The sequence below is a fragment of the Pseudophryne corroboree genome, chromosome 9 (genome assembly GCF_028390025.1).
Source record: "Pseudophryne corroboree isolate aPseCor3 chromosome 9, aPseCor3.hap2, whole genome shotgun sequence".
Lineage (NCBI taxonomy): Eukaryota > Metazoa > Chordata > Amphibia > Anura > Myobatrachidae > Pseudophryne > Pseudophryne corroboree.
This window is the reverse complement of record NC_086452.1, coordinates 463,413,127-463,485,215: the sequence shown is the minus strand read 5'-3', so window position 1 is coordinate 463,485,215 and position 72,089 is coordinate 463,413,127. Positions and strand designations below refer to the sequence as shown.

Sequence of the window (72,089 nt, the reverse complement as noted above, 5' to 3'; positions counted from 1 at the left end):
CAACACAGAAGTTAGAGGGTGCACTATGATAGATTGGAATATAAAATTCAGCAATTTATCAATGCCATTAGGGATGTGTTAGAAATACCTATACAAATAAAGGAAAATTCTTGTATGCTGACTGCAAAATCATTAGTGACATTCCCGGTTTCGGAAGAGTTGAATACCCTGAAGAGGTTTTTCACATCCCCAATAAAGTACTTAAGACATATCCCTTTCCTGAGGTGGATAGAAGGAGATGGGAGATTCCTCCCATAATGGACATTTCGGTGTCCAGGCCATCAGGGGTAATTACATTACCTGTACCAGGCTCGGCCTTGTTAACGGAGCCGATTGACCGCAAGATAGAGACAACTCTAAAATCCATTTACACGGCTACTGGAGCCGCCCTTAGGTCCACTATTGCATGCACTTGGGTAGCTAGGGCTATGTTAAAATGGTCAGACAATCGAATAGAAGACCTTGATACAATCCATAGGGATGATGTTGTCTTGATTCTAGGTCACATAAAGGATTCGGCTAAATTCATGGTAAAAGCCATGAGGGACATTGGGCTGATGAATTCTAGAGCATCCTCCATGGCAGAAGCGGCTCGCAGAGGTCTCTGGATCCGCCAATGGAACGCAGACCCCGAATCCAAGAGGTACCTCCCCTTCGCAGGTGAGACACCGCTTGGGGACACTCTGAATACAAATCCTTCTGCAGCACCACCTGTGAGAAGACGTAACTCTGCTTCTCTGATGCAGTCCACTTGGGCTGCCAGATCGAGAAAAATCGGGAGGGCCTACTTCTGCACGAGGCTAGGCCATAGAAAGAGCAGAAAGTCTGCACCCTGTACAGGTGCACGGGTTCAGAGGTTGAATTCTACTCCCTGAGCGTCCTCAGCATGACGCGGAAGGACTCCCATGTGGGGGTCCACTGAGGGGGGGGGGGGGATCTCATCTACATCACTACAGGGGAGCCTTAGTGATTTAATCAGCCCTGCCAATTGTTAGGACAGTGGGTTTGTCCCTGTCATATAAAAAAAAAAAGTTTTTAAAAGTGCCATCCTATCAGACATTGCAGTGCCACTCCTAGATGGGCCAATTGTTTGTGCCGCCCTATTGGGTCGCTTAGCTTAGCCATCCAGCGACCTTGGTGCACCTCTTTTTTTTCTTTGCATCATGTGCTGTTTGGGGACTATTTTTTGAAGTGCCATCCTGCCTGACACTGCAGTGCCACTCCTAGATGGGCCAGGTGTTTGTGCCGCACACTTGTGTCGCTTAGCTTAGTCATAGAGCTACCTCATTGCCCTCTTACTTCTTGGTACATATGGGACAGCTACTTCTTGGCATGATGTGCTGTTTGGGGACTATTTTTTTAAAAGTGCCATCCTGTCTGACACATTTCCGTATATGTCCAGTGGTACTGCCATTTGATATAATTCCCGTGATACTGGCTTGTAATTCTAGTGATTTTGTCATTTTCTTCCAGTGATTTGGTCCAATAAATAATACCATTGATGAGAACGAATAATTCCTGTGATATTGAGGTGTTTGTGTCGCTGAGCTTAGCCATCCAGCGACCGCCATCCAGCGACCTTGGTGCACCTCTTTTTTTCTTTGCATCATGTGCTGTTTGGGGACTATTTTTTTAAGTGCCATCCTGTCTGACACTGCAGTGCCACTCCTAGATGGGCCAGGTGTTTGTGTCGGCCACTTGTGTCGCTTAGCTTAGTCACACAGCTACCTCATTGCACCTCTTTTTTTCTTTGCATCATGTGCTGTTTGGGGACTATTTTTTAAATCTGCCATCCTGTCTGACACTGCAGTGCCACTCCTAGATGGGCCAGGTGTTTGTGTCGGCCACTTGGGTCGCTTAGCTTAGTCATCTAGCGACCTCGGTGCAAATATTAGGACTAAAAATAATATTGTGAGGTGTGAGGTGTTCAGAGTAGACTGGAAATGAGTGGAAATTATGGTTATTGAGCTTAATAATACTATCGGATCAAAATTACCCCCAAATTATATGATTTTAGCTGTTTTTGAGGGTTTTTAAAAAAAATCACCCGAATCCAAAACACATCCGAATTCCAAACCCGAAAGGGTGGTTTTGCCAAAATGCGCCTGAATCCAAAACACAACCGCGGACCCAAATCCAAAACCAAAACACGAAAAATGTCCGCTGCACATCTCTATTAATAAACATTGCATTTGTATTAGTAAATGTATTCTTACCAGTGAGATAATGATTGCATGGCTATTATAATTGCAGGTGACATTCCAAAGGGTGTATGAGGTGACATCTCGAGACAGGGCCATATTATTATCTACAGGAGTTTTTAAAAAATAAAGTCTGACAGCCTGGAAGACGTTTCCTCATCCCCTCTCCGATGCGATTTCAGCAGCACTATAGGTGTTACTGTCTTCTCCTTTAAGAGTTAGCTATGTCTCACTGTGAAACATTGGAAGAAGACAGCCCTGAGTGATAACATTTGGCTGTCAGACTGTATTGTTGCGGTGAATCAGAGCGGAGGGCGACAGGGTGTGATGTCCTCAGTAGTTCCCTACAAAAGTTCTCTTAAACTAATGAAGGTCGCTGGAAAACGTGACTTTCTCTGTATCAGAATTCTGCTCACAGATTGCCCACCTGTGTGTAATATACTACCTACCTGTGTGTAATATACAACCTACCTGTATAATATACTGCCCCCTGTGTGTAATATACTACCTACCTGTGTGTAATATACTACCTACCTGTATAATATACTGCCCCCTGTGTAATATACTACCTACCTGTATAATATACTGCCCCCTGTGTGTAATATTCTACCTACCTGTGTGTAATATACTACCTACCTGTATAATATACTGCCCCGTGTGTAATATTCTACCTACCTGTGTGTAATATACTACCTACCTGTATAATATACTGCCCCCTGTGTGTAATATTCTACTTACCTGTGTGTAATATACTACCTACCTGTATAATATACTGCCCCCTGTGTGTAATATACTACCTACCTGTATAATATACTGCCCCCTGTGTGTAATATACTACCTACCTGTGTGTAATATACTACCTACCTGTATAATATACTGCCCCCTGTGTGTAATATTCTACCTACCTGTGTGTGTAATATACTACCTACCTGTGTGTAATATACTGCCGCCTGTGTGTAATATACTACCTACCTGTGTGTAATATACTACCTACCTGTGTAATATACTGCCCCCTGTGTGTAATATACTACCTACCTGTGTGTGTGTAATATACTACCTACCTGTGTGTAATATACTGCCACCTGTGTGTAATATACTACCTACCTGTGTAATATACTACCTACCTGTGTGTAATATACTGTCACCTGTGTGTAATATACTACTTACCTGTGTGTAAAATACTACTTACCTGTGTGTAATATACTGCCACCTGTGTGTAATATACTACCTACCTGTGTGTAATATACTGCCACCTGTGTGTAATGTACTACCTACCTGTGTGTAATATACTGCCCACCTGTGTGGAATATACTACCTACCTGTGTGTAATATACTTTCTACCTGTGTGTAATATACTGCCCCCTGTGTGTAATATACTGCCCCCTGTTTGTAATATACTGCCCCCTGTGTGTAACATACTACCTACCTGTGTGTAATATACTACCTACCTGTGTGTAATATACTGCCACCTGTGTGTAATATACTACCTACCTGTGTGTAATATACTGCCACCTGTGTGTAATATACTACCTACCTGTATGTAATACACTGCCACCTGTGTGTAATATACTACCTACCTGTGTTTAATATACTGCCACCTGTGTGTTATATACTACCTACCCGTGTGTCATATACTGCCACCTGTGTGTAATACACTGCCACCTGTGTGTAATATACTACCTACCTGTGTGTAATATACTGCCAGCTGTGTGTAATATACTGCCCACCTGTGTGTAATATACTGCCACCTGTGTGTAATATACTACCTACCTGTATGTAATACACTGCCACCTGTGTGTAATATACTACCTACCTGTGTTTAATATACTGCCACCTGTGTGTTATATACTACCTACCTGTGTATAATATACTACCTACCTGTGTGTCATATACTGCCACCTCTGTGTAATACACTGCCACCTGTGTGTAATATACTACCTACCTGTGTGTAATATACTACCTACCTGTGTGTAATATACTGCCCACCTGTGTGTAATTTACTGCCACCTGTATATAATATACTACCTACCTGTGTGTAATATACTGCCCCCTGTGTGTAATACACTGCCACCTGTGTGTAATATACTACCTACCTGTGTTTAATATACTGCCACCTGTGTGTTATATACTACCTACCTGTGCATAATATACTACCTACCCGTGTGTCATATACTGCCACCTGTGTGTAATACACTGCCACCTGTGTGTAATATACTACCTACCTATGTGTAATATACTGCCAGCTGTGTGTAATATACTGCCCACCTGTGTGTAATATACTGCCACCTGTGTGTTATATACTACCTACCTGTGTATAATATACTACCTACCTGTGTGTCATACACTGCCACCTCTGTGTAATACACTGCCACCTGTGTGTAATATACTACCTACCTGTGTGTAATATACTACCTACCTGTGTGTAATATACTACCTACCTGTGTGTAATATACTGCCCACCTGTGTGTAATTTACTGCCACCTGTATATAATATAGTACCTACCTGTGTGTAATATATTGCCACCTGTGTATAATATACTACCTACCTGTGTGTAATATACTGCCACCTGTGTGTGTAATATACTACCTACCTGTGTGTAATATACTACCTACCTGTGTGTAATACACTGCCACCTGTGTGTAATATACTACCTACATGTGTGTAATATACTACCTACCTGTATATAATATACTGCCACCTGTGTGTGTAATATACTACCTACCAGTGTGTAATATACTGCCACCTGTGTGTAATATACTACCTACCTGTATGTAATATACTACCTACCTGTGTGTAATATACTGCCACCTGTGTGTAATACACTGCCTACATGTGTGTAATATACTACCTACCTGTGTATAATATACTGCCACCTGTGTGTAATATACTACCTACCTGTGTGTAATATACTACCTACCTGTGTGTAATATACTGCCCACCTGTGTGTAATTTACTGCCACCTGTATATAATATACTACCTACCTGTGTGTAATATACTGCCCACCTGTGTGTAATATATTGCCACCTGTGTATAATATACTACCTACATGTGTGTAATATACTACCTACCTGTGTATAATATACTGCCACCTGTGTGTAATATACTACCTACCTGTGTGTAATATACTGCCACCTGTGTATAAAATACTGCCACCTGTGTATAATATACTGCCTGTGTGTAATTTACTGCCACCTGTATATAATATACTACCTACATGTGTGTAATATACTGCCTACCTGTGTGTAATATACTGCCACCTGTGTGTAATATACTACCTACATGTGTGTAATATACTACCTACCTGTGTATAATATACTGCCACCTGTCTGGTTAGAGATTAGGGTGTAGTGAAAATTTACGATTTTAGAAATTGAAAATGCTCAGGTATATAAAATGTTCTACCCCATGGTAGTAATATATTGCTGAAGGTTCATCGTCCTAGGTCAATATCTTCAGCTCCCATAATTGCCTCAATGTTTTGAAATTTGGTGCTCCGCAATACATGTACTGCCACGTTCAAAACTTTGAAGCAATTATGGGAGCTGAAGATACTGACCTAGGACAACACACCTTTGGCAATGAAGTACTACCATGGGGTAGACACTTTATATAGCCAAGCATTATTGATTTCTGAAATCTGACATTTTCACTACACCCTATTAGAGGGGATCCGGTCTGAAGATCCACAGTGTCTAGGTCGACAATGTTTAGGTCGACCACTATAGGTCGACAGTCACTAGGTCGACATGGATGGAAGGTCAACAGGGTTTCTAGGTCGACAGGTCTAAAGGTCGACATGAGTTTTTCAAAAAAAAAAATTTTCATACTTAACGATCCACGTGGACTACGATTGGAACGGTAAAGTGTGCCGAGCGAAGCGGCAGCGGAGCGAAGGCACCATGCCCGAAGCATGGCGAGCGAAGCGAGCCATGCGAGGGGACGCGGTGCACTTATTTGGGATCCCGGTCACTCTACGAAGAAAACGACAAAAAAAAAAAAATATTCCTCATGTCGACCTTTAGACCTGTCGACCTAGCATATGTCGACCTAGAAACCCTGTCGACCTTCCATCCATGTCGACCTAGTGACTGTCGACCTATAGTGGTCGACCTAAACATTGTCGACCTAGAAACTGTCGATAAAACGAACCACACCCCTATTAGAGATAGGCTGCGGGACAAGAAGATTTGTGTCACAGAGCTTGGGTTTTGGGAATCCGGGGTTGCGGCTTGAGACTCGGTGTCAGGATAAGCCAGGCAGGCTGAGTAAAGGTCTTTTTCTTAGGTCTCCTGCCGAAGCTGTAACTGGGTATTCCGTTGAAGCGAGTGGTTCGGCAGAGCCTGACTGCCTGAGTGCGAACGTCTGACAGGACCCCGAAGGTGGGTCGGCTGATGACCGGGATGAGCTAAGGTTCGCAGGGAGCGCAGGTAACCAGAGGATCAGCTAGTGTGCCGAAGAGACCAGGAAATCCAGAGAATCGGAACAATTTCTGGAACAGGATGCTACAGAAGCAAGGCTGTGGAGCTCAGATTAACTAGCACACACAAGGCTGTGTGAGAGACGTTGCACTGGCGATTTCTTGCCCAGAAAGCATCAGGTTATACCTGCAGGCTGTTTCTCATTGGTTCTGCAAGTCTTGATGGTTACTGGACGATTTGAGTCAGGTGACCCTTCCAAGATGGCGGCACCCATACCGCAACTCTGTAGCTGGAAGCTGCACTTACACGTGCTGCTGCTTCTGCGTCCCAGACCTCCCTTCAAGCTGCGACCACCGCCAGTAGCCTGCAACCTTTCCGGAGGGACCGCGCCAGAACGTCCGGACCGGTAAGTACCGGGACTCCTGGAACCCGATCTGCCGGACCGTGACAATTAGGTTAAAAGAGGGGAGGGTTTGGCTACAGGTGGGGAGAATTAGGGTTAGGATGCAGGAATAGAGTAGTAGGGTTAGCATTAGGGGTTAGCGTTACTCACCACCAAAACCAGATGACACAGCTCTGGAAGTTACTATCACCTGACCGCCGGATCCAGAAGACACCACCGGCCCTGCCGGAGCTCCTCTGCCAGGTAAGTGACTTCTGCACCAGGACACACTGTTATGTCAACATTTTAATCATGTTGACATTTCATCAGTGTCGAAATGCTGAATGTCATTATGGTTAATGTCGACGTTCTAAGCATGCCGGCATGGTGCCTGACGACATTACAACCATGTCAACATGCTCACGTCGACATTATGAATATTGCCCTCCTGGTATATAGGAAGACACCCAACTTGTAATCCAATCCAACTTCCAAGAAGCTAGTAGAAAATGAACATCCTCAACAGTCCTCGGTAATGGGGTGATGGTGACCTGTCAATTCGCTGCCTTGAGATGTAAAGGGACTCAGGGGCCAGGAAAACAGAGGAGAGAGCCCGTGTGTAGCTCCACAGGGGCCCCGTCGTCTCTGGGTTTCTTTAAAATCAATAAAAATTGAAAGAATCAGCTAAAATCATGTAACTTGGACCTGTTTTTGTTCCTATGGTATTATTATTAACATCCATAACATTAATTTCCAGTCAATGTTGGCCACCTCACTAAACCCGCTCCGGAGTGCAACGGCACCTGAAATCACTAGAAGGGACTTGCATGCCAACCAAAACCCAAGATTCGGTTTTTAAATCCGAGTTCCAAACTCGAGGGAAGACCCAACTTGAGACTCGGTCCACTCGGACCCAAGGTTTGGGTGTGTTCGGTTTCAACAAAACGGTACCATTCATCTCTAGCAGAAAGACAGACATCCCCCTTAAAATGTTTTGTCAGCGGTGGGGTTACCGCCAGCCCCCGTTGTGCACACTGCATTTCTGGGCCTCAACATCATGGAGCTCAGTGACGGAACGCACGGCCAGGAGCTTGTAGCAAAAAGCCAAGTCTCAGGTTATTTACAGAGAGCCTTCCCCGGTGTTGTTCTGTGTTGTGTTGACCCATTGGGGATTAAAATATGGGGGTGGCTGAGCCAGGTGGCGCCTTGCTCCCGGCAAGTGCCATCCTGGATGGGAGCCGTTCAAATTTGCTGGCTGCTGGCATTCAGGATACCGACGCCAGAATCCCACCAGCCGACAATGCCCCCAGCCGGAATCCTGGCAAAACAGGACTATTCACACTCTGTGGGTCCACAACACCCACAGAGTGGGGATAGATCCCGTGGTGAGCGCAGCAAGCCACCAAGCCTGCAGCGTGGTGATCGCAGCGAGCCCGCAAGAGGACTCCTTATGCTCACCCCGCTGCCGGCATTCTGGCGAGCGGGATGGCGCTGTTGGGATCTAGACAGCCAGCATCTTATCCGCCGGGAAATGGTATGTATTCCCAGGTCTGCCGTCAGAAATTATGGGGCCTGGGACTGGAAAAATAGACAGGGCCACTCCCAAAAACCCCCCAAAAGATTCTGCCGCACTGCTCCACCCCTATGTGATGTCATACATTCTGATGTTACATATAGGTGGAGTGTTGCGGACCTACAAGAACTATTCACAGAGAGCTGATGTGCAGAAAAGGCTTGTTTTAAAAAGTTCTCCCTGCTCATAAGATTGCTGTTGATTCATAGACTTGTGCAGCTCTACAGGAGCCAGGTGTGGGCCCCCCTCTCTGTAAGGGCCCGGGACACCAGTCCCCACAGTCCCCCCCTAGTGGCTGCCCTGTGTATTCCTCCTGGCCAATCAGTAGTTACATTTTATCGCTGTATATACTTTGTTACTGCCAGTTTGTTAATCCGGTAATTCATTTCTTATGTCTGCAAATAACAGCGATAATAGATGATCTTTAACGGCCGACGCGATGCATAATAGGTCACAATCTGCATTAGAGGGGAGACCCCCACTTAGGAGGAGGACAGGTCACGCTCTCCCCTCCTGCATGATCAGGCAGAATAGATCTGACAGTGTTTGGATAAACAGGGAATGAGAGATTTATTCCCTGGCGGGGAATTGAAGTCACAAGCCATTAAGTTCCCTGATACAAGTTATTCCTTCATTGCATAACAGCCCAGGTAAGTGCTTTCTGCTGGGACTTAACCCCCACCGCGCCGGCACTGCTCCGGCCTGTCACAGAGAATCTGCCACAGAGAAAATGTCATTTTATTTGTCCCATCATGAAAGATAATTCTCTCTCCACAGGACGCTGATCATGAGATTTGGTAACGTAAGATCAATTGCAGAGTTTGAGTAGAATTGACAAATGCTGTGGCTCAAAAATTCAATGGGTAGAAAAAAATTAGACATACTGTATATTATACTTATATACTGTATATATCCAATGAATATCTGCTGCGAATCACCTTCTAATACAGCGCTCACGGAGACAGCGCAATGGGTGTGACTGAATCTGAAGGGTGCAAATGAAAAATATATATTTTGTTTCTTAATGGGATTAAAAAATAAATAAATCATTGTAATTGGAAATATGATTGAATAGATATTTTCTTTTTCAGTATTATGTTCAATTTCAATGCTAGTTTCATTTCTGTATATATGCTGCAGTAATCGGCTGAGCAACAAGATCACTGTTCGCCTGTGCACGGGATTAGCCAAAGTTAGCGATATTCAGGTGCTCAGCATTCGTGTCCAGGGACCAGATCACTAGTGGTGCACAGAGGAACATGTAAGTGTAGTGACGGCCTCCGTGGGCTGTCATTTCCAGGCACCACTGTATAACGTAGCAGCGTGCATGTGCACTAATGGCTGGCCCCCCAAGTGTTGTACAGAACAAGCCCTGGGAGCAGGAGGATTGGTACAGGACCAGTTCTAAGGACACAAAGATGAAAACAAGTGCCACCAGGCAGCAATCATGCCGCCGTTCCGGCTTTCACACTAGGGGGGTAATTCCAAGTTGATCGCAGCAGGATTTTTGATAGCAATTGGGCAAAACCATGTGCACTGCAGGGGGGGCAGATATAACATTTGCAGAGAGAGTTAGATTTGGGTGGGTTATTTTGTTTCTGTGCAGGGTAAATACTGGCTGCTTTATTTTTACACTGCAAATTAGATTGCAGATTGAACACACCACACCCAAATCTAACTCTCTCTGCACATGTTATATCTGCCTCCCCTGCAGTGCACATGGTTTTGCCCAATTGCTAACAAAAATCCTGCTGCGATCACCTTGGAATTACCCCCTAGGCACAGGACGCACACCCCTCCTTACTGCCCTGACCAGAAGTCACCTGGCCATAGGGCACAAACAGCTGTATCTTCTAACCTATAACCTTCCTGGTTGCTGGGCATTATAATTTTTGGAAGCTGGTATCACTGGCAGCTGGTCATTGCTATCACTGGTAGCTGGTCATTACTATCACTGGCAGCTGGTCATTGCTATAACTGATAGCTGGTCATTACTATCACTGGCAGCTGGTAGCTGGTCATTGCTATCACTGGCAGCTGGTCATTACTATCACTGGCAGCTGGTAGCTGGTCATTGCTATCACTGGCAGCTGGTAGCTGGTCATTGCTATCACTGGCAGCTGGTAGCTGGTCATTGCTATCACTGGCAGCTGGTCATTACTATCACTGGCAGCCGGTAGCTGGTCATTGCTATCACTGGCAGCTGGTAGCTGGTCATTGCTATCACTGGCAGCTGGTCATTACTATCACTGGCAGCCGGTAGCTGGTCATTGCTATCACTGGCAGCTGGTAGCTGGTCATTGCTATCACTGGCAGCTGGTAGCTGGTCATTGCTATTACTGGCAGCTGGTAGCTGGTCATTGCTATTACTGGCAGCTGGTAGCTGGTCATTGCTATTACTGGCAGCTGGTCATTGCTATCACTGGCAGCCGGTAGCTGGTCATTGCTATCACTGGCAGCTGGTCATCGCTATGACTGGCAGCCGGTAGCTGGTCATTGCTATCACTGGCAGCCGGTAGCTGGTCATTGCTATCACTGGCAGCTGGTAGCTGGTCATTGCTATCACTGGCAGCTGGTCATCGCTATGACTGGCAGCCGGTAGCTGGTCATTGCTATCACTGGCAGCCGGTAGCTGGTCATTGCTATCACTGGCAGCTGGTCATCGCTATGACTGGCAGCCGGTAGCTGGTCATTGCTATCACTGGCAGCCGGTAGCTGGTCATTGCTATTACTGGCAGCTGGTCATTGCTATCACTGGCAGCCGGTTACTGGTCATTGCTATTACTGGCAGCTGATCATTGCTATCACTGGCAGCCGGTAGCTGGTCATTGCTATCACTGGCAGCTGGTCATTGCTATCACTGGCAGCTGGTAGCTGGTCATTGCTATCACTGGCAGCTGGTCATTGCTATCACTGGCAGCCGGTAGCTGGTCATTGCTATCACTGGCAGCTGGTCATTGCTATCACTGGCAGTTGGTCATTGCTATCACTGGCAGCTGGTAGCTGGTCATTGCTATCACTGGCAGCCGGTAGCTGGTCATTGCTATCACTGGCAGCTGGTAGCTGGTCATTGCTATCACTGGCAGCCGGTAACTGGTCATTGCTTTCACTGGCAGCCGGTAGCTGGTCATTGCTATCACTGGCAGCTGGTCATTGCTATCACTGGCAGCTGGATTCTGGTTATTAACAAGATTTGCGTCTGGTTGCTGGTCATTACAATGACTGGCAGATGCTTTCTTGTTATTACTATGACTGGTGACCGGTTTCTGGTCACTACTAAGACTGGTTGCTGGTAATTACTATTGGTGGCTGGTTGCTGGTTTTTATTATGACTGGTTGCTGGTCATAACTATTGGCGCCTGGTTTCTTGTTACTACTATGACTGAAGGACAATTGCTGGCTATTACTATTAATGGCAGTTAGTTATTACTAGCAGCTGGTTGCTGATCATTACTCTTACTAGTGGCTGGTTGCTGGTCGTTACTATGACTAGTGACTGGTTGCTGGTCGTTACTATGACTATTGGCTGGTTGCTGGTTGTTACTATGACTAGTGGCTGGTTGCTGGCTGTTACTATTACTGGTGGCTGGTTACTAGTCATTACTATGACTATTGGCTGGTTGCTGGTCGTTACTATTACTGGTGGCTGGTTGCTGGTCATTACTATGACTAGTGGCTGGTTGCTGGTCGTTAATATGACAAGTGGCTGGTTGCTGGTCATTACTATAACTAGTGGCTGGTTGCTGGTCGTTACTATGACAAATGGCTGGTTGCTGGTCATTACTATAACTAGTGGCTGGTTGCTGGTCGTTACTATGACAAGTGGCTGGTTGCTGGTCATTACTATAACTAGTGGCTGGTTGCTGGTCGTTACTATTACTGGTGGCTGGTTGCTGGTCATTACTATGACTAGTAGCTGGTTGCTGGCTGTTGCTATTATTGGTGACTGGTTGTTGGTCATTATTTTCTATTGGTATCTCTTAGTGTAATAAGTAATTATGGAGTTCATATTACAATGAAGTTTGCTGATTGGCATAGTTGGGATTATCCTCGGTAATGAGGATCTGTAGATCTTGGGACCGTTCCAGTCGTGGATGCCATAAACATGCCATAGCCAGAGCACAGAAGAGTTCCTTAGAGGGATTGTGCCAAAATACATCAGGGTACCCAAGTAATTGTTTGGCAACACCAAAGGTTTTACATGGGTGCACAGACATTGACGCATGCACAGCTGGCCGAAATAGAGAGTAAAGTGATGGCGAATGCGATCACTGTTCGTAAACTGATCGTCGGGATGGGTGATTAAGGATTCTTTCTCGAACGTCCTAGTGGATGCTGGGGACTCCGTAAGGACCATGGGGAATAGACGGGCTCCGCAGGAGACATGGGCACTTTAAGAAAGAATTTAGATTCTGGTGTGCTCTGGCTCCTCCCTCTATGTCCCTCCTCCAGACCTCAGTTTGAATCTGTGCCCGGACGAGCTGGGTGCTGTTCAGTGAGCTCTCCTGAGCTTGCTGTAAGAAAGTATTTTGTTAGGTTTTTTATTTTCAGGGAGCTCTGCTGACAACAGACTCCCTGCATCGTGGGACTGAGGGGAGAGAAGCAGCCCTACTCTCTGAAGCTAGGTCCTGCTTCTTAGGCTACTGGACACCATTAGCTCCAGAGGGATCGTACACAGGATCTCACCCTCGTCATCCGATCCCAGAGCCGCGCCGCCGTCCCCCTCGCAGAGCCGGAAGACAGAAGCCGGGTGAGCATAAGAAGCAAGAAGACTTCGAAATCGGCGGCAGAAGACTCCGGTCTTCACTGCAGCTGTGCGCCATTGCTCCCACACACACCTCACATACTCCGGTCACTGTAAGGGTGCAGGGTGCAGGGCGCAGGGGGGGGGGGGGGGCGCCCTGGGCAGCAATTGGTACCTCTTTGGCAAAAGTTTAGCATATACAGTTGGGCACTGTATATATGCATGAGCCCCCGCCAAGTAAATGTATAATTAAGCGGGACAGAAGCCCGCCGTCGAGGGGGCGGGTCTTCTTCCTCAGCACTCACCAGCGCCATGTTTTTTCTCCACAGCACCGCTGAGAGGAAGCTCCCCAGCCTCTCCCCTGCAGTTACACGGTAGAAGAGGGTAAAAAGAGAGGGGGGGCACATAATTAGGCGCAAAAAAAAAATCAATATAAACAGCAGCTACTGGGTTAACATTAAGTTACTGTGTTATTCCTGGGTTAATAGCGCTGGGGTGTGTGCTGGCATACTCTCTCTCTGTCTCTCCAAAGGGCCTTATGGGGGAATTGTCTTCAGATGAGCATTCCCTGAGTGTGTGGTGTGTCGGTACGTGTGTGTCGACATGTCTGAGGTAAAAGGCTCCCCTAAGGAGGAGATGGAGCAAATGTGTGTGTGAGTGGTGTCTCCGTTGACAACGCCGACACCTGTTTGGATATGTGTAATTAAGTGCTAAGCTGAATTTATTGCACAAAAGATTAGAGAACAGACAGGGAATCTACCCATGTCTGTCCCTATGTCGCAGAGACCTTCAGAGTCTCTCAATGCTCACTATTCAAAATAATAGACACTGATATCGACACAGGGTCTGACTCCAGTGTCGACTACGATAATGCAAAGTTATAGCCAAAATGGCAGGAAAGTATTCAATATATGATTATTGTAATAAAAGATGATTTGCATATCACTGATGACTCATCTGTCCCTGACACAAGGGTACACATGTTTAAGGGGAAGAAAGCTGAGGTAAATTTCCCTCCTCTCATGATGAAAAAGAGCGGGAATCTCCAGACAAGAGACTGCAGTTTCCCACAAAGAATTCTCAGGAAGTATCCTTTCCCTACTAGGGCCAGGATATGATGGGAATCTTCCCCTAGGGTGTCATGTTTACCCAAAAGGTAGCCCTGACTTAACAGCTATCCTCAGGGATCCTGCAGATAGCGTGCACATTCTGGTACACTACTCAGACCGGCGATTGTGTCGGCATGGGTTTATAGCGCTGTAGCAGCGTGGACAGGTACCTTATCAGCAGAGATTGAGACCCTAGTATGTATATGTATATAGAGATATATATATATTAAAGATGCTTTTTTTAAGATATATATATATATATAAAACATGCCCAAAGAGACCTTAGTCTACTGGGTTCTAGAGTCAACGCTATGTCGATTTCTGCTTGACGTGTCCTGTAGAATATGCAATGGACAGGTGATGCCGACTTAAGAGGCATATGGAAGGGTGAGGATTGTGTGGAGAAGGGATCTCGGACCTGGTCTCCACAGCTATAGCTGGTAATTCTGATCTTTTGCCTTATATTCCTGCACAGCCTAGGAAAGCACGACATTATCAAATGCAGCCTTTCGAACACAAAGAATCAAGAAAGTCTGAGGTGCGTACTTTCTTGCCAGAGGCAGGGGCAGAGGAAAGAAGCTGCACAACACAGCTAGTTCCCAGGAACAGAAGTCCTCCCTGGCCTCTACAAAATCCACCGCATGTCGCTGGCGCTCCACAGGCGGAGCTAGGCCCGGTGGGGGCACGTTTTCGTAATTTCAGCCACAAGTGGATTCACTCCCTGTTGGATCCCTGGGCAATAGATATTGTGTCTCAGGGATACAAGCTGGACTTTGAGGAAATGCCCCCTCACCGACGGCCCTGCCGGCTTCCCCCCACGAGAGGGAAATAGTGTTAACTGCAATTCACAAATTGTATCTTCAACAGGTGGTGGTCAAGGTTCCCCTCCTTCAACAAGGAGGGGGTTATTATTCGACCATGTGGTAGTCCCGAAACCGGACGGTTCGGTCAGACCCATATTGAATTTAAAATCCCTGAACATATACCGGAAAAGGTTCAAGTTCAAGATGGAATCGCTAAGAGCGGTCATCGCAAACCTGAAAGGGGGAGATTTTATGGTGTCTCTGGACATAAAGGATGCATACCTTCATGTCCCCATTTATCCACCTCATCAGGCGTACCTCAGATTTGCCGTACAGGATTGTCATTACCAATTTCAGACGTTGCCGTTTGGTCTCTCCACGGCCCCGAGAATCTTCACCAATGTAATGGCGGAAATGATGGTGCTCCTGCGGAAGCAAGGTGTCACAATTATCCCGTACTTGGACGATCTCCTCATAAAAGCGAGATCAAGAGAGCAGTTGCTGAACAGCGTATCACTTTCTCTGGAAGTGTAACAGCAACACGGCTGGATTCTATATATTCCAAGTCGCCGTTGGTTCCTACGGCTCATCTGCCTTTCCTAGGCATGATTCTAGACACAGACCAGAAAAGGGTTTATCTCCCGATAGAGGGAGCTCAGGAGTTCATGACACTGGTCAGGAATCTATTAAAACCAAAACAGGTGTCAGTGCATCACTGCACTCGAGTCCTGGAAAGGATGGTGGCATCATACGAGGCCATTCCCTTCGGCAGGTTCCATGCGAGGACCTTCCAATGGGACTTACTGGACAAGTGGTCCGGATCACATCTTCAGATGCATCGGTTAATCACCCTGTCCCCCAGGGCCAGGGTGTCACTCCTGTGGTGGCTGCAGAGTTCTCACCTTCTAGAGGGACGCAGATTCGGAATTCAGGACTGGGTCCTGGTGACCACGGACGCTAGCCTCCAAGGGTGGGAAGCAGTCACACAGGGAAGAAATTTCCAAGGTCTGTGGTCAAGTCTAGAGACTTGCCTTCACATCAACATCCTGGAACTAAGGGCCATATACATCGTCCTACGTCAAGCGGAGCACTTGCTTCGCGACCAACTGGTTCTGATTCAGTCAGACAACATCACCGCAGTGGCTCAGATGAACCGCCAAGGCGGCACAAGGAGCAGAGTGGCGATGGCAGAAGCCACCAGAATTCTTCGCTGGGCGGAGAATCACGTAAGCGCTCTGTCAGCAGTGTTCATCCCGGGAGTGGACAACTGGGAAGCAGACTTCCTCGGCAGACACGACCTCCACCCGGGAGAGTAGGGACTTCATCAGGAAGTCTTCACACAGATCACATATCGGTGGGAACTGCCACAGGTGGACATGATGGCATCCCGCCTCAACAAAAAACTACAGAGGTATTGCGCCAGGTCAAGGGACCCTCAAGCAATAGCGGTAGACGCCCTGGTGACACCGTGGGTGTTCCAGTCGGTCTATGTATTTCCTCCTCTTCCTCTCATTCCCAAGGTGCTGAGGATAATAAGAAAAGGAGGAGTGAGAACAATCCTCATTGTTCCAGATTGGCCACGAAGGACCTGGTATCCAGATCTGCAAGAAATGCTCACAGATGACCCGTGGCCTCTTCCTCTAAGACAGGACCTGTTGCAACAGGGGCCCTGTCTGTTCCAAGTCTTACCGCGGCTGCGTTTGATGGCATGGCGGTTGAACGCCGGATCCTAGCAGAAAAGGGCATTCCGGACGAAGTAATTCCTACGCTGATAAAGGCTAGGAAGGTCGTGACAGCTAAACATTATCACCGTATATGGCGAAAATATGTTTCTTGGTGTGAGGCCAGGAATGCTCCTACAGAGGAATTCCAGCTGGGCCGTTTCCTTCACTTCCTACAGTCAGGAGTGAATTTGGGCCTAAAATTGGGCTCCATTAAGGTCCAGATTTCGGCCCTATCCATTTTCTTTCAAAAAGAGTTGGCTTCTCTACCAGAAGTTCAGACGTTTGTAAAGGGAGTGCTGCATATTCAGCCTCCTTTTGTGCCTCCAGTGGCACCTTGGGATCTTAACGTGGTGTTAAGTTTACTGAAATCACACTGGTTTGAACCACTTAAAACGGTGGAGTTAACATATCTCACGTGGTAGGTGGTCATGCTATTAGCCTTGGCTTCGGCTAGGCGTGTGTCAGATTTAGCGGCTTTGTCACATAAAAGCCCCTATCTGGTTTTCCATATGGATAGAGCAGAATTGCGGACCCGTCCACAATTTCTGCCAAAAGTGGTGTCATCTTTTCATATGAACCAACCTATTGTGGTGCCTGTGGCTACTCGTGACTTGGAGGATTCCGAGTTACTGGATGTGGTCAGGGCTTTGAAGGTTTATGTAGCCAGAACGGCTAGAGTCAGGAAAACGGAGTCACTGTTTATCCTGTATGCATCCAACAAGCTGGGTGCTCCTGCTTCAAAGCAAACTATTGCTCGCTGGATCTGTAACACGATTCAGCAGGCTCATTCTGCGGCTGGATTGCCGCTGCCAAAATCAGTTAAAGCCCATTCCACTAGGAAGGTAGGCTCTTCTTGGGTGGCTGCTCGAGGGGTCTCGGCATTACTACTATGCCGAGCTGCTACTTGGTCAGGTTCAAACACTTTTGCGAAGTTCTACAGTTTGATACCCTGGCTGATGAGGACCTCTTGTTTGCTCAATCGGTGCTGCAGAGTCATCCGCACTCTCCCGCCCGTTTGGGAGCTTTGGTATAATCCCCATGGTCCTTACGGAGTCCCCAGCATCCACTAGGACGTTAGAGAAAATAAGATTTTACTTACCGGTAAATCTATTTCTCGTAGTCCGTAGTGGATGCTGGGCGCCCGTCCCATGTGCGGACTTCTTCTGCAATACTTGTATATAGTTATTGCTGCAATAAGGGCTATGTTATTGTTGCATCAGGGTTGAACTGATGCTCTGTTGTTGTTCATACTGTTAACTGGGTAAGTTTATCACAAGCTATACGGTGTGATTGGTGTGGCTGGTATGAGTCTTACCCGGGATTTCCAAAATCCTTTCCTTCTACTGTCAGCTCTTCCGGGCACAGTTTCTCTAACTGTGGTCTGGAGGAGGGACATAGAGGGAGGAGCCAGTGCACACCAGAATCTAAATTCTTTCTTAAAGTGCCCATGTCTCCTGCGGAGCCCGTCTATTCCCCTGTGGTCCTTACGGAGTCCCCAGCATCCACTACAGACTACGAGAAATAGATTTACCGGTGAGTAAAATCTTATTTTTATTGCCGCAAATTATTGCTAATTCATAAATATGCCCCCATACTGCACCACATTGAATTACTAATCTCAGCAAACATGCAAGGTGCCTCCTGCTACATTAGCGTATTTTTGCACAGCAGATGCTTTGTATGATCTGCATCCATTTCTGAATGCTCAGCAATGAATGCAAATCTCTGGCAATATGCACAATATCAATGCGAATAGTACAGGTCACAGGACACAGGTCACATGACTTTGCATACAAATCTCAGACTAAACCATATCTTCATGCTTTAATGTGGGACTTATTGGAGTGATACAACTATGAGCAAAGTTTTCATTGTCATGCAAACATTTTACTGGTGCGTATCTGGTGCTGTCCAGTTCCAAACCCGCCAGATATAAATGCAGAATTTGCCTGTTGCTGCTATCACCTCTGAAAGTTGTGAAAAGTTTTCATAGTGATTGATATTAATTTGGAAAAGTCACAAAATAGTGCCTAATTCAGACCTGATCGCTCCTCTGTGAATTTGCAGAGTTCTGCGATCGGATAGTCGCCGCCCAGACAGAGTGAAAAATGACCCAGTGCAATTCTGCATATGCCGTGCAAAAAGCTTTGCAAACGCCGGTTAGCTGCAAATCCGTTCTCAGCTCACTCACCATGGAATGATTTTTCCTGTCTGTGGAGTGTGTGCGTAGCCCAGGACTTACTCCTACACAGAGGCAAACGCAGGATTTAGTCAGGCGGGTTTCCGTGGGGGTCTACTACGGCATACTGGCACTCGGGTTCCCGGCGCCCGGCATACCGGGATCCTAACCTCCGGTATGCCGGCAGTGGAGCGAGCGCAAAAGAGCCACGCTGTGGGCACGGTGGTGTGCTAAGCGCGCCATGCTATTTATTATCCCTCCAGGGGTGTCGTGGACACCCCAAGAGGGAAAATTTTTGTCGGTATGTCGGGTGTCGGGATTCCGGCACCGGTATGCTAAGCGCTGGGATCCCGATAGCCGGCATATCAAGTGCCACCCATTTCCGTGTGTGGATATATGTATACTGTGTATATATATGTATATATATATATATATATCAGAAATGGTGGATAAGATACTTTAGAGCGACCAATGGTGTCAATTAATATTAAAATAGGAGGTTATAATGAAATTTTTTTTAATCACAATAAAATTTGCACCAATAAAAGATATAACACAAAACCACAGAAAAAAATATTAAAAAATTCTACGATCAGAGATAAAAAAGTCAATACAAAAATATCACCAACATGTATATATAGATATATAGATAATTATATACACATATATATTACATATACACATATATATAGCACACAAATTCATACATATAAACATACATACACAAACATGCAGACATACACAAGCAAACACACACTTACATAAATACATACCTACAAATACATACAAACGCACAAACTTCATATACAGTATACATACTGTATGTGTTATACATACCAGGCACCAGGGTTTGGGAAGTTGGAGCACACTAGCGGCAGTCACTGTGAGGACGGAGGGAGCTGCTATAGCTGAGCATGTGCAGCCAGCAGCTCCCCCCGGACATTCTCTATGCAGAGAGCTACTGTACGTAGCTCTCTGCTGCAGGAGCAGTTCCGTGGTCGCGATTGCGTCTTTTACTGAGGCGGAGACACTGCTGTCTCCGTCTCAAAAATAAAAAGTTTGGCTCATCAGGGGGGGGGGGGGGGGGTTTCCAGATACTCTGAAACCCTCCTGCGTGCACCACTGCTACAGTATGATAGAAACAGGCTGATCGGATCCGGAACTGACGTCGCACATCCTCCCTGAAAATGCTTGGGAACACCTGCATTTTTCCTGACACTCCCAGAAATGTGCAATGTGTATAACGGACTACCTGGTGCAATGTGTATAACGGGCTACCTGGTGCAATGTGTATAACGGGCTACCTGGTGCAATGTGTGTAAGGAGCTATGTGGCACAATATGTATAAGGGGCTACCTGGTGCAATGTGTATAACGGGCTACCTGGTGCAATGTGTGTAAGGAGCTATGTGGCACAATATGTATAAGGGGCTACCTGGTGCAATGTGTATAACGGGCTACCTGGTGCAATGTGTGTAAGGGGCTATGTGGCACAATATGCATAAGGGGCTACCTGGTGCAATGTGTATAACGGGCTACCTGGTGCAATGTGTGTAAGGGGCTACGTGGCACAATATGTATAAGGGGCTACCTGGTGCAATGTGTATAAGGGGCTCTACCTGGTGCAGTGTGTATAAGGGGCTACCTGACGCAATGTGTTTAAAGGGCTAAACCTGGCACAATGGGGGTCATTCCGAGTTGTTCGCTCGGTAAAAATCTTCGCATCGCAGCGATTTTCCGCTTAATGCGCATGCGCAATGTCCGCACTGCGACTGCGCCAAGTAAATTTGCTATGCAGTTAGGATTTTTACTCACGGCTTTTTCATCGTTCTGGCGATCGTAATGTGATTGACAGGAAATGGGTGTTACTGGGCGGAAACAGGCCGTTTTATGGGCGTGTGGGAAAAAACGCTACCGTTTCCGGAAAAAACGCAGGAGTGGCCGGAGAAACGGGGGAGTGTCTGGGCGAACGCTGGGTGTGTTTGTGACGTCAAACCAGTAACGACAAGCACTGAAATGATCGCAGATGCCGAGTAAGTCTGGAGCTACTCAGAAACTGCTACGAGGTGTGTAATCGCAATATTGCGAATACATCGTTCGCAATTTTAAGATGCTAAGATTCACTCCCAGTAGGCGGCGGCTTAGCATGAGCAAATCTGCTAAAATCCGCTTGCGAGCGTACAACTCGGAATGACCCCCAATGTGTAAAGTGCATCCAGAAAGTATTCACAGAGCTTCACTTTTTCCACATTTAGTTATGTAACAGCCTTATTCCAAACTGGAATAAATAATTTTTTTCCCTCAAAATTCTACACACAATACCCCATAATATCAATGTGAATAAAGTTTTTTTGAGATTATTGCAAATTTATTACAAATAAAAAACTAAGAAATCACATGTACATAAGTTTTCACAGCCTGTGCTTAATACTTTGTTGATGCACCTTTGGCAGCAATTACAGCATCAAGTCTTTTTGAATATGATGCCACAAGCTTGGCACACCTATCTTTGGCAAGTTTCGCCCATTCCTAACTTTGCAGCTCCTCTCGGTGCACAGCCATTTTCAGATTTCTCCAGAGATGTTCAATCGGATTCAAGTCTGGGCTCTGACTGGGCCACTCAAGGACATTAACAGAGTTGTCCTGAAGCCATTCCTTTGATATCTTAGCTATGTGCTTAGGGTCTTTGTCCTGTTGAAATATGAACCATTGCCCCAGTCTGAGGTCAAGAGCGCTCTGGAGCAGATTTTCATCCGGGATGTCTCTGTACATTGCTGTATTCATCTTTCCCTTTATCCTGACTAGTCTCCCAGTTCCTGCCACTGAAAAACATCCCACAGCATGATGCTGCCACCACCATGCTTCACTGTAGGGATGGTACTGGCCTGGTGATGCGAGGTGCCTGGTTTCCTCCAAACATGACGCCTGGCGTTCACGTCAAAGAGTTCAATCTTTGTCTCATCAGACCAGAGAATTGTGATTCTCATGGTCTGAGACTCCTTCAGGTGCAGTTCGGCAAACTCCAGGTGGGCTGCCATGTGCTTTTTACAAAGGAGTGGCTTCTGTCTGGCCACTCTACCATACAGGCCTGATTGGTGGATTGCTGCAGAGATGGTTGTCCTTCTGGAAGGTTCTCCTCTCTCCACAGAGGAATGCTGTAGCTCTGACAGAGTGACCATCGGTTCTTGGTCACCTCCCTGACTAGGGCCCTTCTCCCCTGATCGCTCAGTTTAGACGCTGGCCAGCTCTAGGAAGAGTTCTTGTGGTTCCGAACTTCTTCCATTTACGGATGATGGAGGCCACTGTGCTTATTGGGACCTTCAAAGCAGCAGATATTTTTCTGTACCCTTCCCCAGATTTGTGCCTCCAGACAATCCTGTCTCGGAGGTCTACAGACAATTCCTTTGACTTCATGCTTGGTTTGTGTTCAGATATGCACTGTCAAATGTGGGACCTTATATAGACAGGTGGGTGCCTTTCCAAATCATGTCCAATCAACTGAATTTGCCACAGATGGACTCCAATTAAGCTGTAGGAACATCTCAAGGATGATCAGTGGAAACAGGATGCACCTGAGCTCAATTTTGAGCTTCATGGGAAAGGCTGTGAATACTTTTGTACATGTGATTTCTTAGTTTTTTATTTTTAATAATTTAGCAAAAATCACATTGTCATTATGGAGTATTGTGTGTAGAATTTTGAGGGGAAATTTTTTTTTATTCCATTTTGGAATAAGGCTGTGACATAAAAAATGTGGAAAAAGTGAAGTGCTGTGAATACTTTCTGGATGCACTGTGTAAGGGGCTACCTGGTACAGTGTGTATAAGGGGCTACTTGCATGTGTATAAGCTGCTACCTTGTGCAATGTGTATAAGGGGCTCTACCTGCTGCAATGTGTATGAGGGGCTCTACCTGGCACAATGTGTATAAGGGGCTCTTCCTGGCCTAACGTGTATAAGGGGCTCTACCTTGTGCAATGTGTATAAGGGGCTCTACCTGGCGTAACATGTATAAAAGGGGCTCTACCTGGCGTAACGTGTATAAAAAGGGCTCTACCTGGTGTAACGTGTATAAAAAGGGCTCTACCTGGTGTAACGTGTATAAAAGAGGCTCTACCTGGAGTAATGTGTATAAGGAGCTCTACCTGGTGTGTATAAAGGGTATTACTGTGTGGTGTAAGGTGACTGATGGACACTACTGTGCGGTGTAATGTGAATTGGTACTATTCACATTCTATATTTATTGCGCGCACTGTCCCTGTTTTGAATTGAGGGGAGGGCGCTAAAGGAAACGTTTGCCCTGGGCGCCACAAAGTATAGAACCAGCCCTGACGCTAATCACAACTTTGCTTTTCCATATCTTATCCACACGTTCAGATTTACAGTGAGTGCCCTTCTTGCAGCTTATACCTAGTCCTGCTTGTTGCATTACATCCAATGTCTCTCATGCACTCATAGCTCCTTGCTGCTCACTGCAGGTTGTTGAGCTGCTGGATTTACCAGTATTACATACCTCCCAACACCAGCCGAAACAGTACTTTGGGACAGACTGCGTGGCTTCACTCCACGCTGTAGCTCCGTTCTCTCTTACAGATCCCTCATAGCTCCGCAGCTTTTCCCAACTGCTCCCCTTCACTTCCGATGTCATCTGCTCCTTCTGTGCCAGTAATGGGCAACAGGTGCCCCTCCCCCCCCCCGCCTTCACGTACAGCCCCTAGCTCCTTCCTGCTTTGTGTCATATTTGTTTGTTAGATTTTTTAAAGGTTGTTTAAAATACCTGCTGATATGTTATTACAGATAAGGATCTCTTTCATGGATTAAAAGTATCAAGAGAGACGCACCGAGGAACTGACGTCTGCCCCTGTCAATGGGATTTATTCAGAGGTGGCCGCAAAGTCAATATTTACGCAGCTGCCCGGTGTTTATGCTACTGGGTATGTGCCACAATAGTCATGCAATGGTGCTCGTAGTGTGGATTAGTATGCAGAGTGACTGACAGATATTATAATTATTATTCCATTTTATTTATAAGGCGCCACAAGTGTTTCGCAGCGTCGTACACAGGACAGTACAGGGAGACAAAACTTAGCATTACAGTAAATAAATAACAGAAATAGAGTACAGGTAACAGAGCACCACAATTCTCATACATAATACAGCTTAGATGTAAGTAGCGAGGGAGTAATCATTGTACTACTTGGGGCTGGCGGCCATAGATAGAGAGGAGCCTTTACCAGTAGGAGAAAAAGCGGTAAAGATGGTCGCTGAGTAGGAGAGAGCTGCGAGTGAAATGTGAGGAGAAGAGGGCTTAGATAACAAGAGGAAAGAGGGCCCTGCTCTGAAGAGCTAACAATCTAGTGGGAAGGGGTGACACACAGATGCCATGATGTGCAACAAGCGGGAGGTAGCCTGATGGCAGTATGTAAGCAAAGCAGAGATGTTCAAGGCATGAGGCAGGGGGATGGAGGAGCAGCCTCAAGACTAGTTTATGCATCGGAGGGGTACGCTTTGATGAATAGGTGGGTTTTTAGTGCCTGTTTGAAGCTTTGCAAGGTCGGGGAGAGTCTAATGGAGCGGGGTAGTGCGTTCCACTGTAGGTGTGCAGCACGGGCAAAATCTTGAACTCGAGCATGGGAACCAGTGACCAGGGTAGAGGAGAGGCGATAGTCATTGGCGACTCAATCGCAGGCATGCACACTACAGTTTTGGGGGCATGTCACACCCACCAACTGCATTTTTTTATGCAGCACGTAGTTCCTGCCCGGCATCTTACTTGCAATGGACATTCTGAGCAACCATGGAGGGGGGGGGGGGGGGGGGAGGGTGTAACTGATTCTCCTCCAAGGTGCATCTTTGTACACAGGTGGTGGATCTGAGAAGCCCTCGGTGGGCAATTAGCGACCACTTCTGAATCGGGCCCAATGTGATCAAGGAGATGTGGGGGTGCTCCCGTGTCTTCTGGAAGAATGGTGCTCTGTATGTCCTAGGGGACACGAACGATTTTTGCGCATAGTGCTACGACTAGTTCAACTTTCTTACCCACAATATCAACCAATCGCCTTTTACTGCTGGGTCTCATTTTATGAAACCCAAACTGGCTGAGGCACACTACAAAATTATCTATGGTGCCCAGTGCTCCTCAGTTTCTGCAAGTGTGCATAGATTTTGGAGGAACATTTACACTTTGCACAGTAAACCATCTTTCCAAAACTTACTTGAACTCCCCAAAAACACCCACTCTTGAGAAAAGCTCTGCCCATTTACTGTAAACTCTGTAACTTTAGAGGTCTGATGTTCAGGACTGATACTGACAGATTTCGGAATAATTTCAATACCAGTAGGGCTGGCCATTGAAGAATTGACCATCAAGGATCTCCTTCGATGTTGCCATCAGAACTTAACATTGATGGCATGAACCCTTGGATGGAAAACCTTCCATGGTTGGCACCATCAATGGATTCCCCTGCTGGGGGACTTGGTGGACAGCAGGCCAATGAGGCAGGGAGCTAAACAGAATGCCAATCAGGAGCTTAGCGTTGTGTCTCCTGCGTTGGAGAAAAGAACCCATTGCTGATTCTCTGTCATTGATGGCAAATCCATTGACAGTCGGTGGAAAACCATTGAAGGCTATGAACCATCGATGGTTGATAACCATCCCTGATACCAAGGCATTCTGTGCCGGCCATGGAATGTGCCTTTTAAATGATTTATACTGACTGTTTAAGGTTTTGGGCTACGGCTCTTTATTTTCTAACAAGCTACATTGGGAAGTCAGTACAGACAGTGAATAATGCATCTTACCGTCATGTTTCATAGATGAAAATGTAAATGTTTATCCAGGATTCTCCAGTCTTGTGCAGCTCGGGCAGCTCCACAGCATACTCTGCATAACCCCAATACCATCTATAAGATGTTTGTGCTCACAACATATTTATTATTATTATCATTGTATATATAAATTCGGTATCTTTAGAAGCAGGAAGAGTCCCCGGGGAGGATCTCTACTCTTCTCGCAGAGTCTTCCAAACTGTCACCGTGTATTTCTATAAATTATTCAGCACAGCCAGGGATGCTGCACCGCTGCTGCTTTCCCGCTAATGACAAGTAACGGTGGCAAATAAAATATGCTTTTTCCTCGTTTGTAGGGAATCATCCTTCGGAGGTTTATGCTTCGCTATAAAACCATGAGGAGAGGAATTAGTCCATAAACATGATTGCTGTTACTGGCTGGCAGAAAATGTCTCCAAATGGTTTTCTACCCCTGCCGGAGTCCGTGGGGGAAGATTTCATATCCTGCGTAGATTCTGCAGCATTTATCTGGATAATGTAGGGGTACTGGGGGAAGGTGGAGGGCAAAGGTTACTCAGAAAACAGGATAATGCCAACATGAGTCGTATTATTCATCTAAGATTACAGAGCCCATCAGATCCATGCCCTCAAAGGAGGGCTGTGACTCATGAGGAGAGAGATAAAGTACCAGCCAATCAGCTCCTAACTGCCATGTCACAGGTTGGGTTGGAAAAAATGACAGAAACTGATTGGCTGGTATTTTATTTCCGTCCACTTTATCTCTGTCCAAGGTTTAGTAAATAGACCCCACAATCTATATAGGGGTTCTTATATCAGACATCTGCACAAGCCGGCAGCAGACCACCCAGTTTGAAAAGGAAAACAATCCTGATGAGCAATCTCTGTATGGCGACCTGATTGGATCCACAAAGTGCTACATGTGCTGTTTGCAACTCTATTCTATCTGCTTAATTGCTGTAGCAGCACACCTGTTGGGAGATGCCTTGTTACCTTACTCCAACATGTGGTTTCTTGTTAAAGTCAGGAGCCTGGTGGATGTGCAGCAGCACAGTTGCACTGAGTTATTAATTAAAGTTGTGCTTGTCTATACTGAACCTCGTCATTGGTTAGTACTCCCTTTATATTCCCAGTCTGCCCATTACTCCCTGCTGGTCATAGATCCTGTTTGCTGCGGAAGCCTTTGGCTCTCTGTTTGATATTCTTGTCCTATGAGATCCTGTGCTAAATTTTCCTTGCCAGAGCCAGTCTTTTCTGGTTTCTGTCTGTCTTAGCTTTAGCTGCAGTGGGGATTTCTTCACACTATACTTGTTCTTTCTCTTGTCTGTATCTTGGTTTTTCTTTTGTTATCCGGTATCATTTCATTTGCATACCGCTGCTTTACTCATACCACCACCACCTGTGTCTCTATTACCACAGTCCCATTCCACTACAGTCTCTCCCTGTCCTGTTTATCTGTGTACATTGTCACAGTCCTATTAGTCTGTTCTCTGAACAATTCCTTGTCTCAGTCTTCTCTGCTCCTCTGTGCTGGTACTGCGGTTGCCAGGAGTAACATCCACTGGCCTGGAGCATTCTGTGTTGTTTATATGTCTGTTCTGCTTTTCCTGTCTGTATTCTATTGTCATGCATTTCTGTTGTTACCAGTAGCAACCACTGTGAGTTCAGAGCATTCCCTGCTATTTATGTATCATTTGATGTTTATTTCTTGCCTGTCTCTTTAACTAGATCACCCAGCCTGTTAGTCTGTTACTGCCTTCTCTCCTGATTACTTCCCCATTGCTATTACCATTAGGGCATCACTCCTTCTGTGTCTCTCTATACCCAGATGTCTCATTAGTACCTTATTACCATACCTAGTTATTCATTATTCTCTTGTCTTGTTCTTGTCTTTTGGTATTCTTGGTCTTGACCTTGTCTAGTGTGTGCCAGTCTGTCCACCCTTAACCCACTCCGTGTCAGGTTTAAACACCCTTTACTCCAGTATATTTCTTGCACTTGCCCAGCCTCCAATAGTTTCCTAGTCCACATTCAGGGTCGTCTTAACAGCAATTTGTCCCCTGGGCACAGCAATGCACTGGGCCTCCTACCCATCCTCCAGCGGTAGGGGCGGGGGTTGCTATCAGTGACAGCTTTGATGTCCCGCGTGTGGTAGCGGGTGTTCTATCTTCCGCTCAGCATGTAGGACCTGGAGCAGTAATTTCTGCTAATTACTCCTTTACTGGCCAGATGGGGCTAAATTGTAGAAGGGGACATTGTGCTGAATGAAGAAGCCCTAGTACATGACTTCCAGGGTGGTAGGGAGTGTATAATACGTAGGGGAGGGGTGGATAGCAGAGTGGGCTTAATATTTATCATTTTCCGGTGGGAGGGCAGCGTGCTTGACTGCAGATATCTCCAGTTCCTAAAAATATATTTCTTAGCATTCAAAGGGATAAAAATGTAGAGAGTGTCACCTTTCAGTGGGCGCTGGGCACTTGGGGATGAGAGTTCAGGAGCCAGAACAATTCACTGATGAAAATATAAAACTGCATACCAGGCGTGTGGAGCAAGAGCAGGGACCAGCTGCTGGAAGGCTGATATCTCTGGTTCTGGGCATAGTAGAGGCAAGCTGCCAGTGTCCACTGAAAGGGGAGAGTCCCAGCTTTTGAAATATATCCTCAGAAAAACTTTATGTCAGACAGAACTCAAGATAACTGGCTAGAAGCAGCAATTACCAGGCTTGGGTGGGGACCACTGCTTCTAAGTCGGATATCTCCAGTTCCCCAGGGCCGATTTTAAAAAATCTGGTACCCCTGGAAGGAGGGGACCCTCAGCTATCAGCCTAGGGCCCTTATACTCCTGGGTCTCTTGGGCAAGAGCCCATACGAAAAGGCGGCCCTGTCCACATTAAGACCTGGGGGCATCTGAGTACTGGGAGGACTTAATCCACCTGGGAAAGGCGCCTGCTAAAGGTGAGGCTTTAGTATACAAGAGAATTGAGGATTGCTGGGCTTGTGTAACACTCTATCCAGATACATTCCCCGGATCACTTCTATCAACACTCCATCCAGATATATCCCCAGATCGTAACAGAGAGCCGTGAGATAACAGCACCCCTCAGGCGGAAGTGAGTGAGCATTTGCCTGATAAATGTACACAGTGGTGCCGAGAGAGGGGTGGAGAGGATACAAATTACCTGGGCCCAGGTCTGATGGAGGGGCCCAGTGAGGGCCCCAAGCCCCCTCCCCCTTACCTGGCAGCAACTGCAGCTTTTCCCCTCAGCCCTGCAGAAGCTGCTGTGTGCTGTGCTGCAGTGTGGCCATGGAGGCGCTTAAAAATAAAAAAAATTCAGTAATTCTTTTTAAGGGTGTATGACCACGCCTCCTGTGTTCAGGCCACACCCCCTAAAAGTACTTAGGCCCAGCCAGGCCTTCTACTGCCCTGACTGAACAAGCTGATATTTTAAGTCCTGGCCAGGACGGAGGACTGCTGTAAAATTGTGGCGCCTAATAATGCACCGTATACCACGGGCAATAGAAGAGTTTACAACACTCCAGGTTGTCTATGCCCCAGTGGGCAATACTGGAAGCAACCTCACTGTGCACGATTTATAAGGGACTGGCGTCAATAGCGCGATCCAAAAAGGGATTACTGTGCCTCTTTTTTCATGTTTTACTTATAGTTTAATGTTTCCTGTTTTTATTTAAATATCTATGTCATGTGAATTGAAATGCCGCCCGATGTGTGTTTTATTAATATGTACTAATTATAGTAAAAATTCATGTACTCCCTTATCTCCAATCAGCGCTATCTTTTTTACATGTGTTGATTTGCTCTAATATCAGGGAAGAGTATTGCCCTGTATAGACGGCAGCAGGTGTTCTGGACTCTGAGGTATTCTGGAAAATAAATCCAGAGGAGATATATATATTTTTATTCTTAAAATAAAAAAATCACTTTCACACCAATATCCCTACATTTCTCTAGTGACTGTAAGCGCAGAATTTATTCCTGTGGTTGTACGTACGTGCTAATGCCTAAGTGCTGCAACCCGTATTACCCTGTCCTCAGGTGAACCCCAGATAATGGAGTGCGGACATTAAGGTTACCAGACTCATGACATACACATACTAGAGATGAGCGGGTTCGGTTCTCATAGAACTGAACCCCCCCCGAACATCCCGCTCCGACACAGTTTCCGAGTCTGGCTCGGGACTTCATGCCAGACTCGGAAACCAGAACGTGAAACCAGAACATGGCAAAACGTCATCATCCCGCTGTCGGATTCTCACGGGTTTTGGATGCCATATAAACAGCCGCGTGTCGCCGCCATTTTCACTCTGGACTTGGAGTGTGAGGGAGACAGTGTTGGGCTTAGTGTGTGCTTTGTAGGGGTGCTGCTGCAGTCACTGTGGTGTACCTGTGCTGTTAGGGGTGCTGTCCTGACTGTACATGGGTGTTGCTGTCCTGGCTGTCACTGTGCTGTACAGGGGGCAGGGGCACTGTCCTCCTGTATGCTGTGAAAATACAGGGGTGCTGGTTGTAATAAATCTGGGTTGCAGTGAAAATAAAAGTACACTGGCCCAGTCTTTTATGCTGTAAAAATTCAGGGGTGCTGCTGTTAAAATAAATGTACACTGGCCCTGTCTTGTATGCTATAAAAAATCTGGGGTGCAGTGAAAATAAATGTACACTGGCCCTGTCTTGTATGCTGTAAAAAATCTGGGGTGCAGTGAAAATAAATGTACACTGGCCCTGTCTTGTATGCTGTAAAAAATCTGGGGTGAAGTGAAAATAAATGTACACTGGCCCTGTCTTTTATGCTGTAAAAATACAGGGGTGCTGCTGTTAAAATAAAAATAGACTGGCCCTGTATGCTGTAAAAATACAGGGGTGCTACTGTTAAAATAAAAGTACACTGGCCCTGTATGCTCTAAAATACAGGGGTCCAGTGAAAATAAATGTACACTGGCCCTGTCTTGTATGCTGTAAAATTACAGGGGTGTTGTGAAAACACAGGGGTGCTGACACTGTCCGCGGTTGCGATGTCTAGGCCTGACCTTCACAACACTGTATGGAAAGAGGAGGCTCCTACCACCATTTTCACGCCCTCTGCAAGTGCTGGAAGGAGCACCACCAGTCCAGTTGCTGATATTGAGATTGAGGAAGTCACTGTAGAAGTACACCAGGATGAGAGGGATATGGGTGTAGCTGGTGCTGAGGAGGATATTGACGATGAGGATTCTGATGGTGATGTGGTTTGTTTGAATAAGGCACCAGTGGAAACAGTTGTTGGCCATGGGATGAAAAAGCCCATTGTCATGCCTGGGCAAAATACCAAAAAAGCCACCTCTTCGGTGTGGAATTATTTCTTCATAAATCCGGACAACAGATTTCAAGCCATATGTTGCTTTTGTCAATCCATAATAAGTAGGGGTAAGGACGTTAACCACCTAGGAACATCCTCCCTTATACGTCACCTGCAGCGCATTTATCATAAGTCATTGAAAAGTTCAGAAACTTTGGTTAATAGCGTAGGCAGTCCACTGACACCTAAATGATGTGGTTTGTTTGATTATTATTTCTCTGTGAGGATGAGAATGTAAACACTGAAGGGGGGCGGGAATCTGAGGATGAGTACGCCATTTTTCCTCTGTGGAGCCAGTTTGTGCAAGGAGATATTGCTTCTTTTTTGGTGGGGGCACAAACAAACCAATAATTTTAACCACAGTCATGCGGCAGACCTTGTCGCTGAAATGATTGGTTTGTTAAAGTGTATATGTCCTGTTTATACAAAATAAGGGTGGATGGGATGGCCCAAGAACAATTCCATCTTGCACGTCTTTTCTTTGCCACATCATTCCAGGGGTGTTGCCCTATATGGGGTTTTGCCCCTCTGCCTTATCAGTCCAGGGGTGCTGCCCCACTGCCATTTAAGTCCAGGGGTGCTGTTGCCTGTCTGGTGTGCTGTATAACTCCAGTGGTGCTGCCGTATAATTCCAGGGGTGCTGCTATACTTGATCTTAGGTTTAAATGAAAGCCTAGAGCAGATATAAAACAAGCTTCAACATCACAAACAGATTTGTGAAAACATAGTCGCAAAGGTGGAATGGAAATTGCTATTTTGACAAAGTGTTTTTTAATAAAGTGGGAAGAGACCACATTTGTGGCCAAAGTCAGTGTGCGTCAGAAGAGACTGAATCATAATCCAGCGCAACTGCCGAAGAGGTAAAAGTGAGATTTTCTGCCGGAGCATTAGAGAGAGGTTCTTCTCAATTATTTCATGTTAGGGAATCACTCAAATGAATGGCTCCAATTAACCTTAATTTTGATTTATTATTGATGTTACACATTTTGGGATTATTTATTTAGAAGATGCGCATTTCCTAAGGGCTGCGTAGGGTTATTTCAAGACCTTGTGGTGTTAGAAGAACAGAGTTTCAGTGATCTTGCATTGCATCAGCTTTCTGTTGCACTGCAGCACTAGATGGGCCAGGAGCTCCTGTGAGGCACAAACAGTTACTGAATAAAGCCCAGTATGGAGTCTCATGGTGTCTTACAGCCAGGAAGATGTCTGGCTTGCCAGGCTGAGACATGCTGTGGGCACAGAGGTTAGCATTGCTTCCTCCCACAGTCCTACTTATAGTATGAAATGATTTTCAACTGTAGAGTGGTAAGCTCCACTAGGGCAGGGGCTCAATAACAAAAATCCACTGCACAGTCATGCTTAGTACTGTACCAAACCCACCCGAACTCAATTTACCCCATCCGGGGCTGCTGTGGGTGCTCAGGAGGGGCTGCTAAAACATCTAAGGGGCTGCTTTATTTAAGAATGAAATATGAAAAAAGTTAAACAAGACACACAGGTATGTTCACATGCGTGTAACTGGGACACAGAGGTATGCTCACATCCGTGTAACTGAGAGCTGTGAAAAAAATAAGGCATCTGCCCAAAATATGTAAATAAAAATGCAATAAAAAAATGGAAAAAAAGAAACCCACAAGATTTTCACAAAATAAGTCTCCAGACTCCATGGAGGGGAAAATATCCAATCTTGATCCTGTGGTATACCCCAGTTTATTTGCATCCCAGCATTACATCCGAAATAATCTTAATCCCTGAACATGGAGAAGGGGGTACAAATTTGGAGGCTTTGGCCCCTAGTTTTTCAGTTTGTCCAGTAATGTGGTAATCATCATAAATTTGCTTGGTTGAAGTCCTGTCCATTCCACACCAATATAGGAGTGGAGGTGAAAGCCTGTGTGCTGTTCCTGATTGCGTGTGACTCTCTAATTGTTAATCACCTTCTTGACACTGGGGGTAATTCAGAGTTGATTGCAGCAGCAAATTCGTTATCATTTGGGCCAAATCATGTGCAGTGCAGGTGGGGCAGATATAACATGTGCAGAGAGAGTTAGATTTGGCTGGGTTATATATTGTTTCTGTGCAGGTAAATGCTGGCTGCTTTACTTTTACACAGCAATTTAGATTTCAGTTAGCACAAGCGTTCGCAACACTGCTATGCTAAAATACACTTCCCCATAGGCGGCGTCTAGTTGATCGCACGAGCAGCAAAAAATTGCTACGTGCGATCAACTCGGAATGACCCCCATGGTTTTGCCCAACTGCTAACAAATTTGCTGCTGCGATCAACTCTGAATTACCCCCTGTGTCCGCTTCCTCTTGCCTCTTCTCATAATGTGAAAAGTCATCAAAGAAGCAGGTGGTATGTTTGTAGCTAGCTATGATTCAGAGAACTCGGCGAGCTTTTTCCAGGGGGACCACCTGTCGCTGATATGATGGGTTTATTAAACTGTGCATGTCCTGTTTAAACAACATAAGGGTGGGTGGGTGGGAGGGCCCAAGGACAATTCCATCTTCTTTGCATCATGGCTCTTTGGGGCCTAGTTTTTAAAACTGCCATCCTGTCTGACACTGCAGTGCCACTCCTAGATGGGCCAGGTGTTTGTGCCGCACACTTGTGTCGCTTAGCTCAGTCATACAGCCACCTCGGTGCAACCTTTTGGCCTATAAATGTGGCATCCCACTATGCCCAGTGGGCGCCCCTTGACTTTGACAATTTAATCCCAGTGTAATGCTGGAAATTAATGGGTTAATGGGTCCAGAGAGTGGATTGATGCAGGAAGAGGCGGGACTTCCCCCCCGCCTGAAGGAGAGGAAAAAGGACCTGTTTGGAGGAGAGAGGCGCGGAGAAGAGGGGACAGGGGCGGCAACGTGTGGCGTGTCAGAGTGTGAGAGAGAAGCGGCGCGGGTGAGCGGAACGGAGCTGGAGAGAGAGAGACAGCGCGGGTCGGAGGATCGAGGGACTGGAGAGCGGCAGCAGGAGACAGAAGCTGGGGAAGGTCAACAGCTGAGTGTGGGAACGCGCCGGCGCCCGCACTAGCGTCGCGGCAGCCAGTCCCCTTTTCTCCGCGCTTCTCTCCTCCAATCCGGTACTTTTTCCTCTCCTTCAGGCGGGGGGGAAGTCTTCACTCCGAAGATAGGAGTGGCGGGATCATCACTGCGGCCCCAACGACCCCCTTACGTGGCTACAGACCCCACCCGGGGGAACAGCAGTTCAGGGACCTGATGCTATGGACCACCCAGGTGAAAAGGGACGCAACCGTCCACAGCCGCCGGGACCAGGTACCTTGTACACCCTTACACCCACTGTCGGGCTGAAGCAGAGTTAGACTATCAACACCCCCCCCCCCCCCCCCCCCCCTCCCCACTCTACAGGAGGCACCTTAGGGGAGAAATATTCCCATTGCTCAGCGTTTCTTCTTGACAAAGGGACACTGGGCTGACTGCCCAAGGACCGAATGCACCCCTTCCCCTACCTTTAGCTGTGGGGCAATTACCCCACAGTGGGACATTGACACTTCTAGAAACCTCCAACAGCAGGAGTAGTTGACACCTGAACATTCTTCCCTCTGTATAAGAGTGATACCACGTGGCAGAGACATATGTGCTCATGAGCAAGGACCCCAAACCGCTGTGCACAGGTTAGCTTAATTCTGCAGCTGCTAATACACCAATGGTATACCACAGGTAGTCCTAACGTAATAGGAGAGACATGTTAATGTTGTTTTGATAAGTTAGATCTGCACTCAACTAAGTAATTAAAGGTAGTTGTGAGATTATGTTGGTGGGCGAAGTGTTTGCCTCATTGTGAGTGATTTGTTATGCCCGGGATCTGCAACGTTATAAGTGATTTGTCTATTCATAAAGAGGTTACCCGAGTAAAAAGAAAAGGGTTTTCATTACCACGGTGACATAAGAAGTATCCAAGTTGTAAGGTTGAGACCAAATAAAAGAACTTGTTTGCATATTGCTAGTGTGTCCACTCCTTAAGTTCCCCGCCCGCAGATCTCCTTGGACTGCCGGATACGAAGAACCGGGAAATGGGAAGATCCCACCCGATAAGGTAATCGCACTCACCAGGGGCCGATTGGGAACAAAAAGTGGCCCTGGAAAAATTTGTACTAGTGGCCCCACATGGGCAGCACCAGAGGTGTAAGGTCTAGCCATGGGCCATGGCAGCAGCACCCTCCCCCCAAGACTTTCCAGATAGTGGGCATGTCCAGCATCAAGGGGGAAGTTAAAAGGAAATAAAATTAAATTAAATGTTATGAGTACATTATATGATACACCTTCAGAATTTAGGAAACTATATCATTCTTTAGAAATATATATTTTCTTGCTTATTACACCAACCGTATCCCAATCACTATTCACTCAATCTTATATGTCAGCCAAGCAGGCAGACAGAGCATACACTGGATCATCTGCAATCACAGGCTAAGTGGCAAAGTCATTTTCATATATACAAATTATTTGGCATCTTATTCATTATGTCCTTAAAAAGGACCACATGTCCTCAAACAAAACAGGCCCCATGGGTGCATCGGCCCACCGGGAATCTTCCCTGCGAGCCCTATGGGCAATCCGCCTCTGGCACTCACACTCGCCCAGGGCCAATATTTACTAATATTCGTGTTTGAGTCGGTTTGTGTAGTGTTTTAACTCGTTTTGTATCGGGTGCATTTTCATGCAACTTTTTGAAACTATATACGCCAAGTTACGAAGCAGTCGACTTTATGTTTTTCGTGTTTTCCGATGTCGATGCCAGTCGTTTTTTTTTTGGCACATTTACGGCCGTCATTGTCGTTTGCGTACGTGTTTTTGTTGTTTTTGCTGGTTTATTTTCTAAGTTAAACGTGGCAGGTTTTTTTTTAAACCCTGTCCGCATTTTCACTTTTAGTTTCGTTTTTCATCCCCGTTCGTGATTGGTTGTGTTTCAGATGTAGGAGTGTCTGTGCGCAACCATATAAATATGCCCCAAACCGTCCGCACCTCGTGGGTTTAGTTAGTGGTGAGGAGGGAGGTTGTGCTGTGGAGGTAGGTGAGTTTTTGGTTTGGTGAGGAGTGTTGTTTGCGATTTCTGAGTGTAGTATTGTGTTTGAAAGTAGTCTTGTCATTCTTGTAGTCTTGTTTTTTGTGGTTTTGTCTAATGTTTTGTCCAAGTATTTTTTATTTATGGTCCCTTGTCAGTGTTTGTGTGTGTGTGTTTGTGTGTGTGTGTGTGTGTGTGATTTGTGCAGTGGTAGTGGAGGAGTGTGTTGTTTGTATTTTTTTTTCTGTGTTAAGTGTTTAGACACAATTATGTGTGACTCAGAGGTGGGTGAGGTGGAGGGTGTGAGTGAGGGGGAGGAGGTCGGTCAGGTGAGTGTGAGTGAGGTTAGTGAGGTGGAGGAGGTGGGTGAGGTTGCTGCAGCAGCCTCAAGTGACAGTGATAGTGACAGTCAGAGTGCTCCGCAGCCACGCACCACTACTATGTCAAGTTTAGTTATGCAGAAAATGTGGCATTGGTGCGGGAGCTGATGAAGTATCAGCGGCAGCTATTTGGGCTTGAGTCCGCCAAGGTGCCAACATGGAAGAAGACGGTGTTGTGGGCGAAAGTTGTTGCTGCTGTCAATAGTGAGGGGGTGGTCAAGCGGACGGAGGACACGTGCCGCAAACGGTACTATGACATAAAGCGATGTGTCAAGTCCAAAATGGCCAAGGAGGCGAAGTCGGCTCGAAAAACCGGTGGTGGGCAGCCCTATATTGCAAGATATCTGGAGTATGAGGAGCCCATGCGGAGTGTAATACCTCCTGAAGTAGTCTCTGCAACCCATGTCCGGGATTCAGATAGGCCCAGGAAGAATGGTGAGCATGTGTATTTGCATTAACATACTATGACCTTACTTCTTTTTTTTTTTTTCAAATGTGTGTCATGTGACGTTGCATATTACTCCCATCTTCAAGTGTGTGTCAGCAAATACATTTTTTTTGGTAATGTTTTCTACAAAAGCCATTGTAACATCTTACTTTATTGTATGTCATGTGTTTTTTTTTCTGTATATTTTCCATGTGTAGTTTGGACTTGGTGTGTCATTGAATTGTCCAGCAATAATGTTTTCCTTTTGCACATTTTTAAGTTTTTAATTTGGACTATGTTTTATATTTAGGTTATCCATGTGCAATGTTGCAAAAACAAGGGTTGTCATGTTAGAGGCTGGATTAGTGGAAAGTGGTTTGGAAACCACTTACATGTGTAATGTCATTATTACTGAATGTAATAATTTTTTTTATTAACCCACTATTTGTTTGTTCAGTTTGAGTCTGTATTTTTACCTTGACACAACACTGCAGTCTAATTTTTTTTTTTTGTATTTTTTTTTTGTGTTTTGTTTTTGTTTGGCTCATATAGTGGTAATGTGTGTTTGGAGTGCCACATCACAGAGCAATTTCTATATTGCATCTGTAAAATTTTTCCTTTCATTACAAAATGAAGATGTGTGTGTTTTTGGTTGTTAGTGTATGTATTTTTACTTGTGTCCTATGTCTGTGTCCTGTACATGTTTTCCTGTGTTGCACTTTCCAGAGTGCATATGGCTATTGGACAATGTTTATTGTTTTATGTAGTGGTTTTTTGGTTTACGGTCCTTATGTTTTTTTTTTTTTAAACAAGCATTTTTTACAGAATTAATGTTTATAAACATAATGGGTGGATGTATCAACAATAGCATGAATACATGAGTTTTTATTTTGGTTTTACAGTGTTGGAAAAAAGCAGTACTGGTCGTCCTATAGTAACTCCCATGACATCTGATGATGATGACGCTGCGGAAGCAGGTAAAGTGTCCATTGTAGTATAGGGTATGTTTGTAAAGGAATGGCCATAACAAAATTTAACTTACAATACTAGGTCCATCAAAAGAAGTCTGGAGCAGCAGAAGTTGGACTTCTGTAACACACCACCAAAAAAAACATGTGTCAGCAAAGAAAGCAAGGTCTGATGTCCAGGGCCAACCACAGCAGGCTACCCCGCCACAAAGATTATCGACAGTATGTTCGGTCCCCCCACTCCAAATTTTGGACACACCTCCAAGACGTGAACCACACTCCCCTCATCTTGATTGTGAGTATCAAACTGAAATAAATTTAAGAAAATTCAGATCGTAATAAAACTTTTACTTAAACGCATTAAGTCAAAACACATCAAAATCTGATATACTTACCGAAGTCAGTAAAACATGAAATTGAATCCTAGCAAAATGGCCTTGTCCACATCCTGTAAAGATATGTATGTCCACTTGAGCCATACAGTAGCACATTGTGTGTAAGATGCTGCAACAGAAACTCATGTTTAATTTTGGAAAATAGTAAGGTTGTTTAACAAATTTTCACATGTGTGTTTGACCTAACATTGCCAAATACATATAAACACATTCCTATGTTTGTTTGTGAAAAGCTATAAGGTAACACATTATGGATTACAATGTGTTTTTATGGTGGAGTATTCCTGATCTACAATAAAACTAATGTGTTTGCTTTCACAATGAAGTAACCTTACACATTTGCCACAAACAGGCATATGTATGTATTTAACTTATGAGTGAGGATGTTGCTAGGCAGGATATCTAAAAGCAACAGTCAATGACATGTGTTCCATGTGTAGTGATTTGTTATAATTTATCAAACATATGGATAGCTAATGGATATTTTTTCAAAATTTCAGCTTCTAGTCCTCGTAACAGCATCCCTCTGCAACAACAGCAACAACACAGTGACATGGATGAGACAATCATATTAGAAATGCAGCCATTAAGCCAAGGAATGAGCCCCCCAGCACCTGTGAGTACACCACCACAGCAAAGCACACCACCACCACAACACAGCCCAACAACACCAGTAACACAAGGCCCTGATCACGTGTTTTGGAACATTTGGGCTAGACAGCAGGCCACTAATGAAGATTGCCTGCGTAGGCAGACACAAATGTTTGCAAGCCTACCATGTCACCTCAGAAGAATAACCAGAAACATTAGTAGACAAAATGAACAAACCACGAGAATTGGCAATACCATGGAACTCATGCGTACAGACATTACACAGGCCATGGCCAACTTACAGCGCATAATGGAAGAACAGCACAGACTAATGGAAGAACAGCATAGACAACAGCAAAGCTGTATGAACATTTTTCAAAACAATCAAAAGATAAATGAAACTTTATTCCAAATTGTAGACAATCAAAATGCTGCTACACGTGAACTCAATGCCACCCTCACTAACCTCAATGAAACACTCAGACCCATGCACCAACAGCAAACAAGCAGCAGTTCTGGTACGCCTACTCCAAATATCACGCCAGTGTCATCACCACCAAGACGCTCCACCAGAGCACGCCAACCTGACAGTGGTAAAGGCAAAGGGCAGGACAAGCAGCCACCCAAAAAAAAATTAACAAACAAACCTCACATTTTTAATTTCAGAGAAGTAAATCAAAATACTTAGTAAGTGTATGTTTGTCAAAATAGATATAACACTTAGCTCCTTGACAATTTGTACAACATCATTAATTATAAGTGGTACAAACAACAACAGGAAATTTGTACGCACATTTATTCTTTACCATCTTTGACTTTTTTTGGAGGAGGGAAATGTTGTTTGAGCTGCACATAGATGTTAGCAGGAAGTAACCAGACCACTTGATTTTTTTCTAATCATTACTCTTTCTAGATTCCAATCATTCTCATATCCTGCAGACACAATAATTGGCAGCCAGGCAGAATGTCTTTAGCAGGAAGTAACCAGACCACTTGATTTTTTTCTAATCATTACTCTTTCTAGATTCCAATCATTCTCATATCCTGCAGCCAATACAAATTACAATGTGATTGTTAATTATTTTACCTTTCTTCTCTATACAACATTACAAGAATAACACAATTGAGTTGGCTAAAAAGGTTTTAATATGTTGTGATTGAATTTAGATAATTCAGTGCCAAAATGAATGTCATTATTGTTGGGCCATGTTTGTGTGTGTTAAAAATGAGTAATCAGTTTCTTACACATGATGCAGAAACAAAGAAATTTTAATTTTAAACCCCCCCCCACAAATAATGTGTATAATAATGTATATATGTGGCAAACTGTGTATTTACTTACAAATCAGCAAGTTTACTGCAGCAAACATTACGAAATAAATTATTTTGGATGAGACTAAGTTTGTGTCCCTTAAATACGATGGAGCATCACACATAGGGACACATGTATTCCTCAAGGCTAACATATTATATGTGGAGGACTGTTTAATTAGGACACAGGTTCTCAAACTCGGGTCTCAGGACCACACACAGTGCATGTTTTGCAGGTCTCCTCACAGAATCACAAGTGACATAATTAGCTCCACCTGTGAACCTTTTAAAATGTGTCTGTGAGTAATTCATACACCTGTGCTTCTACTGGGTTACCTGCAAAACATGCACTGTGTGGGGTCCTGAGGGCCGAGTTTGAGAACCTGTGCATTAGGACGTTACACACAATCATAAAGTAAAAGACCAAATAAATTACTCTGTGGATTATGTGTGCTTGTAATAAATTTTCAATTCAAGTTTATTAACACTTATCCAGACTTCATGCATACAACCCATAATCTGTTGTTTTGAGTTTTTAAATAAACACAATACACATGCTACATTTGTATAGTAGAAAGCGAGGAGACAGACACATTCTGAGTAATGGTTTTTAATTGAAAATGGGGCAACATATATTTAGCCTTACACAACAAATGCAAGAAGCAAACAAAACTTACCTTAAAAAAAACGATTTATGAGGTCTTGCCTAACCTGCTTCCCTACATCTGTACTCCAAGTTTTACCAGATGTCTCTAATTCCTCTGCTTGCTGGCTGCTTTCTTCATCCTCCTCCTCCTCAACATGTGGCAGATGTTGTTGCAAACACATGTTATGAAGAAAGCAGCAGCAGAACACAATTTGAGTCACCTTCAAGGGACTATTCAACAAAAGGCCACCAGACTTATCCAGACACCGAAACCTAGATTTCAGCACACCAAAACATCTTTCTATCACATTCCGCGTGGACTTATGTGCATGATTGTAATTGTGTTCAGCAGGGGTATTAGGTCGGGACAATGGAGTTAGAAGCCAAGAGAAACAGCCATATCCTCCATCACCTAAAAGACAGATATAGTAACGTGATTCATGTTAAGATACAGCAACAAATAAGTAACACACTGTGGGGCAGATGTATTAACCTGGAGAAGGCATAAGGAAGTCATAAACCAGTGATATGTGCAAGGTAATAAAGGCAGCGGGCAATCTGTCCCTAAATGATAATTTACATATTGGAGCTGATTGGCTGGTGCTTTTATCACCTTGCACATATCACTGGTTTTACACTTCCTTATGCCTTCTCCAGGTTAATACATCTGCCCCTGTATTTGGACAAAGTAGACGCAGGCCTACACATATCAAATTACATACCCAGCAGCCACCCATCTGGCATTTGTCCGTCCTCAAACTTATCAAAGAGGGATGACTGACTGAGGATGAAGGAGTCATGGCAGCCCCCAGGGTAACCAGCAACAACACTCATTATTTTGAGATTTGCATCACAAACCACCTGCACATTTGTGGAGTGCTCTAGATGTCGATTAGTATAGATGTGCTGCCTGCCCCTAGGTGGTCTCAGCTGAATGTGTGTGCAATCTATGGCTCCCAGCACATTGGGCATGCCAGCCAGCTCATAGAAATCTACCCTGACGGCATGCCACTGAGACTCCTGGGTAGGGAAGCAGATTGAGGCATCGATGTGGGGCTGCAAAACCGCCAACACCTGTGTGTATATTTGAAAGAAAAATAAACATGAGATTTTAGGACAGAACTGGCCACCGAGAAATTAAAACAAACAAAAAACAGAGGAGGTAGTTAGGTATACATCACCTGTGTTAATATTCTCGAAAATGAGGGCTGTGAGATTCCTATGACATCCCCAGACACAGCCTGAAAGCTGCCAGTAACCATAAAGTGCAACACAGCCAGGAGTTTGTGCAGGCCTGAGACAGAGCGAGAGCGTGCTGTCTCCGGGTCTAGGCCCAGTCTGACAAGGTCATACAGACGGAAAATGTTGTTACAATTTAGACGGAACATCTGTATGACCTAAAAAAAAGAGGCCTGCGCAGCCTCCGCGGAACCTGTACAACCTGCTGACCATGTTCAGTTTGTTGGCCCTGGTTACTTACAGGCTGATGTCTGAGTCTGATAAATCCCACAGCACACAAAATATCACTGGCCCACAGTCCTGCTGCCATTTCTGAGTGTAGGTGGATTGAAATGGGCGTAAGATCCTTTTATAGGCATCCTAATTCAGGTGTGAGTGATTTGTAAGTTGCAACACATGTAAACACGCCTGAAAAAGGCAGGTCTATTTTTTTGCCGCTTTTTTTAACGAATCGCAAAAAAATACGACCGCGATTGAGCACTCAGGGACTAACACCCAAATACGAATGAATAGTGAATACCCGTGTTGTATGAAATAACAGCCGTGTTTGACCGATGGTCTATTCATTCGTATTTCTGAACTTTGCCGTTAAAACCATTACGAATAGACCAAACACTGCTGAGATTTGTGCTTAGTGAATTCCCGTGTTGGGACTTAGACAAAAAAACTCAAATCGGACAAACTCTATTTTTTAGTAAATATTAGCCCAAGAGTGCCACAAAAACAATATTGTGAGGTGTGAGGTGTTCAGAATACACTGGAAATGAGTGGAAATTAATGTTTTTGAGGTCAATAATACCGTAGGATCAAAGTTACCCCCAAATTCTGTGATTTTAGCTGTTTTTATGTTTTTCTTTTTAAATCATCCAGATCCAAAACCAAAACACGAAAGGGTGGTTTTGGCAAAACCATCCAGATCCAAAACACGAGCGGAGATCCATATCCAAAACCAAAACACGAAAAGTGTCCGCCGCACATCTCTATATTGTACTGTAAATACCTGTACCTGTAATTACCATTACCTGTAATTGTTACCGTGCATGTTTCATGGGATGCAGACAGTGGGCAGGATGTACTAAATGTAAAATGCGGTAAAACCACCATTTACCACATGTTGCGAATGTACTAACAGCTGACCGATGGGGCACCGCTGTGGAACCCTATAGAAGCCGATCGGATCCCTCCCAGCATGCCCTGCGGCTGCCCCGTCACTCTGCGCACGCGCAGAACAACTCCTGGGTCATAAACCTGGAAGTCCAGGGTCTGCCGCTCTTATCGGAAGAGCTGTCCTTCGCAAAACCAATCGCATATGTTAGTGCATATGCGATTGGTATCGGCACGATAGGCGGCGATGTCAGTTAGTTAATTCCGTCCATTATGTTGACATTTATTATGTTGACAATCCTAATGTTGAAAATTATGATGTCAACATTGTTGAAATGTCAACATTGAACATGCCCAATCTTGTCATTCTAATATGCCGACATCCTGCACGATCCAGATGGCTAGGGCTAGGCTGCAGCAGGGGAGGGTTAGGCTAAGCGAGAGTAGAGCTAGGGTTAGGCACTAGGGGGAGGGTTAGGCTGCAGGAGGGGAGAGCTAGGGTTAGGCACTAGGGGGAGGATTAGGCTGCAGGAGGGGAGAGCTAGGGTTAGGCACTAGGAGGAGGGTTAGGCTAAGCGAGAGTAGAGCTAGGGTTAGGCACTAGGGGGAGGGTTAGGCTAAGCGAGAGTAGATCTAGGGTTAGGCTCTATGGGGAGGGTTAGGCTAAGCGAGAGTAGAGCTAGGGTTAGGCACTAGGGGGAGGGTTAGGCTGCAGGAGGGGAGAGCTAGGGTTAGGCACTAGGGGGAGGGTTAGGCTAAGCGAGAGTAGAGCTAGGGTTAGGCACTAGGGGGAGGGTTAGGCTGCAGGAGGGGAGAGCTAGGGTTAGGCACTAGGGGGAGGGTTAGGCTAAGCGAGAGTAGAGCTAGGGTTAGGCTCTAGGGGGAGGGTTAGGCTAAGCGAGAGGAGAGCTAGGGTTAGGCACTAGGGGGAGGATTAGGCTAAGCGAGAGGAGAGCTAGGATTAGGCACTAGGGGGAGGATTAGGCTAAGCGAGAGGAGAGCTAGGGTTAGGCACTAGGGGGAGGATTAGGCTAAGCGAGAGGAGATCTAGGGTTAGGCACTAGGGGGAGGGTTAGGCTAAGCGAGAGTAGAGCTAGGGTTAGGCACTAGGGGGAGGGTTAGGCTGCAGGAGGGGAGAGCTAGGGTTAGGCACTAGGGGGAGGGTTAGGCTAAGCGAGAGTAGAGCTAGGGTTAGGCTCTAGGGGGAGGGTTAGGCTAAGCGAGAGTAGAGCTAGGGTTAGGCTCTAGGGGGAGGGTTAGGCTAAGCGAGAGGAGAGCTAGGGTTAGGCACTAGGGGGAGGATTAGGCTAAGTGAGAGGAGAGCTAGGATTAGGCACTAGGGGGAGGATTAGGCTAAGCGAGAGGAGAGCTAGGGTTAGGCACTAGGGGGAGGATTAGGCTAAGCGAGAGGAGATCTAGGGTTTGGCTCTAGGGGGAGGATTAGGCTAAGCGAGAGGAGAGCTAGGGTTAGGCACTAGGGGGAGGATTAGGCTAAGTGAGAGGAGAGCTAGGGTTAGGCTCTAGGGGGAGGATTAGGCTAAGCGAGAGGAGAGCTAGGGTTAGGCTCTAGGGGGAGGGTTAGGCTAAGCGAGAGGAGAGCTAGGGTTAGGCACTAGGGGGAGGATTAGGCTAAGCGAGAGGAGATCTAGGGTTAGGCTCTAGGGGGAGGGTTAGGCTAAGCGAGAGGAGAGCTAGGGTTTGGCTCTAGGGGGAGGGTTAGGCTAAGCGAGAGGAGAGCTAGGGTTAGGCTCTAGGGAGAGGGTTAGGCTAAGTGAGAGGAGAGCTAGGGTTAGGCACTAGGGGGAGGGTTAGGCTGCAGGATGGGAAGTTAGGGGGTTGGTAAACAGCTGGAAGTCACCGTCAGCCGACCACCGAACCAGGAAGGTACCACTGGACCACCGGGAATGCTTTGTCGACATTCTAATTGTGTTAACATTTTACCAGTGTCAACATGATGAATGCCGCTGTGGTGATTGTTGAGAAAATACGCAGAAGCCGTGTTTGACATGTAAGTGACCTCCCTTGAAGTCCTGCACTGCGCGCACACCCTCCTAGGTGACCCTGGGGAAGTTAAAAGAGCTACACTGTCTATGGGGTCATCTGTAAGGCAGGAGAAGACAATACATTCATGTAGCACAAATGTCATTATTCCATCCCTTGTGACATCCTGCGTTACTTGTGTAAGTGTGCAACCAGACACACACAGGTGTTATTGTGACAAGATGGCGCTCATTGTGTGTGTGTGGGGGGGGGTGATGATGGGACAGGCTGGTTGGACATGGGCATATGAGGGTGTTTGCCAAGAATATTGACTAGTTTTGGTTAAAACTGTCCACCCTTATTTACAGTATATCCACCCCTGCTGAGCCCGGCAGGACCTGACACTATGTACCAGTGCTCCCCAACCCTCAGTGCCCCTGCTGAGGTGTCTGCCTAATTCTGTGCACAAATGTAATAGTGACGTTGGCTTGGGAAGGTTGTTGACTGTAAACTCTGCATTATTTATCCCTAGTAGCGTTCCTCAGGAACTGCAAGGTCACGGCATGAGTGGACTTAGGTCAAAGGTCACCTGAATGGGCCCCAGAACACTTTGCAAACCACAAATATATTTCTAGACTGCTCTGTAGTATTCTCCCGAGAGCAACAGATGACATGAAACACATTAATGTGTCTTCGCTGGTGCAGGATACAAAGGCTTGGCCACTGCATGTCCCCCACAAGCCTGATTCTAGTAACAGTCAAGGTTTTTGGATGTCAAATAGAGTGTGGACTGCCGCCAAGGGAGGACGGTGGGGTGGAGAAACATTCCGGGATGTGGCCTAAATTTTCCAGATATTCCGGTCAATAATGTTATGAGTTACGCTGTTGCTAGGAACAGGATTGAGGATTGGGCCATGTTAGGAAGATGTGGGGGATAGGAATGAACGGATAAAGCTGAAGCTTGTATTCCAGGCCGGGTCTGTAGAGAACAACAGAGACAGGCGCACCCAGGTAACAGTGACTATAGCAGGGGGAGTACCTATTAAATAGACATCTTGCACCCGACACGGAGCAGGGACGGACATGTTGCCATCGTCATAGGTCGGAACCTTACATTACCCCCTTCTAGAGCATCCTTTACTGGTAAGTGTAACAGTGGCCCCTGTCCTGATGGTCACAATACCATTCCTCCCTTCTAGCCCTCCACTGAAATGGCAAATTACCGTCACACCTGTCTGGCATCGCTCTTCCTCTTTCTGTACTGATTATTCTCAGGGGGAAATTTACTAGGATTCGTAATTTCCAGAATCATGTCCAAGTTCAATCACGAATGACATCGACAGTGTAAAATTGCAACTTTTTGAATTGATTACGACTAATTTACTAAGCTGTCGTATTCGTATTTTTCGTTTCTTCCGATGTCGATGTCATTCGTGCTTTTCTGCTGTAGATTGCGGCCGCGTTTGCTGTTTCGCGGCCGCGTTTATGGGTTTTTTTACGACTGCGTCACATGTCTGTTACGGCAGTGATTTAGAAATTGCTGCCGCGTTTTTAGTCCTAAGTTTCGTTTTCGTCACGCGGCCGTGATTGGTTGTATTCGTGAAGGAGGAGTGTCTGTGCATATTACTATAAAACCGCCCCAAACACACCGCACCTCGTGGGTTTAGCTAGTGGAGAGGAGAGAGGAAGGTGTATTTGGAGTTGGTGAGTTTGGTGGAGTTTTTGGTGGATTTGGAGAGGAGTTTGGTGATTGTTGAGTGCTGTACTGTGTGTGTAAGTAGTCTTGTCATATTTGTAGTATTGTTTTTTCACAGTTTGTCTACTTTTTTGTCCTTGATTTTTTTTTACAGTCTTTTGTCATTGTTTGTGAGTGAGTGAGTGAGCGTGTGTGTTGGCTGTGTGGTGTGTAGTAGTAGGAGTAGTGGAGGAGTGTGTTTTGTGTTTTGATTTTTCAGTGTTTTTTGTTGTTTGTCATGTCAGACTCAGAGGTCAGTGTGGTGGCGGAGGTTAGTGAGGTGGAGGCTGGTAGTGAGGTGGAGGCTGGTAGTGAGGTGGAGGCTGTTAGTGAGGTGGAGGGGGGTAGTGAGAGGGAGGAGGTTAGTGAGGAGGAGGAGGAGGGGGTGCCTGTTGCTGTATTTTCCAGTGATAGTGATGGTGTTGTGGCTCCGCAGCCACGCACCACTACCAAGACTGGCAGGAATATAAAGTTCAGCTATGCTGAAAACATGGCTTTGGTGCGTGAGCTGATGAAGCACCATCGCCAATTGTTTGGTCAGGATGCTGGCAAGGTGTCCTCCCGCAGGAAGTCTGTCCTGTGGGGGCAAGTAATACTTGCCGTGAATAGTGAGGGTGTGGTGAGGCGGACTGAGGACACGTGCCGCAAGAGGTTTTATGATATTAAGCGGCGTGTCAAGGCCAAGATGGCCAAAGAGGCCAAATCTGCAAGAAAAACCGGAGGTGGCCCCCCTTTCCGGGCCACCTATCGGGACTGGGAGGAGCCTGTGCGGGCATTGATTCCTGCCGAAGTGGTGTCTGCTACTCATGTCCGGGATTCGGACCGACCCACGCAGGATGGTAAGTTTGATGTGTTATATTTTTATTTAAATGTCCTCTAAATGTTGTAAATGTCATTTTTAAAGGGTAAAGGATGCATAAATTGTGTTTCACATATTGCAGGCCTATGCACCCTTAAGGTGTGTTTGTGTTTAGAATGTGCTTTTTTCACCTTGCATTGGCTGTTTGGTAAATTTAATATTGCGCAAAAACATGTGCAATGGCTTTTTAATTTTTAAAAAAAAAATTTTTTTTTTTGGACGATATTGCTTGGACATCTGTGTTGTCTGCTTATTTTAAAAAGATTTTTGTATTTATTTACTTCTGAAAAACGGTGCAATTATTTCAACATTAAATTTGAGAAACATTTGCAAGTAGTCAATCTCTGCAATATCTGAGGCATAATTCTAAAATGTAACAGATTTATTGTGTGCAACATCATGTACATTTGGATATACACCACAAAATAATGATGCTTGAAGCTCTTAATCAGAAATTATTTGTTTATCCAATACATAATAGATGGTTACAGTACAATAAGGCTTTGCAGGGTTTTTTTTTACACAAAGCATGGTAATAATGTTTGGTACACTTTTTCAACAGTCCCACAGACCAGCCGGCCAGACAGGCCTCAGACAAGTCAGGATGAGGCTGGGATTGCAGGTAAGACTTCAGTGTAGTCACATATTCTGCAAACACATAGAAGTACAAAATATTAATGTTTATATTTTCACATAGGTTCTGCTTCTGGAAGCCGACCTCCTGTAAGGCGCCCATCACAGGGCTTGGGCCACTTACCCAGGAGGCCAAGTAAGACACGGCGTCTTGGCTCGGAATCTGCGGCTCCATCATCCCCACCCAGGCGACGACTTTCGGCAGTGTCACCCCAGCCACCACTGGCACTATTGGCGAGTTCGCAGAGTGATGAGCCCCGATCCCCTCAGTTATCTGGTGAGTAAAAACAGAATTTAAACACATAGGCAATAATATACACAGTACAGTTAATATGTTGTTAGTTGGTTTTGAGATTACATGTTTTCCAGAACAAGCAATGTGATGTTACGTCTTCAATTGCTAAAGGTGTAAAAAAAATTTTTTATAAGGTCTTAGTGGATGTTCTCGCCAACATCATTTTGAATAAATATCAGAATTTTTTAAAAATTTGCCCCACACACATGCACATTTAAATAAAATAACAATAAAATTCCAAAAAAAAAAAACGCATCCACAACATTATAGTGTTCACACATCTCCCCTGTCCAGTATGTAGATGGCTTACTTGCTCCGCTCCTCTGGACTATCCAGGTAAGTAGTCTATATCGTGGTCAGGGGAGGGAATCTAACAGTGTAATGCTGTGGAGGGGAGTTAGTTAGGTGAGGATTATGCAAATCTGTCTATGTGGCCGCCTGTGTTGGTATATATGTTTTTGAGCATAAAAAACATTATAAGTTTATAAAATCAACGCCAAAAAGTTAAAAAATGGAGTATTATGAATGTAGTAATGTGTAGAAGTAGCCTTGCTAAAAATTTACAAATAAACATTGCATGTTGGCCACCCCATACAGAGCCCAGCTTGATGGCCGACGTGGACCAGCAGGGACAAGACCAACAGGCAACCATCACACTGCAACTTACACCTGTTGACCCAAGCCAGCCAATACAGCTGCAGGATATCCCCCAAGCCTCCATCAGTCCACAACTGGCACAAGCTCCGCCCCCAAGCCAAATACCAGATGATTTTTGGGCCAGTTGGACAAGCCAACAGGCCCAAAGCAATGCCAGCCTGACCGCACATACACAACACCTTGCCAGTCTGCCCCATCATCTACCGCGTATTAGTCGCAACTCGGGCAGACTGATTGTACAAGTAGGGCGAATGGCAACCTCAATGGAGCAAATAAGGGCTGACAACAGCCAAATGCTTGCTCATTTATCGCGCATCATAGATGAGCAACAGCGCCATCAGCAGGCACTCGTTCAGCTCATTCAGCACAACCAAGTGGTGAATGAGTCGTTATCCAGGATTGTAGCCAGCCACACTGCAACCAACACTCAGCTGATTGCAAGCCTTAATAATTTGAGCAGCAATATTTCATTGATGGGAGCTCACCAAGTAACCTCCAGCTCGGGGACAACGAACCCTATCCAAACGCCAGTAACCTCCCCTGTTCGGCGTTCCTCCAGAGCACGTGCCAGTGAGCCAGCACAAAGCTCAGCACCCAGCACACACAAGCGGAAAAAATAACCCCAATGTGATTGGCAAAATAAAAATTTGTATTTGACAAACACACAACTTCCTGTGTCCGTCTCAAACATTGTCGAAGCAGCTCTGTATGTATGTATGTTTTTCATGGGTAATGACTGAAAATGTATTTTTAGCATAAACTAAGTACAATGGACACACCACTATAAACTGCAAACAGTAAGTAACAAAACACACAATAGAAAGTAGTGCAAAGTGTTTAGTCAAGGATAATTACAGCCTACTAAAACTGACCTGAAAAATAGCGCAGGATCACTTCTTGCCGTACCTGCCTCCCTACATATGTACTCACACTGTCACCAGATGGGTCTAACTCCTCTGCTTGCCGACTGCTTTCTCCCTCATCATGTGCCAGATGTTGGGTTAAACACAGATTATGGAGAAAACAGCAGCAGAACACAATTCTAGTCACCTTTGAGGGACTATACAACAAAAGGCCAGCAGATTTATCCAGACACCGAAACCGTGACTTCAGCACACCAAAACATCTTTCTATCACATTCCGCGTAGCCTTATGTGCATGATTGTAACTGTGTTCAGCAGGAGAATCAGGTTGGGACAATGGAGTAAGGAGCCAAGAGTAGCAGCCGTAACCCCCATCACCTGAAAAACAGATATAGTCCACATTAGTACATATGTTAGATTATTCTTTCACCTAATCATAACTCGAGTTTGTGGATAAAAGACATACACACAAAACATTTTAAACATACCCAACAGCCAGCCATCAGGCATTTGTCCGGCCTCAAATTTATCGAAGAGCGATGACTGACTGAGGATGAAGGAGTCATGGCAGCCACCAGGGTAACCTGCAACAACACTCATAATTTTTAAGTTTGCATCACAGACCACCTGGACATTAGTTGATTGGGACAGATGTCTATTAGTATATATATATTGGCGGCCCTTAGGTGATCTCAGCTGAACGTGTGTGCAATCTATGGCCCCCAGCACATTGGGCATGCCAGCAAGCTAATAGAAAGCTACCCTGACAGCACTCCACTCCGACTCCTCGGTAGGGAAGCAGATTGAGGCATTAATGTGTGGCTCCAACACATCCAAAACCTGAGTGGACATTAAAGAAGCTAAGGTGAGTGTCATGTTAGGTATTCTCTACAATACTGTGTTGTTTGAACTTACAGAAGCAACACTTAGACATAACCGCCTATGTATTTTTAGACTCACCTGCATCAAATATCTGGAAAAGGTGGGCTGTGAGATACCAATGACGTCGCCTGCCACAGCCTGGAAGCTCCCAGTAGCCATAAAGTGTAACACAGCCAGGAGTTTGTGTAGGCCTGAGACAGAGCGAGAGCGTGCTGTCTCAGGGTCTATGCCCAGTTTGACAAGGTCATACAGGTGGAAAATGTTGTTTCTATTTAGGCGGAACATCTGTATGACCCTATCATCGGACAATGCATTTAAGTTTAAACGCCCTCTAAAAAAACGAGGCTGGCGCAGCCTCCGCGGTACCTGGACAACCTGTTGACCATGTTCACTTACCTGGGCCTGATTCCTGGAAGCCTCATGGAGCAGTCTAAGGTATCCCACAGCAAACAAAAAATCATTGCCACACACCACAGCCGCCATTTCAGAGTGAGAGAAGTTCAAAATGTGCCTGGAACACTTTTATAGGGCCAAACATTCAGGTGTGAGTAATGGATAATTGAGTACACATGTAAACACGCTTTTCAAATGCTGGCGCGTTTTTTTTTAGGAAAAAATTACGATTTGTAATTTTTCGCGGCCGCGAATGCATTTTCACGGCAGCAATTACAATTACGAATGGTTAGTAAATGACCGAGATTCATATCTAAACAGGCGTAATTTGACCGATGGTGTATTCATTCGTAATTTTTTACTTGGACTTGCAAAAAATTACGAATGCCCTCATCTCTGCCGTGATTAGTGTTTAGTAAATTACCGAGATGACACTTTGAAGAAAAAACGGCATCTCGGTCAAAATCGGGAGCTTAGTAAATTTCCCCCTCAGGGGTAAATTTACTAAGATTCGTATATTCCCGTTTCAGGTCAAAGTTCAATCACGAATGACATCGAAAGTGTAAAACTGCAACTTTTTGAATTGATTACGACTAATTTACTAAGCTGTCGTATTCGGGTTTTTCTTTTGTTCCGATGTCGATGTCATTCGTGGTTTTTTTTCTATTTTTACGGCAGTGATTAGCAAAACACTGCCGACTTTTTTTACAATCAATCTCGGCCGGATCTGTGTGATCCGTGCTGGGGTTTATTTTTTTTTTTAATTAAACACTGTAAAATAATAAAAAAAAATGCGTGGGGTCCCCCCTCCTAAGCATAACCAGCCTCGGGCTCTTTGAGCCGATCCTGGTTGCAAAAATATGGGGGAAAAAATGACAGGGGTTCCCCCATATTTAAGCAACCAGCATCGGGCTCTGCGCCTGGTCCTGGTCCCAAAAATACGGGGGACAAAAAGAGTAGGGGTCCCCCGTATTTTTAAAACCAGCACCGTGCTCCACTAGCTGGACAGATAATGCCACAGCCGGGGGTCACTTTTATATAGTGCCCTGCGGCCGTGGCATCAAAAATCCAACTAGTCACTCCTGGCCGGGGTACCCTCGGGGAGTGGGGACCCCTTCAATCAAGGGGTCGTCCCCCCCCAGCCACCCAAGGGCCAGGGGTGAAGCCCGAGGCTGTCCCCCCCCATCCAATGGGCTGCGGATGGGGAGGCTGATAGCCTTTGTTGTAAAAGAAAAGATATTGTTTTTAGTAGCAGTACTACAAGGCCCAGCAAGCCTCCCCCGCATGCTGGTACTTGGAGAACCACAAGTACCAGCATGCGACGGGAAAACTGGCCCGCTGGTACCTGTAGTACTACTACTAAAAAAATACCCAAAAAAAGACAAGACACACACACCGTGAAAGTATAATTTTATTACATACATACACACATACATACATACTTACCTTAAGTTCCCACGCAGGTCGGTCCTCTTCTCCAGTAGAATCCAAGGGGTACCTGTTGAAGAAATTATACTCACGAGATCCAGGGGTCCAGGCTCCTCGGGAAATCCAGGGGTAATCCACGTACTTGAAAAAAAAAAAAAAACGGTGTCCCGACCACGAACTGAAAGGGGACCCATGTTTGCACATGGGTCACCTTTCCACGAATGCCAGAAACCCACTCTGACTTCTGTCTAAGTGGGTTTCTTCAGCCAATCAGGGAGCGCCACGTTGTAGCACTCTCCTGATCGGCTGTGTGCTCCTGTACTGAGTGACAGGCAGCACACGGCAGTGTTACAATGTAGCGCCTATGCGCTACATTGTAACCAATGATGGGAACTTTCTGCTCAGCGGTGACGTCACTTTAGGTCAACCGCAGGGCAGAAAGTTCCCATCATTGGTTACAATGTAGCGCATAGGCGCTACATTGTAACACTGCCGTGTGCTGCCTGTCAGTGAGGACAGGACCACACAGCTGATCAGGAGAGTGCTACAACGTGGCGCTCCCTGATTGGCTGAAGAAACCCACTTAGACAGAAGTCAGAGTGGGTTTCTGGCATTCGTGGAAAGGTGACCCATGTGCAAACATGGGTCCCCTTTCAGTTCGTGGTCGGGACACCGTTTTTTTTTTTTTTTCAAGTACGTGGATTACCCCTGGATTTCCCGAGGAGCCTGGACCCCTGGATCTCGTGAGTATAATTTCTTCAACAGGTACCCCTTGGATTCTACTGGAGAAGAGGACCGACCTGCGTGGGAACTTAAGGTAAGTATGTATGTATGTGTGTATGTATGTAATAAAATTATACTTTCACGGTGTGTGTGTCTTGTCTTTTTTTGGGTATTTTTTTAGTAGTAGTACTACAGGTACCAGCGGGCCCGTTTTTCCATCGCATGCTGGTACTTGTGGTTCTCCAAGTACCAGCATGCGGGGGAGGCTTGCTGGGCCTTGTAGTACTGCTACTAAAAACAATATCTTTTCTTTTACAACAAAGGCTATCAGCCTCCCCATCCGCAGCCCATTGGATGGGGGGGGACAGCCTCGGGCTTCACCCCTGGCCCTTGGGTGGCTGGGGGGGGACCCCTTGATTGAAGGGGTCCCCACTCCCCCAGGGTACCCCGGCCAGGGGTGACTAGTTGGATTTTTGATGCCACGGCCGCAGGGCACTATATAAAAGTGACCCCCGGCTGTGGCATTATCTGTCCAGCTAGTGGAGCCCGGTGCTGGTTTTAAAAATACGGGGGACCCCTACTCTTTTTGTCCCCCGTATTTTTGGGACCAGGACCAGGCGCAGAGCCCGATGCTGGTTGCTTAAATATGGGGGAACCCCTGTCATTTTTTTCCCCATATTTCTGCAACCAGGATCGGCTCAAAGAGCCCGAGGCTGGTTATGCTTAGGAGGGGGGACCCCACGCAATTTTTTTAAAAAAAATAAGCACTTTCCCACCCCTTCCCACTGATATACATGCACGGATCTCATGGATCCGTGCATGCCTATCCAATCACGAATAAAAAAAAAAGGTCTGTTTTTTTTTAGCACTTTTTTACGAGTTGTAATTTTTCACGGCAGTGTTTGTTTGTTTTTTGCTTTGCACTTCTTAGTAAATGACCGAGATTCATACTTAAACAGCCGCGTTTTGACCGATGGTGTATTCATTCGTAATTTTTTACTTGGACTTGCAAAAAATTACGAATGCCCTCATCTCTGCCGTGATTAGTGTTTAGTAAATTACCGAGATGACACTTTGATGAAAAAACGGCATCTCGGTCAAAATCGGGAGCTTAGTAAATTTCCCCCTCAGTGTCTGACCACTGTTTCTGTTACCACTCTCCTTATGTTATATGACAGTGGGATGTAACTGCCCCCTCCTCTAAAGCCTAAAGACGCAGATCCGCTCATACAGGAGTCAGCCGCAGGGCTTGTGTAAGTTTCGGTGGTGTGTCCGATGCTCTAAAGATGGCGGATTTCCACAGGCGCCAGATTCTGCAAGTGGATGTCGCAGTTCTGAAGAAGCCGCACAGTAACAGTCCTATTCCTGGGTGCAACAGATCCCTGTGAATTCACAGGTCTTTGCATACACTTACCAGTAGTTTCCTACCCTCCCTCATTCTGCAGGAGACTCCCTGAAATAGTAGCGATCTCCCTCACTCCCTGAATAGACCAGCAATCTCCCTGATTACACCTTATCCCCATTATGCAGCTGTTACATTCTTGGGGCAAAAAAGAAATCAGATACATACATTCATATGGGATCATTAGTGCCATTTCCCTGCGTTGGTTATAATAAGGCAAGAAAAAAGGCAATTGGTTTCCCCCAGCACCCTGAATGATAACCGTAACCAGATATAAATCCCACATGATAATAGAATTCAGAGATCTTCGTTACACATATTTGCGCAAATGTGTGAATAAGCCCCAAAGCCGCATCAAGGCGTCTCTGTATATTTGGGGTCCCTAGCGCTATATCTAGGTGCAGGGTGTGGCACCCCAAAATACCAGCATAAGCCAGAAAGCTAAGCGTAGCATACCAGTGAAAAAACTATAGTGTTAATAAATTAGTATTTAGGAAGCCGAAGCTATAGAGAAAGTGATACAAAAATTAAATGCAATTAAAATAGAGAAATAGTGTTAAGAAATTAATAAGTGAAAAGTGTTAATAGAATGTAAAGGTATGCCACACTAAAGCCATCCAGCTCAGCCAGTCCAGAGGCACCACACCTCACACCTCCATTACCCCAATCTGGGTCTAAGATTAACCAGCAAGGAGCCACATGATAATGGCTCCTTACTACAATATGTCTAAGCTAAGAGCTACCTACCATTGGAGCAACCCCATAATGCTCCATGTGGCATGTCAGGGCCTGCACCTCCTCCTAATGCAGGAACCTCTCTGCCTCTCACAATAGCTTTCTGGCTTATGCTGGTATTTTGGGGTGCCACACCCTGCACCTAGATATAGCGCTAGGGACCCCAAATATACAGAGACGCCTTGATGCGGCTTTGGGGCTTAATCATACATTTGCGCAAATATGTGTAACGAAGATCTCTGAATTCTATTATCATGTGGGATTTATATCTGGTTACGGTTATCATTCAGGGTGCTGGGGGAAACCAATTGCCTTTTTTCTTGCTCAGAAATACCCCTCCCTTTCGAGCACCTGAATGATATCACTAAGCTAATTGAGTATCTACCAATATATATGTTATAAAACTTATAATAAGGCACAATGGGGCAGATGTATTAAGCCTGGAGAAGGGATAAAGCAGTGATAAGTGGAAGGTGATAACGCATCAGCCAATCAGCTCCTAACTGTCATTTTTCAAATCCGTAATGATTGGCTGGTGTATTATCACCTTCCACTTATCACCGCTTTATCACTTCTCCAGGATAATACATCTGCCCCTATTATCCCCAAACAAACAAATATTGCAAAATATCAGCGTCTTTTCTTCAACAAGTAGATCTTACTAACTTTGGGGCTCATTTACATTTGGAAGTCAGTCATTTTTATGTCACTCCTCTCAGATGTAGCAGTACACGTCTTCGCTTATAGGGTCTAATTCAGACCGGATCGCTGCTGTGCGTTTTCGCACAGCTGCCGATCAGGTCTGGACTGCGCGTGCCAGACAGCCGACGGCCATCTCAGCCCTGCTATCGCCTCTGCACAATTGACAGGCAGAGGCGGTCGCTGGGTGGGAGGGGGCAAGCCAGTGGCGTTTGGCCGACGTTAAGGGGGCTGTGGTCTTGGCAATGCAGGCATGCCCGGACTGTTGGGGGAGGCGGGAGCAGCAGCTGCGTGACGTCACACGCAGTCGCTGCAACCCTCACAGCGACGAGTAGCTCCTGCAGGCGCCGTTGTGCGATGCTTTTGTACTTGTGCGGCGGTGTCGGACCTGACACGTGGAGCGGGCTAGCCCTGTGCTGGGTGGCCCCCAACACACATCTACGATCAGGTTTGAATTAAACCCATAGGTGTAACTTTCATAATCTCCTTTTTCAAAAGTAGGCAAGTGTGCGCTTACCTCTGGCCAAGCCACAAACCCATCTACACGGCCGTGGCAAACGTGGTAAGTATAAATTCCCTGTTGCCTCCCAGTTACAACCATTTAGCCGCAAATGGGAATCTGGCTGACTGCCGTGCTACTCTGACCAGCCCTGCTGGGGCGCTGCATACAGGCCCGGCGACAGGGGGGGTCAAAGGGGACAACCCTCCCGGGCCCCGAGCTTCAGGGGGGCCCCGTCACTTGCTTGGTCTGGTTGGTCTTCGCTTTGTTGCCTTCATTATGCTTGCGGCATGCCTCTCTGCCGCCCCGTCCCTGTCTGACGATCTGCTGCCGCTGCCGCTGAAGAGCTGGGCAGCAGAGCAGCAAACACAGGCTACACTGACTGTGTGAGTCAGGGCTCCTTATAGCAGCTGCCCGCAGCACTACCTCTGTCCAACCCTGCTCCCTACGTGCCTGGATGGCACCCTCACAGCCTGTCATACTGTATACTATGTCAAGGTACTGCCATATTATTCTATATAAATGTGTGTATATGCAAAAAATGTCCCTGGCACTCCGGACTTCCGTTCACCTTGCTCCGGTGCCCTCCCCTCAGATCTGCATCTGTGTATATGGTCCTTGTATGCCGCCCATACAAGGACTATATATATATATATATATATATATATATATATGTGTGTATATATATATGTATAAATTATAATATATATACTGTATATTTTATATATATATATATATATATATATATACATACAGTATGTGTGTGTGTGTATATATATATATATATATATATAATTTTTATACAGCGACTTTGTGCTGTATAAGGGGGGGGGGAGTCAAGGCAGGGTGGGGGGCCCCGGAGAAATTGGTGTACCGGGCCCCAAGATTTCTCTTGCCGGCCCTGGCTGCATACAGAGTGCGAGAGATCTTAGATGTGCCCATAGGTGGTTGATCGCTAGCAGTTTTTAGCAGCCGTGCAAACGCTATGCCGCCGCCCACTGGGAGTGTATTTTAGCTTAGCAGAAGTGTGAATGAAAGGATCGCAGAGCGGCTACAAAGTTTTTTTGGGCAGTTTCAGAATAGCTCAAAACCTACTCAGCGCTTGTGATCACTTCAGACTGTTCAGTTACTGTTTTGACGTCACAAACACGCCCTGCGTTCGCCCAGCCACGCCTGCGTTTTTTCTGCCACGCCTGCGTTTTTCCGAACACGCCCAGAAAACGGTCAGTTGACACCCAGAAACGCCCACTTCATGTCAATCACTCTGCGGCCAGCTGTGCGACTGAAAAGCTTCGCTAGACCCTGTGTGAAACTACATCGTTCGTTGTAATAGTACGTCGCGCGTGCGCATTGCGCCGCATATGCATGCGCAGAAGTGCCTTTTTTTGCCTCATTGCTGCACAGCGAACAAATACAGGTAGCGATCAACTCGGAATGACCGCCATTGTCTCTGTGAGGGGCAGATGTACTAAGCCTTGTATGGAGATAAAGTGGGCGGAGATAAAGTACCAGCCAATCAGCTCCTAACTGCCATGTCACAGGCTGGATTTGAAAAATTACCGTTATGAGCTGATTGGCTCTGTACTTTATTTCTCTCCACTTTATTTCTCTCCAAGGCTTAGTACATTGGCCCCCGAGTCTGAATCATGGCCCTTACTGTGAGCTGTAACCTGTGCCAAAGCTGACATCTTTCCCTATAGAGGTCCATGATGACCTGCACTAATGTCTCCTTGAGCTCTCTATACTACAAGCAAGCTCCCATTGACCTGCGGGCTTTGCAGCTGTATAAAGTCATTCCTTTAACAATGCCTCTGGTTATCTCGCACTGTCTATAGACTAGGGCATGCGACTCTTCATTATTAGCTGCATCCTAGCGTTGTCCAGGCAACACGCAGATGAGGTTGTCAAGTTTCCAGGTAAGAAAAATTCCATCCTCGTTCTCGCTGTTAGGCTTCGCCACCATTCATAACATTGATATTGACCCTGACTTATGAACAAGGCTGCTGATGTCAACGCTATACGCACAGACAGCGCTCACTGGTGGGGAGCTGCCATTAAATCCATACTCCCCTCCGCGTCCTCCGAGAGCGCTGTCATGTGGTTTCCTCTGCAAGATGTGGTTGTTAGCAATGCCGGGGGGTAACGCAGTACATAAGCAAAAACTAACCACGGATTGTGAACACCCAGGAGTATATTAACTAAAAGTTGATTTTGATAGATTTTTTGTCGATGCTTGGTCGATTTCTGATCATTTTGTGTGTTCAGGGTCTAAATCACACATTTACTAACAGATCATTTTTGACATCGGGGGCTAATTCAGACCTGATCGCGTGCTAGCTGTTTTTTGCAGCGCTGCAATCAGGTAGTCACCGCCCACTGGGGAGTGTATTTTAGCTGTGCAAGTGTGCGATCGCATGTACAGCCGAGCGGTACAAAAAAGTTTTGTGCAGTTTCCGAGTTGCCCAGAACTTACTCAGCCGCTGCGATCACTTCTGCCTGTCCGGTCCCGGAATTGACGTCAGACACCCGCCCTGCAAACGCTTGGACACGCCTGCGTTTTTTGAACCACTCCCTGAAAACGGTCAGGTACCACCAACAAACGCCTTCTTCCTGTCAATCTCCTTGCGATCGCCGGTGCAAATGGATTCTTTGTTAAATCCATCGCACAGCAACGATCCGCTTTGTAATCCCCGGGTGGGAGAGGGGAAATGCACCCTGTTCTGCTGCGTCATTTAGACGGGAGGAACCGTTTTACTTCTTGCATGGAAGAAGTTGTATCTTATGAATGTAGGGTTTTGATTGAGAGACGTACTGTACATGGGTTGCCGGCGTCAAGCGTCGATCACATGACTGCATCCCCTGTACACAAATGCGTTCGCAGCTGCAAATTTTTATGCTGTGTATAAACATGTATGCCTAAATATAGTGTCCCACAATCGCTGCTTGCGTACAAATACAAAACCATCGGAGGAACATCGGACACCGGAGCCATTGTAATGGTGTACGGGATCATAATCGCTAGCTGGGACACGCCACAAAAACGTTGCAGTCACCATCCCCCCGTTACCTCCCACAAACGGTCCCTTACTGTCAGGCACTTTATGAGTAAACCATCACTGTGCCGCCAGGGCAAGACGGACCATGTGCGACACTGCGACTTTGACACATGCGCAGTTGCAAATAATCGCCCCGCCGCGTACAAAAACAGCATTGCGTTCATCTCTGAACCAGGCCCATAGATCAGAAGGTGAGATCTTTCCAGAAAAGTCGGATGAGGAAACAAAGGAAGAACATTTCTTATTTTACCATGAAAATTCTCCCGTGACTTTGATGGTTTTATCGGAAATATTGTTGATGGCGATTTAGGTGTGTGTGTGCATCTATAATATTATTTATATACAGTAGATCAATCGATTGGGAACAGCGTTCACTGTCCAAGGCAGAAAATAGGATTTTTTTTTCCAAAAGGGGTTGAATTCACTCATCGTCAATCACATTATACCACCTGGTGCGTCTCTAGACACCACCATCGGTTGCACCATTGACAGATGCATCAGCCCTACGGCAGGTGTAGTAGTCTGAGTATAGCTTCCTGTGTGAGTGACCGAGCATTTATGTACACAACCGCTTTCACCGACATGCCCGTCACACTTACATGACATGCCCATACAGGTAAGGTGGACAGTCTCTGCCACCTTCCAGTCAATGCAAAGAACCCCCATCACTTTTTGAAGATATTTCTTATACCGTGTGTCCCGATTGCAGCAGCACATTTATGCGCACTCACTGCATATTTTCATGCACGCGCAGTAGCAAAACATTGCACTGAATCAGGCCTATTATGTGGTCATTTTCTCATGTTTGACCACATCTATTGCAATTCTACTCCCAGATTCTATTGCCCCACCAGTTTCACTCCCAGATTCTATTATCCCACCAGTTCCACTCACAGATCCTATTGCCCCACCAGTTCCACTCCCAGATTCTATTATCCCACCAGTTCCACTCACAGATCCTATTGCCCCAACAGTTCCACTCCCAGATCCTATTGTCCTACCAGTTCCACTCCCAGATCCTATTGCCCCACCAGTTCCACTCCCATATCCTATTGTCCTACCAGTTCCACTCCCAGATCCTATTGCCCCACCAGTTCCACTCCCATATCCTATTGTCCCACCAGTTCCACTCCCAGATCATATTGTCCTACCAGTTCCACTCCCAGATCATATTGTCCCATCAGTTTAACTCTCAGAGCCTATTGTTTCACCAGTTCAACTCCCAGAGCATATACCTCACCAGTTCCACTCCCAGATCTTATTGTCCCACCAGTTCCAATCCCAGATCCTATTGTCCCACCAATTCCATTCCCAGATCAGCATGGAATACAAGGGGAGGCTGGGTGGGGAGATAAAAGGGGAGCCTGAGGGAAATGACCTGGTGATAATGGTGATAAAGGGACCTAATACCTCATGCAACATGTGCAGGGCCGGATTAAGCCCTTGGGGGGCCCAGGGCACCCAAGACAGGGGGGCCCCTTCACCAGCAACCACCCCCCGCAGGGAGAAAAGCAGGATACAGAAGGGGGGGTTTCCTTTGATGCATGCACATGTGTTTGTGTGTGCGTATTTATATATATATATAGATAGATACCCCACACGGCTGGCACACGCAGAGACTGAATAAAGAGACTGACACTAGCAACTGTGTCAGTCTCTTTATTCAGTCTCGAGTGCCAGCCGTGTGGGGTATCTATATTGTTCTGGAAGGCAAGGCACCGGAGCAAGTTGCTACACTATTTATTAGGAGTGCCGGACTAGTAAGATTTATTTATATATATATATATATATATTATATACACACACACAATTAAATAGAACTCATACACCCACATACACACAAATACATACACACACAGAAAATATACACACATACATATACACTAATAGAACTGTTCTATAAGTGTATATGTATGTGTGTATATTTTCTGTGTGTGCATGTGTTCTATCTGTGTATACTGTATGTATGTATATATGTTCTATTAGAACATATACACATGCATACAGTATACATAGATAGAACACATACACACAGAAAATATACACACATACATATACACATACATACAGTGTACACAGATAGAACACAAACTGTGGACACTTACACTGAAGCCTGCCCTGAGGAAAGGGGTGAGGATGTCACCACAGCCAGGAGATATTGCTGGGAGCCAGGGGCACAGTTCACCATTAGGCCCCGCCCCCATGACAAACATGTCACGATTCGCGGGTCGTGGGGAGGGGGCGGAGCCAACATGCCGTGATTCTATAACAATGATCTCATATTAGCTCCGCCCCCTCTGCTCCGCCCCCCGAATCGCGGTATACAGCCACGAGGGGGTGGGGCTCTGAATGCCGGACAGCAGCCATTGGGGGAAAAAAAATATTTGCCCATCCCCCTATTCCCCCTGCACAAACAAGCCAGCCACCGGCATCAGGAGCTGTTGGGGTCAAGGCCCCATGCTGAAGCAGGGAGGAGAAGACTCCTGGCTGCTGGGGAGGGAGGATTCCGCGCTGCCAGCGGCTGTGGGATGTCCCGCTCGCGGCTGTGCGTGTGGCTCCCTCCCCCCTCCTCACGGGTCAGTAACTGATACAGGGCAGAGGGACCAGCAGCACCAGAGCGGTGCAGAGCAGCTTCGGCTCGGGGGCCCCTTATGTCAGGGGGGCCCGGGGGTACTGACCCCCTTGGCACCCCCCTTAATCCGGCTCTGAACATGTGACACTAGTCTCCATAAGAAAGGACCAGTGTGGTTGGCTAGTGAGAGACCCTAGAGCAGGCATGTCCAAACTGCGGCCCTCCAGCTGTTGTGAAACTACATATCCCAGCTTGCTCTGACCCAGTTTTGTTGTCAGAGAATGGTAAAGCTGTGTCAGGGCATGCTGGGATATGTAGTTTCACAATAGCTGGAGGACCGCAGTTTGGACATGCCTGCCCTAGAGGTACATCAGTGTCCAGTGTTAGTTAAGGTAAATTTGCTAAAACTGGAAAGACTCTCGGGATTAGCTGCTATCTGATCAGCAGGTATGTGAGGGAGGGGTAACCTCAATGATGGAGTCAGAGGTTTGGAGGACAGTGCCCCTTACTGCCGTGCAACCAAAAAGCTGTCAGTTATATTCTTTCAACTTATTGATTTACTGTTTAGTTCAGAGGTTCTCAAACGCGGTCCTCAAGGCACGTTGGGGTCCAGGTTTTAGGTATATCCATGGCTCATCACAGATAGTTAAATCAAATTGACTGAGGTGCTAATTAAGTCACCTGTGGCCAAGCATGGATAAATGTAAAACCTGGACCGTTGGGGTGCCTTGAGGACCGCGTTTGAGAACCTCTAATTTAGTTTGATTAGTGCAGTTTATGCCATAATAAACACAATGTACTTCTATCCGTCTTTCTGTCTGAGCCACCTGTGATTCCAACCCACGTTGCATTGTCCATGCTCCTAATGAGAAGTCTGCCCAGTTTAGGTCCCCTGTCAGCCGTTTACTGAGGGCACACCCAGCAATTGGTGTATGCATGACAGTAGCTATATGTAGAGGTTCAGTTTTCAGGTTCAACTCCAGAGCTGTGACAATTTGGACAAACTAATTACCGTATATACTCGAGTATAAGTCGACCCGAATATAAGCCGAGGCACCTAATTCTACCACAAAAACATGGGAAAACTTATTGACTCGAGTATAAGCCTAGGGTGGGAAATGCAGCTCTAGCCGTACACAGCCATCATACTGCCAGATATGCCCTCATACTGCCAGATATGCCCTCATACTGCCAGATATGCCCTCATACTGCCAGGTATGCCCCCACAGTGCCAGATATGCCCTCATACTGCCAGATATGCCCCACAGTGCCTGATGTGCCAGATATGCCCTCATGCTGCCAGATATGCCCCTCATGCTGCCACATATGCCCCACAGTGCCAGATGTGCCCTCATGCTGCCAGATATGCCCTCATGCTGCCAGATATGCCCCTCATGCTGCCACATATGCCCCTCATGCTGCCACATATGCCCCCTCCCCAAGTGCCAAATATGCTCCCCCAGTGCCTGTTACTTACCCCTCCGTCGATCCCGCGCTGTCTTCTGAAGGAGGGACATAGAGCGCACAGCGCGCGCCTCTCCTGTGTCCCTCCTGCATCTCCGGCGGCCGCGGCGGGTCTATTAAAGGAAGTGCCGGTTCGTGATCAGAGGTCACGAACGGGTACTTCCTTTAATCGACCCGCCGCTGCCGCCGGAGATGCAGGAGGGACACGGGACAGGCACCCGCTGTGCGCTCCGTGTCCCTCCTTCACACTGCTCTGCCTGTCACACTGCACTGCCACTGACTTGAGTATAAACCGAGGTGGCTTTTTCAGCACAAAAAAAAGTGCTGAAAAAGTCGGCTTATACTCGAGTATATACAGTAATTAGGAAAGACATCGATTTTTGGATTATCCAGAGATCAGAAGTGAAAGCCATCCTAAAAACTGCAGCTTATTTAGTTTGTGACATATTTTTTAGATACTCTAATAGGCCCTACACACTGGGCGATAATAATCAAAGATATGAACGATCTCGTTCATTAATGAACGAGATACCATTCATATCTTTGAGTGTGGAGGCACCAGCGATGAACGATGCGCGGCCCGCGCTCGTTCATCGCTAGTGCCCCTTCGCCTGTGCATGCAGGCCAATATGGACGATCTCGTCCATATTTGCCTGCACTTCTATGGAGCCGGGTGACTTCACTCCCACCGTCACTGCCCCACCCCCCCCGCCGCCGGGTCGCCCGTCGTCCGTATCCGCCGTCGGGCAGCTCGGCGGCAGATCGCTCAATGTGTAGGGCCCTTTAGACTTGCGGCAGAACCCATGTTTTTGTCTTTATCCCCATGGGTCAAAGAACATTTTGGGGAGATGTTTCAAACCTTGCAGAGAAATAAAGTGGAGAAGTTTCCCAAAGCAACCAATCAGTTTCTGTCATTTGTCTAGCACAGTCTTTGAAATGACCGTTAGATGCTGATTGGCTGGCATGGACATCTACTCCACTTTATCTCTCTTCAAGGATTAATACATATCCCCTAAAGCGAGACAGAGGAACCAGAGGCCAAGATAGAAAGTATTTAAGAATCACGGCATCATAAATACCTATCGCATCTCCAATCCAAGGGCGCGATGTTTGCTCCAAGCCGTATAGAGACAGAGTGGGGTATTTATGGTTCCGTACCTGCTGGAGGAAATGGAATACCATAGATTTGGACCAGATCATTCTTACATGGCATAATCCAGCACTTTGTGTGCCTCATAGAAATACTTTTAAATGCAGTGGTAGGGGCCCATGCTTAGAGGCATGGTCAGCCACCACAAAGGCTTGGATAACTATTGAAGATTGCATGGGCTAGGCCCCTTGCTAAATATACTAAATACTGCTAGTCCATGCATTATAGTTTACCAGATTAATTATAGCAATGCACTTAAGAATAAATTCTGTGCAGTCTAATGTAACATATGTAAATGTATACTTCAAGTGCACAATACGGAAAATGGGCCCCACCGGGGGTTTCCCCCATACCCCTATAAGCCAGTCTGACTCTGTTGAAGGGGCCCACATCCCAATGCTTTTAGGAGACACCTCCTCCACCTCCTTTTTAATTAAATACCCCCATATAAGTGCACTACTTAATTTTATGCCCCAGTAGTAGTGCCCTAGTCAATTTTATGCCCCATATAAATGACGTGCCCTAGTTCATTTTATGCCCCAAAGTAGTGCCCTAATACATTTTATGCCCCATATTTAGTGTCGCCAGTTTCACAATATGCTATATTCTAGGGCTGCTAGTGCACAATACACCACACAGTGCTCCCAGTACCTATCATGCCACATGTAGTGTCCCCAGTTCATATTATGCCATTTTACAGTGGAACTCTTTGTAATATGTAACGTGGCAGTGCCCTCCAGTTCATATTATGCCACATTACAGTGCCCCCAGTATGTCATAACATTAACTACATCCCCTTATTTCCAGTATAACAACCACTACGCCCCTCCCCCCTTACCAGTATAGCATTTACTACACACACACATCTGAAACCATTAAAACTACTAACACTACTCACTGAAAATGGAATGTCACCCCATTAGGCAGCCGTATCCTCCATAGAAGCCTGGAAAGAGATTAAGGGGGAGATGTACTAAGCAGTGGTAAAGGTGGAGAAGTGAGCCATTGGAGAAGTTGCCCATGGCAACCAATCAGCATTGAAGTCACATTTAGAATTTGTATACTGTCAAATTATACAGAACAGCTGATTGGTTGCTATGGGCAACTTCTCCACAGGCTCACTTCTCCACACTTTTCACTGCTTTCTTACATCTCCCCCTATATCATACATGTGATTTGCCGGAGGTCGGGTGCCAACAGTCACATGACCGACCGCTGCATTCCGACACTGAAGATGCCAACATCAGAGGGGTATTTCTAAACCCCCTATACCCTACCCTAAGCCTCGGGTTGTGGCATCGAGGGCTAACCCCCCACCCTAGTGACTATCCCCCCCCTAGTGCTTAGTCCTAACCCTCCCCCACCGGGCCCTAACCCTAAACACCTGGTACTCATCTTCTGGATGTTGGCTGTTGGCGATCCAGTGCCAGTTTTGTGAGTGGTGTCAGGATTTTGGCGTCAGTCACATGACAGGTGGGATGCTGAATGCATTCCTCCCATTGACCTTATCTCACTTTAATGGCTGATGATGACACTTCAAGTGCTCCATTGCTATTGGCAGCTGTTGAATCTTACACGGCAGCCCCGTGTCGGTAGGGCCTTCAGGGATGGGAAGTTAGCAGTTTCCATTGAGTGTACAGATGAGGAGAAGGTGGGGACCAACCATCTTCTACCTGTGGGGGATACTTCCTAATGCAGGAAATTCCACTTTGGGTTGGTTTTTAGTAGTGATGAGCGGATTCGGTTTTACTCGGTTCTCAAAACGGCATCTTATTGGCTCACGGATGTCACGTGTTTTGGATAGCCAATAAGATGCCGTTTTGAGAACCGAGTAAAACCGAGTAAAACCGAATCCGCTCATCACTAGTTTTTAGTACCCAGTCCCAGTTTTAATTAGAGATGAGCGCCTGAAATTTTTCGGGTTTTGTGTTTTGGTTTTGGGTTCGGTTCCGCGGCCGTGTTTTGGGTTCGAACGCGTTTTGGCAAAACCTCACCGAATTATTTTTGTCGGATTCGGGTGTGTTTTGGATTCGGGTGTTTTTTTCCAAAAACACTAAAAAACAGCTTAAATCATAGAATTTGGGGGTCATTTTGATCCCAAAGTATTATTAACCTCAAAAACCATAATTTACACTCATTTTCAGTCTATTCTGAATACCTCACACCTCACAATATTATTTTTAGTCCTAAAATTTGCACCGAGGTCGCTGTGTGAGTAAGATAAGCGACCCTAGTGGCCGACACAAACACCGGGCCCATCTAGGAGTGGCACTGCAGTGTCACGCAGGATGTCCCTTCCAAAAAACCCTCCCCAAACAGCACATGACGCAAAGAAAAAAAGAGGCGCAATGAGGTAGCTGTGTGAGTAAGATTAGCGACCCTAGTGGCCGACACAAACACCGGGCCCATCTAGGAGTGGCACTGCAGTGTCACGCAGGATGGCCCTTCCAAAAAACCCTCCCCAAACAGCACATGACGCAAAGAAAAAAAGAGGCGCAATGAGGTAGCTGACTGTGTGAGTAAGATTAGCGACCCTAGTGGCCGACACAAACACCGGGCCCATCTAGGAGTGGCACTGCAGTGTCACGCAGGATGGCCCTTCCAAAAAACCCTCCCCAAACAGCACATGACGCAAAGAAAAAAAGAGGCGCAATGAGGTAGCTGACTGTGTGAGTAAGATTAGCGACCCTAGTGGCCGACACAAACACCGGGCCCATCTAGGAGTGGCACTGCAGTGTCACGCAGGATGTCCCTTCCAAAAAACCCTCCCCAAACAGCACATGACGCAAAGAAAAAAAGAGGCGCAATGAGGTAGCTGTGTGAGTAAGATTAGCGACCCTAGTGGCCGACACAAACACCGGGCCCATCTAGGAGTGGCACTGCAGTGTCACGCAGGATGTCCCTTCCAAAAAACCGTCCCCAATCAGCACATGATGCAAAGAAAAAGAAAAGAAAAAAGAGGTGCAAGATGGAATTATCCTTGGGCCCTCCCACCCACCCTTATGTTGTATAAACAAAACAGGACATGCACACTTTAACCAACCCATCATTTCAGTGACAGGGTCTGCCACACGACTGTGACTGATATGACGGGTTGGTTTGGACCCCCCCCAAAAAAGAAGCAATTAATCTCTCCTTGCACAAACTGGCTCTACAGAGGCAAGATGTCCACCTCATCTTCACCCTCCGATATATCACCGTGTACATCCCCCTCCTCACAGATTATCAATTCGTCCCCACTGGAATCCACCATCTCAGCTCCCTGTGTACTTTGTGGAGGCAATTGCTGCTGGTCAATGTCTCCGCGGAGGAATTGATTATAATTCATTTTAATGAACATCATCTTCTCCACATTTTCTGGATGTAACCTCGTACGCCGATTGCTGACAAGGTGAGCGGCGGCACTAAACACTCTTTCGGAGTACACACTTGTGGGAGGGCAACTTAGGTAGAATAAAGCCAGTTTGTGCAAGGGCCTCCAAATTGCCTCTTTTTCCTGCCAGTATAAGTACGGACTGTGTGACGTGCCTACTTGGATGCGGTCACTCATATAATCCTCCACCATTCTATCAATGTTGAGAGAATCATATGCAGTGACAGTAGACGACATGTCCGTAATCGTTGTCAGGTCCTTCAGTCCGGACCAGATGTCAGCATCAGCAGTCGCTCCAGACTGCCCTGCATCACCGCCAGCGGGTGGGCTCGGAATTCTGAGCCTTTTCCTCGCACCCCCAGTTGCGGGAGAATGTGAAGGAGGAGATGTTGACAGGTCGCGTTCCGCTTGACTTGACAATTTTGTCACCAGCAGGTCTTTCAACCCCAGCAGACCTGTGTCTGCCGGAAAGAGAGATCCAAGGTAGGCTTTAAATCTAGGATCGAGCACGGTGGCCAAAATGTAGTGCTCTGATTTCAACAGATTGACCACCCGTGAATCCTTGTTAAGCGAATTAAGGGCTGCATCCACAAGTCCCACATGCCTAGCGGAATCGCTCCGTGTTAGCTCCTTCTTCAATGCCTCCAGCTTCTTCTGCAAAAGCCTGATGAGGGGAATGACCTGACTCAGGCTGGCAGTGTCTGAACTGACTTCACGTGTGGCAAGTTCAAAGGGCATCAGAACCTTGCACAACGTTGAAATCATTCTCCACTGCACTTGAGACAGGTGCATTCCATCTCCTATATCGTGCTCAATTGTATAGGCTTGAATGGCCTTTTGCTGCTCCTCCAACCTCTGAAGCATATAGAGGGTTGAATTCCACCTCGTTACCACTTCTTGCTTCAGATGATGGCAGGGCAGGTTCAGTAGTTTTTGGTGGTGCTCCAGTCTTCTGTACGTGGTGCCTGTACGCCGAAAGTGTCCCGCAATTTTTCTGGCCACCGACAGCATCTCTTGCACGCCCCTGTCGTTTTTTAAAAAATTCTGCACCACCAAATTCAAGGTATGTGCAAAACATGGGACGTGCTGGAATTTGCCCATATTTAATGCACACACAATATTGCTGGCGTTGTCCGATGCCACAAATCCACAGGAGAGTCCAATTGGGGTAAGCCATTCCGCGATGATCTTCCTCAGTTGCCGTAAGAGGTTTTCAGCTGTGTGCGTATTCTGGAAAGCGGTGATACAAAGCGTAGCCTGCCTAGGAAAGAGTTGGCGTTTGCGAGATGCTGCTACTGGTGCCGCCGCTGCTGTTCTTGCGGCGGGAGTCCATACATCTACCCAGTGGGCTGTCACAGTCATATAGTCCTGACCCTGCCCTGCTCCACTTGTCCACATGTCCGTGGTTAAGTGGACATTGGGTACAACTGCATTTTTTAGGACACTGGTGAGTCTTTTTCTGACGTCCGTGTACATTCTCGGTATCGCCTGCCTAGAGAAGTGGAACCTAGATGGTATTTGGTAACGGGGGCACACTGCCTCAATAAATTGTCTAGTTCCCTGTGAACTAACGGCGGATACCGGACGCACGTCTAACACCAACATAGTTGTCAAGGACTCAGTTATCCGCTTTGCAGTAGGATGACTGCTGTGATATTTCATCTTCCTCGCAAAGGACTGTTGAACAGTCAATTGCTTACTGGAAGTAGTACAAGTGGGCTTACGACTTCCCCTCTGGGATGACCATCGACTCCCAGCGGCAACAACAGCAGCGCCAGCAGCAGTAGGCGTTACACGCAAGGATGCATCGGAGGAATCCCAGGCAGGAGAGGACTCGTCAGACTTGCCAGTGACATGGCCTGCAGGACTATTGGCATTCCTGGGGAAGGAGGAAATTGACACTGAGGGAGTTGGTGGGGTGGTTTGCGTGAGCTTGGTTACAAGAGGAAGGGATTTACTGGTCAGTGGACTGCTTCCGCTGTCACCCAAAGTTTTTGAACTTGTCACTGACTTATTATGAATGCGCTGCAGGTGACGTATAAGGGAGGATGTTCCGAGGTGGTTAACGTCCTTACCCCTACTTATTACAGCTTGACAAAGGGAACACACGGCTTGACACCTGTTGTCCGCATTTCTGGTGAAATACCTCCACACCGAAGAGCTGATTTTTTTGGTATTTTCACCTGGCATGTCAACGGCCATATTCCTCCCACGGACAACAGGTGTCTCCCCGGGTGCCTGACTTAAACAAACCACCTCACCATCAGAATCCTTCTGGTCAATTTCCTCCCCAGCGCCAGCAACACCCATATCCTCCTCATCCTGGTGTACTTCAACACTGACATCTTCAATCTGACTATCAGGAACTGGACTGCGGGTGCTCCTTCCAGCACTTGCAGGGGGCATGCAAATAGTGGAAGGCGCATGCTCTTCACGTCCAGTGTTGGGAAGGTCAGGCATCGCAACCGACACAATTGGACTCTCCTTGTGGATTTGGGATTTCAAAGAACGCACAGTTCTTTGCGGTGCTTTTGCCAGCTTGAGTCTTTTCAGTTTTCTAGCGAGAGGCTGAGTGCTTCCATCCTCATGTGAAGCTGAACCACTAGCCATGAACATAGGCCAGGGCCTCAGCCGTTCCTTGCCACTCCGTGTGGTAAATGGCATATTGGCAAGTTTACGCTTCTCCTCCGACAATTTTATTTTAGGTTTTGGAGTCCTTTTTTTTCTGATATTTGGTGTTTTGGATTTGACATGCTCTGTACTATGACATTGGGCATCGGCCTTGGCAGACGACGTTGCTGGCATTTCATCGTCTCGGCCATGACTAGTGGCAGCAGCTTCAGCACGAGGTGGAAGTGGATCTTGATCTTTCCCTAATTTTGGAACCTCAACTTTTTTGTTCTCCATATTTTATAGGCAGAACTAAAAGGCACCTCAGGTAAACAATGGAGATGGATGGATTGGATACTAGTATACAATTATGGACGGACTGCCACGGTTAGGTGGTATAAAAAAACCACGGTTAGGTGGTATATATTGTAATACAATTATGGATGGACGGACTGCCTGCCGAGTGCCGACACAGAGGTAGCCACAGCCGTGAACTACCGCACTGTACACTGGTTGATAAAGAGATAGTAGTATACTCGTAACAACTAGTATGACTGACTATGACGGTATAAAGAATGAAAAAAAAACCACGGTTAGGTGGTATATATTGTAATACAATTATGGATGGACGGACTGCCTGCCGAGTTCCGACACAGAGGTAGCCACAGCCGTGAACTACCGCACTGTACACTGGTTGATAA

The 72,089-nt window shown here is 46.2% G+C and overlaps 2 long non-coding RNA genes across 2 annotated transcripts; one reads left to right on the top strand and one right to left on the bottom strand.

Annotated features, from left to right (window-relative positions):
* The first annotated feature begins 48,489 nt into the window (after nucleotides 1-48,489).
* On the top strand, nucleotides 48,490-50,195 carry LOC134957148 (uncharacterized). Its single transcript, XR_010186495.1, has 3 exons — nucleotides 48,490-48,576; nucleotides 48,652-48,864; nucleotides 49,480-50,195. It is a non-coding gene; the product is annotated as an uncharacterized LOC134957148 (long non-coding RNA).
* LOC134957149 (uncharacterized) lies at nucleotides 48,492-50,856 on the bottom strand. Its single transcript, XR_010186497.1, has 3 exons — nucleotides 50,590-50,856; nucleotides 48,712-48,861; nucleotides 48,492-48,602 (listed from the first exon to the last, which is right to left on the bottom strand). It is a non-coding gene; the product is annotated as an uncharacterized LOC134957149 (long non-coding RNA).
* Between the last annotated feature and the right edge of the window lie 21,233 nt (nucleotides 50,857-72,089).